The sequence below is a fragment of the Somniosus microcephalus genome, chromosome 13 (assembly GCF_052327205.1).
Source record: "Somniosus microcephalus isolate GS21.2 chromosome 13, FLI_Smic_1.0, whole genome shotgun sequence".
NCBI lineage: Eukaryota > Metazoa > Chordata > Chondrichthyes > Squaliformes > Somniosidae > Somniosus > Somniosus microcephalus.
The window spans coordinates 15534550-15606638 of NC_140999.1; the positions used below are offsets into that span (position 1 = coordinate 15534550).

General features: G+C 45.5%; 1 protein-coding gene across 1 annotated transcript; it reads left to right on the forward strand.

Moving 5' to 3' along the window:
• Positions 1 to 9633: 9633 nt before the first annotated feature.
• LOC147108085 (serine/threonine-protein kinase PLK2-like) lies at positions 9634 to 57959 on the forward strand. Its single transcript, XM_086004552.1, has 15 exons — positions 9634 to 9861; positions 10509 to 10616; positions 13225 to 13341; positions 16149 to 16278; positions 16519 to 16600; positions 17893 to 17988; positions 24289 to 24487; positions 26230 to 26377; positions 27563 to 27678; positions 31143 to 31296; positions 36444 to 36524; positions 39606 to 39765; positions 43288 to 43417; positions 46725 to 46835; positions 55251 to 57959. Exons 1-15 carry the CDS (start codon positions 9739 to 9741, stop codon positions 55434 to 55436), a joined length of 1941 nt encoding a protein of 646 aa, XP_085860678.1. The 5' UTR covers positions 9634 to 9738; the 3' UTR covers positions 55437 to 57959.
• The last annotated feature ends 14130 nt before the right edge of the window (positions 57960 to 72089 follow it).

Genomic DNA, 72089 nt, shown 5'->3' on the forward strand with positions numbered 1-72089 from the left:
CTGCGCTCCTCTAATTCTGGCACTTGAACATCCCCGATTTTAATTGCTCCATCAGTGGCGGCCGTGCCTTCAGCTTCCGAGGCCCTAAGCTCTGGAATTCCCTGCCTAAACCTCACCGCCTCTCTACCTCTGTTTCCTCCTTTAAGACGCTCCTTAAAACCCACCTCTTTGACCAAGCTTTTGGTCACCTGCCCTAATTTCTCCTTATGTGGCTTGCCACAAAAAAGAATTTTGTTTTATATGGGTGGGCGTGTATGCTGTGAGGAGGATGCCGAGAAACTCCAGTATGATTTGGACAGGTTGGGTGATTGGGCAGATGCATGGCAGATGCAGTATAATGTGGATAAATGCGAGGTTATCCACTTTGGTGGCAAAAACAGGAAGGCAGATTATTATCTGAATGGCAATAGATTGGGAGAAGGGGAACGAGACCTGGGTGTCCTTGTGCACCAGTCGCTAAAGTTAAGCATGCAGGTGCAGCAGGCGGTTAAGAAGGCAAATGGTATGTTGGCCTTCATAGCGAGAGGATTCGAGTACAGGAGCAAGGATGTCTTGCTGCAGGGCCTTGGTGAGACCACACCTTGAGTATTGTGTGCAGTTTTGGTCGCCTTATCTGAGGAAGGATGTTCTTGCCATGGAGGGAGTGCAGCGAAGATTCACCAGACTGATACCTGGGATGGCAGGAATGACGTATGAGGAGAGATTGGGTCGATTGGGCTTATATTCGCTGGAGTTTAGAAGAATGAGAGGGGATCTCATTGAAACTTATAAAATTCTAACAGGACTAGACAGGCTAGATGCAGGAAGGATGTTCCCGATGGCGGGGGAGTCCAGAACCAGGGGTCACAGCCTAAAGATAAGGGGTAAGCCATTTAGGACAGAGATGAGGAGGAATTTCTTCACCCAGAGAGTGGTGAACCTGTGGAATTCTCTACCACAGAAGGCAGTTGAGGCCAATTCATTGGTCCAGAAATTAGGTTCGGGGGCTTGCCACGCGTGCAAGCCCCCAATGTGCACTTACCCGGCGCGCTGACATTTCAATCCTGGCCCACATTGCATTTCCTGACACTGGCCCGCTTCAGGTCCTGCCGCGCTGTGCGTGCGTGACCCAGTGGCGTACTTAGTGCGATGAGCCGGCTGGGATCACGTGAGCACTGGGCAACCAATGGGAGGTTGCAAAAGTTCATTCATGAGTTTGATAGTAAGAACTGCCAAACTCATGAAAACTCCTGGCCCCAAAACACTACTTAAACTTGAAAGAAATTTTTTTTAAAATCGCACTACTTAAATGAACTATAAATAACTGTAAAAAACTATTTTAAACAATAATTTTGGGGCTAAATTGGGGCTAAAAATACACTTACCTTACTGTAAAGTCTTCAAAAATAATGAACCTGTGGAAAAATTTTCTAATTTTACTTAATAGACCACTTATCTGTTAAAAGTAAGTACTTACGGCTGCTTTTTTCATGCGTAGAAACCGGAGTCTTTTCCCCACGGGCAACTCTTCAAAAAAAAGGGAAGTTCAGCGTGCACGCGCTACCTGAAATCTTGCACGCGTTCCGCCTCTTAACCCCTTGGGTCAGAGGAGAGGAAATGCCGGTTTTCCCCGCATGCGCTGTGCATGCTGAAAACAGGCAATTCCTCCGGGCCCACGCGTGAGCACCCCGTCCGTACTCACGCGTTGGGACAGGAATTACTGGCCCAATAAATATATTCAAGAGTTAGATATATTTCTTAAGGCTAAAGGGATCAAGGGATATGGGGAGAAAGCGGGGACAGGGTACTGAATTTGGATGATCAGCCATGATCTCATTAAATGGCGGAGCAGGCTCGAAGGGCCGAATGGCCTACTCCTGCTCCTATCTTCTATGTTTCTATGTTTCTATGTTTCTATAACGCTCCTCTGAAGTGCCGTGGGACGTTTCACTACATTAAAAGCACTACATAAATACAAGTTGTTGCTGTAGAACAGTGCCGGTGGAAAATAAAACCCCAGAGAACTAGTGTGAAACCTGATTTAAGAAGAACTCAGGTTGCCTGCTGGACATCCTGGGCACTATGTAACCTTACTGCAGAGTTCTTTTATTAATATTGTAAGAAAGCAGACACTCCCATAGCACTTTTCAAAGAAGATCAAAGAGTTCACCCTGGTTTCCTGGCCAATAGTTATCTCTCAACCAACATCACTAAAACAGATTACAATAACTGGTCATTATTATATCACTGTTTGTTGAACCTTGCTGTGCGCATTTTATTTATTTATTCATTCACAGGATGGTGGGTGTCACTGGCAAGGCCAGGATTTATTGCCCATCCCTAATTGCCGTTGAGAAGGTGGTGGTGAGCCGCCTTGAACTGCTGCAGCCCCTGTGGTGAAGGTACTCCCACAGTGCTGTTAGGGAGGGAGTTCCAGGATTTTGACCCAGCGAAATATAGAAACGACAATATATTTCCAAATCAGGATGGTGTGTGACTTGGAGAGGAACTTGGAGGTGCTGCTGTTCCCATGCACCTGCTGCCCTTGTAGGTGGTAGAGGTCGCGGGTTTGGGAGGTGCTGCCGAAGAAGCCTTGGCGAATTGCTGCAGTGCATCTTGTAGATGGTACACACTGCAGCCACGGTACACCGGTGGTGGAGGGAGTGAATGTTTAAGATGGTGGATGGTGTGCCGATCAAACGGGTTGCTTTGTCCTTGATGGTGTCGAGCTTCTTGAATGTTATTGGAGCTGCACTCATCCAGGCAAGTATTCCATCACATTCCTGACTTGTGCCTTGTCGATGGTGGAAAGGCTTTGGGAGTCAGGAGCAATGTTCTCTCTCATGTGCAATTTTGCCATTTTAAAGCCAGTGAGTCGGCTGCACAGGAACTCCAGAGCACTGTGTGGCCGTGCAGCTTAAAGAGAACATTGGTCAGGAGGTGACCAATTTGCCACAGAATACCCAGCTCCTGACCTGGTCTTGTAGCCACAATATTTATGTGCCTGGTCCAGTTAAGTTTCTGATCAATGGTGACCCCAGGATGTTGATGGTAGATAAATTGATGATGGTAATGCCATTGAATGTCATGGGGAGGTGGTTAGATGCTCCCTTGTTGGAGATGGTCATTGCTTGGCACTTGCACAGTGCGAATGTTACTTGCCACTTATCAGCCCAATCCTGGATGCTGTCCAGGTCTTGCTGCATGCGGGCATGGACTGCTTCATTATCTGAGGAATTGCAAATAAAAGAAAAAAAGAAAGACCTGCATTTCTATAGCACCTTTCATGACCTCAGGACATCCCAAAGTGCTTTACAGCCAATGAAGTATTTTTGAAGTTTAGTCACTGTTGTCATGTAGGAAATGGAATGAACTCAACACTATGTAGTCATCAGCGAACATCCCCACTTCTGACCTTATGTTGGAGGGAAGGTCATTGTTGAAGCAGCTGAAGATGGTTGAGCCTAGGGCACTGCTCTGAGGAACTCCTGCAGCAATGTCCTGGGGCTGAGACAATTAGCCTCCAACAACTATCTTCCTTTAAGAACATAAGAACATAAGAAATAGGAGCAGGAGTAGGCCAATCGGCCCCTCGAGCCTGCTCCGCCATTCAATAAGATCATGGCTGATCTGATCCTAACCGCCAATCCACTATCACAGAACCATCTCCTGAATCTAACAGAATTAGACACACGAAATAGGAGCAGGATCAGGCTACACGGCCCCTGGGCCCGCTCCGCTACCCACAGGGCCATGACCGATCCGAACCTAGACTCATGTCCAAATTCCTGCCCGCTCCCCGTAACCCTTAATTCCCTTTACTTCTAGGAAACTGTCTATTTCTGTTTTAAATTTATGTAATGATGTAGCTTCTACAGTTTTTTGGGGCAGCATATTCCATGGACCTACCACCCTCTGAGTGAAGTAGTTCCTCCTCATCTCAGTTTTGAAAGAGCAGCCCCTTATTCTAAGACTATGCCCCCTAGTTCTAGTTTCACCCATCATCGGGAACATCTTCCCCGCATCCACCCGATCCAACCCCTTCACAATCTTATATGTTTCAATAAGATCGCCTCTCATTCTTCTGAACTCCAATGAGTAGAGTCCCAATCTACTCAACCTCTCCTCATATGTCCATCCCCTCATCCCCGGGATTAACCGAGTGAACCTTCTTTGTACTGACTCGAGAGCAAGTATGTCCTTTCTTAAGTATGGACACCAAAACTGTACACACTATTCGAGGTGCGGTCTCACCAATACCTTGTACAACTGAAGCAATACCTCCCTATTTTTATATTCTATCCCCCTAGCAATGAAAGCCAACATTCCATTGGCCTTCTTAATCACTTGCTGCACCTGCATACTAACCTTTTGAGTTTCGTGCACCAGGACCCCCAGATCCCTTTGTACTTCAGTACTTTCCAGTTTCTTGCCATTAAGATAATAACTTGCTCTACGATTTTTCCTGCCAAAGTGCATAACCTCACACTTTCCAGTATTGTATTCCATCTGCCAAATCTCTGCCCACTTACTTAGCCTGTCGATGTCCCCTTGCAGGTTTTTTATGTCCTCCTCACTCACTACTTTCCCTCCCATCTTAGTATCATCTGCAAACTTTGATATGTTACACTCGGTCCCCTCCTCCAAATCGATAATATAGATTGTAAAGCGTTGGGGACCCAGCACTGACCCCTGCGGAACACCACTAGTTACTGATTGCCAGTCTGAGAATGAACCATTTATCCCAAATCTCTCCTTCTGTTAGATAGCCAATCCTCTATCCATGCCAGAATATTACCCCCAATCCTGTGATTTTTTATCTTAAGCAATAATCTTTTGTGTGGCACCTTGTCAAATGCCTTTTGGAAGTCTAAATACACTACGTCCACTGGTTCCCCTTTATCCACCCTATATGTTACTTCCTCAAAGAACTCCAGCAAATTTGTCAAACATGACTTCCCCTTCATAAAACCATGCTGACTTTGTCCTATTAAATTATGATTATCCAAATGTCCTGTTACTGTCTCCTTAATAATGGGCTCCAAAATTTTACCTACCACAGATGTTAGGCTAACCGGTCTATAGTTTCCAGCCTTCTGTCTACTGCCCTTTTTAAATAAGGGTGTTACATTAGCAGTTTTCCAGTCTGCCGGGACCTTTGCCGAGTCCAGGGAGTTTTGGAAAATTATTACCAATGCATCCACAATCCCTACCGCCACTTCCCTCAAGACCCTAGGATGTAAGCCATCAGGTCCAGGTGATTTATCCGCCTTGAGTCCCATTATTTTACCGAGTACCACTTCCTTAGTGATTTTGATCGTGTTTAGCTCCTCCCCCCCTTTAGCCTCCTGTTTGTCCAGTGTTGGGATATTCTTAGTGTCTTCTACTGTAAAGACTGATGTAAAATATTCATTCAGTGTTTTTGCCATCTCCATATTTCCCACCATTAATTTCCCGGTCTCATCCTCTAAGGGACCAACATTTACTTTAGCCACCCTTTTTTTTTATATAACTATAAAAACTCTTACTATGTTTTTATATTTTTTGCTAATTTACTTTCGTAATCTATCTTCCCTTTCTTAATCAATCTTTTTGTTATTTTTTGCTGTCTTTTAAAGTTTTCCCAATCCTCTATCCTCACACTAGATTTGGCTACCTTATATGCCCTTGTTTTTAGTCGAATACTATCCTTAATTTCTTTACTTAGCCACGGATGGCTATCTTTTCTTTTACACCCTTTTCTTCTCAGTGGAATATATATTTTTTGGAAGTTGTAAAATAACTCCTTAAATGTACACCACTGATCATGTATCGTCTTACCCTTTAATCTATTTTCCCAATCCACTCTACTCAATTCCGCTCTCATACCTTCATAGTCTCCTTTATTCAAGCTTAGCACGCTTGTTTGAGATCCAACCTTCTCACCCTCTAATTGAATATGGAATTCAACCATGTTATGGTCACTCATTCCAAGGGGATCCTTTACTAGGACATTTTTAATTAATCCCATCTCGTTACACAGGACCAGATCTAAGGTTGCTTGCCCCCTGGTCGGTTCAGTTACATACTGCTCAAGAAACCCATCCCTAATACACTCAATGATCTCATCCTCAAGGCAGCCCTGCCCAATTTGATTTGTCCAATTAATATGATAGTTAAAATCCCCCATAATTATAGATGTTCCCTTATTACAAGCCTCAACTATTTCCTGATTGATACTCCGTCCAACAGAGTTGCCACTGTTCGGAGGCCTATAGACTACGCCCACTAGTGTTTTTTTCCCCTTATTATTCCTTACCTCCACCCAAACTGTTTCATTATCCTGATCTTTTGACCCAATATCATTTCTCTGTATTACAGTGATTCCTTCCTTTATTAACATAGCCACCCCACCTCCCCTTCCTTCCTGCCTGTCCTTCCTGATCGTTAAATAACCTGGTATGTTTAATTCCCAGGCATTGTCACCCTGCAGCCATGTTTCTGTAATGGCCACAAGATCATACCCATATGTAGTTATTTGTGCCATTAACTCGTCTATTTTGTTACAAATGCTACGTGCATTCAGATAGAGAACTTTCAAAGCTGTTTTGTGACACTTAGTTCCTGCTTTTGCCCTTTTTATTACTTTACCTTTTACTCCATACCTTCTGCCCCTTCCTGACACGCTCTGGTTTTTAATTTCCCCACTGCTACCTAAGTCTATGACCTTCTCTGTTGTCATTTTTATTATTTGCTCTCTAGGAACCTCCCCCCCACTAGTTAGTTTAAAGCCCTCTCTACAGTCCTAGTTATATGATCCGCCAGGACTCTAGTCCCAGCACTGGCCAAGTGAAGCCCGTCCCAACGGAACAGCTCCCTCCTGCCCCAGTACTGGTGCCAGTGTCCCAGGAAGCAATACCCATTTCTCCCACACCAGTCTTTGAGCCACGCATTTAACTCTCTAATTTTATTTGTCCTAGCCAAATTCGCTCGTGGCTCAGGTAATAATCCAGAGATTATTACCCTTGTGGTTCTGCTTTTTAATTTGGCCCCTAGCTGCTCAAACTCCCTCAGCAGGACCTCCTTCCTTGTCCTATCTATGTCGTTGGTACCAACATGGACCACGACAACTGGATCCTCCCCCTCCCACTCCAAGTTTCTCTCCAGTCCAGAGGAGATGTCCTTAACCCTGGCACCGGGCAGGCAACACAGCCTTCGGGACTCTCGCTCTCGGCTGCAAAGAACTCTATCTATCCCCCTAACGATAATATCCCCTACCACTACAACATTTCTTTTAACTCCCCCCACTTGAATGGCCCCCTGCCCCACGGTGCTGTGGCCAGGTTGCTCATCCTCCCTGCAGTCCCTGCTCCTGTCCCCACAGGGAGTAAGAGCCTCAAACCTGTTGGACAAGTGCAAGGGCTGCGGCTCCTCCAACACTACCTCCTGGATCCCTGTACCTGCCTCACTTCTAGTCACACCATCCTGACCCTGGCCACGGACTACATCTGAATTAATTAATCTAATTGGTGTGACTACCTCGTGATACACAGAGTCCAGGTAACTCCCCCCCTCCCTGATGTGTCTCAGTGTTTGAAGCTCGGACTCCAGCTCTTCAACACGGAGCCGGAGTTCCTCGAGCAGCCAACACTTACTGCAAATGTGATCACTGTGAGCATCAATGGTGTTCACCAGCTCCCACATATTGCAGCAGCAACACATCGCCTGATCTCCCATTCTATGTAATTAATTAAATTTATTAATATTATTCTTAAATATCCTCTGCCCCGATTCTAGATGGTGAATATCACACCTTAGAAGCTATAAACCAAAGAGATTTAAGCTTAAAAGGGAGAAATACTTACCAACTTTCCCGCTTTCTGGTGACGTCACACTTGGATTACTTTTTACCTCTCTCCTTCCAGACTGGAGACTGGTAGGCCTTACCTGGTCTCTGGGACTTTTATAGCCCCGCTCTGCCGCTCAGGATTCCCGCCGACGCTGTGAGGCCTTACCTGGTCTCTGGGACTTTTATAGCCCCGCTCTGCCGCTCAGGATTCCCGCCGACGCTGTGAGGCCTTACCTGGTCTCTGGGACTTTTATAGCCCCGTTGCTGCCGCTCAAGTTTCCCGCCGACGCTGTGAGGTCTTACCTGGTCTCTGGGACTTTTATAGCCCTACTGCTGCCGCTTTGTGCTAGGTATGACTCCAGCCAGTGGAGAGTTTTTCCCTGACCCCCATTGACTTCAGTTTAACTAGGGCTCCTTGGTGCCACACTCAATCAAATGCTGCCTTGATGTCAAGGGCAGTCACTCTCACCTCACCTCTGGAATTCAGCTTTTTTTGTCTATATTTGGACCAAGGCTGTAATGAGGTCGGGAGCCGAGTGGTCCTGGCGGAACCCAAACTGGGCATCAGTGAGCAGGTTATTGGTGAGTAAGTGCCACTTGATCCAGTACCCAGCGCTCAGCCATTTCTTAATATCGTGGAGTGAACTGAGTTGACTGAAGACTGGCAACTGTGATGGTGGGGACAACAGGAGGAGGCCGGGATGGATCATCTATTTGGCACTTCTGACTGAAGATGGTTGTGAGTTTGTGAGTATGACTATGTCAGGCTGTTGCTTGACTAGTCTGTGGGACAGCTCTCCCAATTTTGGAACAAGTCCCCAGATATCAGTGAGGAGGACTTTGCAGGGTTGACTGGGCTGGGTGTGCCTTTGTTGTGTCCGAATCCGATGCCGGGTGGTCCATCCGGTTTTATTCTTCTTGTACTTTTTTGTAGTGGTTTGATACAACTGAGTGGATTGCTCGGCCATTTCAGATGGTTCAAATTAAGTCAACCACAATGCTGTGGGTCTGGAGTCACATATAGGCCAGACTGGGGAAGGAGTCCTCCCCTAAAGGGCATTAGTGAACCAGTTGGGGTTTTACCATAAGTCCGAAAGCTTCATGATTGTTACTAGCTTTTTATTCCAGATTTATTTAAGTAACCGAATTCAAATTCGCAAACGGCCAGGTGGGTTTTGAATTTGCGTCCCTGGATTACTAGTCCAGTAACATAACCGCGATGCTACCGTATCCTATATTACCACAGTGACTGCACTCCAAAGGTATTTCATTGAGTGTAAAGCACTTCGGGATGTCTTGAGGTTGTGAAAGGCGCTATCTAAATGCAATTGCTTCCATCTCTTGCTCCTACAGGCACATTCCTCACATTAAATCGGATCAGCAGAGTTCTGCTTACGTGTTCAGGGTTCTTTTTGAGAAGCAGAATGGCCTCGGGGACAAGAGTGCGTAGTTGACACTGGAAATAATATTATGATTTAATTTATTAAAGATTTCTTTCTTTTGGGTTTAATTAGTTGTGCCCCGCTAAAAAGGGGGCACTTTTGTTCGGGTTTTTTTTGTTGGATAACACTGGGAGAACCCAGTGTCCCAATTTAAACAAATATTGAGAGAGGCAGAATTCCACTCACAGCCCACAGTATAACTCAGGCACAGTTATCTATTATTCCCAGCCTCAATCGGTAGTTGCAGTGTGACGGCGGACTGACATGACCGAATGAAAAGGGAGCCCGCCCCTCAAGCGTCGCCATCCACTCATGGAGCACCATTCCCAACACTGGGATTCCCTGCGGGCGGGGGGGAGGGAGGTTCCAAGCGATTCGCAAAAACTTTTGTGAATTGGGACCGATCAGATCAGGCAGACGACAGAGATATAAAGGGGAGCCCCCGTTACACGCCAGCCCACAACTCGCATCAAAACATCGAGCAGACAAATGGCAACATCCTTGGGCAAGGATTCCACTCCCAGCGCAAGAGAGAACCGCTTTAATTTGCACCGTCTGATCCGGGATCCCACCACAGGGAGTCTGTACTACAGGGGCAAATGTCTCGGAAAGGTGTGTGCAGATGTTTCTGAATGGGGAGGCGGGCAGCAAACAGTATAATCCATTAGAAATAAGATATGTGATTTGTCAAATCTGCCATTGTTGTGCGCTTGCAGGATTCGCTGTTTAAAAGGCTCTGATTATGTGAAGACTACAGTTACTTTATTTTAAAATGCACACAATGCATTTACATAACAGGCACATTTGATTGAACCGCAAGATGCCGGGACAATATTCCGTTTGCATTATTTGGGGAAAATGATAGTCCTAAAATAAAACTTTGGGAAACACCTAGTTTGATCAACTTGTAAATTTTAGACTTGAAGCGACGTCCCAAGTGATGCGCATTTTTCTGGAGAATATTTAAAGATTTATTTTTATATATATTAATTATATATAACATGTTAATAAAATAGTTACACAATGTTCAAGAACATGCCAAAATAAATCTGCAAACATCTGGTCCTGGTCCTGGGACTTGTCTGTACACGTTCGGACAGAGTGAAATTGCAAGACCCGCCCCCTTTCCCTTTGATTGGCATGCGAGAGGTGAAGATGATTGGTTCCCGGGAGTTACAATTTCACTTGGTTTAAAAGACACTGACAAAGTTTGTAGCGATTTTTTCAAACAAATTTATTTTGTGTGTGTGTGATACCAGGGCGCATTTGCAAAATCCTACCAACTGATTGAAGCAACAACGAACAGGATCCAGGCCGTGAAAGTAATGCCACTTTCACGAGTACCCGGAGCACATCAAAGAGAGAAGGTACAACTACTTTCCACAGAGAGTTGTGAGGCTGCGGAGTTCACTCTCAGCGTTAGTGGATGAGGCAGGAACGATGTCAACGTTCCACATTGGATTGGATGGGTGGATGAAGGAGACGGGCATGGAGGAATATGGGAAGGAGGTGGATAAATGTGATTAGAAAGAAACACTTGCATTTATACAGCGCCTTTCACAACCACCAGACGCCCCAAAGCACTTTGCAGCCAATGAAGTACTTTTGAAGTGGAGTCACTGTTGTAGGAAACGCAGCAGTCAAATTGCACACAACAAGCTCCCACAAACAGCAATGTGATAATGACCAGATAATCTGTTTTTGTGATTTTGATTGAGAGATAAATATTAGCCAGGACACCAGGGATAACTCTTCTTCGAAATAGTGCCATGGGATCTTTTACATCCACCTGAGAGAGCAGAGGGGGCCTCGGTTTAAAGTCTCATCCAAAAGACGGCACCTCCGACAGTGCAGCACTCCCTCAGCACTGCACTGGAGTGTCAGCCTAGATTTTTGTGCTCAAGTCTCTGGGGTGGGACTTGGACCCACAACCTTCTAGACTCTAGAGGCAAGAGTGCTGCCCACTGAGCCACAGCTGACAGTAGAACTATTTGCTCATGTGGGAGGTAAAGGCCGGCAGGGACTGGTTGGGCTGAATGGCCTGTTTCTGTGTTGTCATTTCTGTGTATTTCTATGTGGGGTCCATAATTAGATCACTGCAGATAACACCGGGCATTCTAACCCAAGGTAAACCTTCTGAGGGTGAAGTGTTGGAGGTGCAAGTTGTTCACGAACTGCATTGTGACAAGTTCACCTCAAATTGATTCACCAGTGACAGACATGTGACATTAGTGTTATATGGCTGAAAATGCTCAGTCCTCTTTTTCTGCCCTTACCTTTATGGCGGGTGGCGTATTTCAGGCGCATAATGAGCGCATGCGCCCTGCCCGCCATATTGGATGCTGAGGCACCCATTATGCGCCTGAAAAACGGATGCGATGCCATTGAATTTCTGTCATGATTCCTTTGTCAACGAGACCAAAAGTTGACAGTCAATCACAATGCACCTGTAGCGATGGTCTTTTAACACATCTCAAGCAGTTAATGAGCCTCTGCACTGGTATAAATGCCCAAAACCTCATTAATCTAGCTGCAGAGTGCACAATTTTGGAGAAATATTAAACAATGGAATTTGAAAAAAGGCGCATTTTGCCAGCCAGGCCCTGTCTATTGTAGGATCATCTGTTACAGAGAAATGTTAGTACATTTTAGATAGGGTAGGCAGCCACCAAATATACCAAAGAACCAACAAAAGTAGCATTCTTGTTTCTGTGTCAGAATACCATGGGTCTAAGTCCCATTCCTGGCCTCGAGCCCATGAAGTAGGCTGACACACCAGCGCAGTACGGAGGGAGTGCTGCCTTTATGGAGGTGCCGTTCTTCAGATCAGAAGTTAAACCGAGGCCCTGTCTGCCAGTCCAGGTGGAAGTTAAAGATCCTTTGAACTATTTGAAGAAGGACAGGCAGCTCTCCTGAGGCCCTGGCCCACATTCCTCCCTCAACCAACACCACCAAAACCATATTAACTTGTCATTCTTTCACTTGCTGCTGTGGGATCTTGCTGTATAGCCCTGCATAACAATTTTCACTCTACTTCAAAGCAATTCATTGTATGTGAAATGCTTTGGGATGTTTCAGAAAGATGCGATAACATGCTATTGAATTGCAAATCTTAATTTACTTGCAGAATATAATAACGGAACTGGGGAAAAGGGCTCAATTAAAATAATAGTTTTGAACTTCTGTTGTTCAAGAAAATCAATAGAAGCAGTTTGTCATGTTAAAAAGAAACGAAGACTTGCCTTTCTATAGCGCCTTTCACAATCACCGGATGGCCCAAAGTGCTTTACAGCCAATGAAGTTTCTTTTTAAAGTGTAGTCACTGTTGCAATGTAGGAAACGCGGCAGGCAATTTGCGCACAGCAAGGTCCCACAAACAGCAATGAGATAATGACCAGATAATCTGTTTTTAGTGATGTTGCTTGAAGGATAAATATTGGCCAGGACACCGGGGATAACTCTCCTGCTCATTTTCGAAATAGCGCCATGGGATCTTTTACGTCAACCTGAGAGAGCAGATGGGGCCTTGGTTTAATGTCTCATCTAAAAGGTGGCACCTCCGACAGTGCAGCACTCCCTTAGCACTGCACTGGGAGTGTCAGCCTAGATTTTTGAGCTCAAGTGTCTGAAGTGGGACTTGAACTACACAACCTTCTGACCCTGAGGCGAGGGTGCCACTGCTACCAACTGAGCCTCGGCTGACACGGCTTAAAGTGACAGAAACATGTAAATTAAAATTGTGTTGGGCAATGAACACATTAATGAGTTTGTGAAATTTCCCAGACCATTATTTTAATGAAGGCACTAACCTGTTTAAAATAAATGGGTTAACATGGCCGACAAAGGAATTTGTTACTGATATTGCCGAGTGTGATTTAACCCAGCGATTTTTATTTCCGCGGGTATATTCCAAATGATAGGCATTGTTATATCGACAGTGAATATATATAAAAAAAGGAAGATTTTCTTTTGCAGATTGACAAGGAGATTGAGCTTCACAGTGCTCTCCATCACAGGAATGTCGTTTCCTACTATCATCATTTTGAAGACACCGAGAATATTTATATCATACTTGAATACTGCAGCAGGAAGGTAAGTTTATTAAGCAATGTGCATTTAAACAGTGATCTGCTCTAATGTGCCTACATTTACTCTTGTCTCACTTCCCCCATGTCGCCCCAGTGGGATATTGCCCATTTTATTCTATCATCCACAGTCAAAATTACCCCCATAAGTGTAATGCTCAACATATTGATAATGTTCCTTTAAAAATATTGTCTGATCAATACATCCTATATAATTGCTACATAGTTCATCCACTCATTTTGATTAAATACATAAAGAGAGATAAATTAAAACTAGTTGTAAAGAGAGTAAAACAATCCAACCACTGCAACTTGCAGCCTCTGTGTAGTTTCTTTACTGTTACGTCTCTATAAAAAGACACGATGCCTCCAAATTATGGCCCGTCAACCGTATCTGATCTGAAAGCCTTGGCAATCCAGCCAATAAAGCCCTGGGAACTTGGCTCCATTTCTGCTCATCTTTCTCATTGGTTTGGCCAATTGAACGCAGCGAGGCTGGAGGTTTGGAAAAGGCTGTTCTCAAATTTGTGCCCGATTGGTGGATAAATGGCTAGGCTGATTGGCTATGATAAATTGACCCTTAGTGTTAGGGGGATTAAATACGTGGGGTTACGGGGATCGGGTGGGATATGTGTCGGTGCAGGCTCGATGGGCCGAAATGGCCTCTATCTGCACTGTGGGGTTTCTGTGATTCTGTGAAATCCTAACTCCGATAACCAAGATCGGTTAAGTGTCAACAGCTTGAGATGGATGCAAATTAAGGGGAACATTGATTTTTTAACTTCATAATTAGCCAGCAATGCTCCATGATACAGATCTAAGCAGCCCATGCAGACACAAGCTTTGACAGCCCTGTACTGCAGTAAGGTTAAGCCATTGTTTATTCAATGGGAGTACATTTAATCTTTGGCTCTCTAATGGGAGACAGTGGAAAATGGAACTGTTTGCGAGTGAATGGAGGTAACTTTCAATTTCAGCAGGGGCGGAAAACTGGAGGTATACACAGCGCCCGATTTTTCTGTCCATTGAAGTCAACAGAACTGGGCATATACCAGGCGGCCAATCTGATACCGCCAGTTTTCCGCCCTCATCGAAGTTGAATGGGTAGATAGAGAGAAACTATTTCCGCTGATTGGAGAGTCTACGACTTGGGGACATAGACTCAGAATTAGAGCCAGACCTTTTCAGGAGTGAAATTAGGAAACACTTCTACACACAAAGGGTGGTAGAAGTTTGGAACTCGCTTCCGCAAATGGCAATTGATGCTAGATCAATTGTTAATTTTAAATCTCAGATTGAGCGATTTTTGTTAACCAGTGGTATTAAGGGACATGGGGCGAAGGCGGGTATATGGAGTTGGGTCGCAGATCAGTCATGATCACATTGAATGGCGGAACAGGCTCGAGGGGCTAAATGGCCAACTCCTGTTCCTATGATAGTTACTGCCAAAGTGAAGCCACCTGAGGTCGTGAAATTATAGCCCATGAACCATATCTGATCTGAAAGCCTTGACAATCCGGCTGCTAAAGCCCAGTGAACTCAGCTCCATTTTTCGTGAAGTGGCGAGGTCACATAATAGCCACCATTTGTTATAATGCTGTTTAGAATCCCGTCTTAGTTTTATCAGACAGCCGTATTTAGACTTGCTGTTGAGCTTTTTAAAAAAAGATAAAACATGAAGTATAATCTCCATCTTTACATGAACTGAGACAAAATATATTTAATTATCGGCAATACTACATGTGTTGCTGCTTACAGGAAACCGCAAAAAGCTGGTGTTATTCGGTGCCACTTTAATAATTCTGTCAGAGTGAATCTTCTCCCACTGTAAATGAGAAATGCATAACTGTGGTAGGTTGAGAATGACACCACTCTTTATGACGTGGGCAGCACAAAGAGTTTTGCATAGTTCAAGGTATTTTAGGGAGTTTATTAGACTGCTCCCGCACTTACGATGTGTGCTGAGGAAAGTTGAAGAGCAATCACCGCAATCATTTTCATTCCTACTGCCTCAGTTGCAACCTTTCAGCAGCTAAGAAGCCTTAGCCTAGGAGAGAAATAACCTTTAGCGAGAGCATGGTCATAAGCCAGCTCAAAGTGACCAAAACTCACTGTGAATTTACATGAACAATAATGACATTTCTAGTAATTCTGGTCAGCAAAATAAACTTAAAGTTACATTTTTTGTTTAAGTGAACACTTGGGATGAATGTTCTTAAGATAGGACTTGATAATAATAGAAACTTCCTGACCTCTATTTAAAGAAAAAGCTCCATTGCCAACACTTGCAATTTAGTTAATGATTTATTGGTTTTGCATTATTGTGTTTATGTTGTGTTTATGTACTAGGGTAGAAGGGAGAGAGAGAGAGAGAAATGATCTCCCTCTCTCCCATCTATGTCCATGAATCGCACACATTAACACGAATGCAAAATCTGTAAATTGTTAATGAAATTGTGAGTTTTTGCATTCTAATGAAAGAAGAAATATGTTGTTGCCTTTGCTCTTAAAGAAGCTAGAAGCTGTAATTAAAATCATTAAAAATGATATTTATGGGGTTTGATTCTCTGCTGGGGTGGGGATGGGGGGGTGGCAGTGGTGTTGATTGCTGCCACACTTTTTTGGATGGTTGGATCATGCTGGTTTCTTACAGCAAGCTCTACACCCAGCCACTGCCTTTATCATGCTGGGCCATTGATGGATCCAACAATGGGAAGCTTAACACCTTTTGATTTAGATTCCAGTAGTGATGCCAATTATCGGAAATCCATTTAATTGACTGATGCTCTGCCTTTTTTGCATTTTCTCTTTGAGTCACTGGCCCACATCTTGAAAGCTAGAAAAGTTCTCACCGAGCCAGAAGCGCATCATTATCTCCGACAGATAATATCCGGACTCAAGTACTTGCACCACCAAGGCATAGTGCACAGAGACTTAAAGTTAAGTAAGTAGTTTTGGTCTTCCTACTAACTCCTTTGGTTATTTCAATATTAAATATTGACCCGTCGATAAATATTGGTGGTTTGGAGCTCGATGACTCTGTTTCTCTCTCTACAGATGCCGCCTGACCTGCTGAGTATTTCCAGCATTTTCTGTTTTTATTTATGGTAGATACACGCTGTTCATTAATTGATAGATATTGGCTTGTTCAATAGATGCATACTGTGGCTCCTTTTCTCGACAGGTAATCTCTTTGTAACTAAAAACATGGAAGTTAAAATTGGTGACTTTGGGCTTGCTACAAAGTTGGAGGAGCAGAAGAGAGGGTAAGCAGATTAAAGAACAGGTGGGAAATTATAATATGCACTGCACAGTGACTCACCCTCGGCTTGTCTGAAGTACACTTGGGCAGGTGTTGCAGATGTTCTAATCCCAGAATATACCTCACATTTAACTCTGCGCTGGATAAAACACATTGGCTGCTGGGTGACATTCGGCCCATCACTTGGCTCATTCTTTTTATTGCTGAAAAGTGGTAATCGTGGCACTCATTCTTCAAGTGGCACAGCACAGAGGGTGGATGTTCCTCTTCATTGTGCCTGGGAATGCTCCACCCCCCAGCCGCACCAAAGAGAAAATGGGGATGGGGTGGGTGGAGATACCCACTGCGTTAGGTCTCCACCCCCATTGCCTTGCCCTGGGAGGTCCAAGGGTTTCTAAAGCCCTTGTAAAAAGTTCTGCAGCTGCACTACACACAAGCCCAGTAGGAATGTAAAGGAGGTGGAATGGGACTTCTTGGACCTCCCACCTCACTTTCCTCTCCGTATATTGGTGGGGTGTCCAAACAGAGGACCAACTCAAAGAGCGAGTGGTGGAGTTTGCGGCAGGACCTTCCACAGATTGGTGGGTCTGCGGAGGCCCTGGGGCAGACTGAAGACCCAAGGAGGCACAAGTTCAGGGAAAGTGAGCACTTTTTCTCTCCCCTCCCCCAGCATGAACTTTGAGCCATGCCGCCTCTGGTTCCTGCTCTTCAGGTCCTGGTGTTGGAGGCCAGAAGCACAGCACTCCATCCCTAACAGCACTGTGGAGTACCATCACCACACGGACTGCAGCGGTTCAAGAAGGCGGCTCACCACCACCTTCTCGAGGGCAACTGGGGATGGGCAATAAATGCTGGCCTTGCCAGCGATGCCCAGATCCCATAAAACAAATTTTAAAAATGTGGAGCACACCAGGGTGCATACATATGAACATGTAATTAAGCAAACATATTTTGAACGATAAGGGAGTCAAGGGTTATGGGGAGCGGGCAGGGAAGTGGAATTGAGGCCAAGATTAGATCAGCCATGATTTTATTGAATGGCGGAGCAGGCTCGAGGAGCCAAATGACCATCTCCTGCTCCTACGTCTTATGTTCTTATATCCTGCACATGCAAAGCCAAACCTGCCTTGTACAGAAAGGATATAGACAAGGTAACAACCATCCCTTTCCGTATATCACTTGTATTCATTCCATTTGATGCAATATTATATTAGATGAAAAGATCACAATTTTGTTTAAAAACGACCACTGATATTTAGAAAGTTTTTTCAACTGTTTTCTATTTTTTTTTAACAGGATTATCTGTGGTACTCCCAGTTATTTAGCTCCAGAGGTTATCAGCATGAAGCGACACGTGTACAAGTCGGATATCTGGGCTCTTGGCTGCGTTTTGTAAGTCAGCCTTCTGTACAATGTGCCCGATATATGAATATTTAGTGACCTGAACCCTTTGTCCCTTTCTTCAATAAATATTCAGCATGCAGCCAGTTGAAATTTCACTCCAAATAATTATTCATTTTTAAACCATTACCTCTGGGTTTCCAATGCATATTCAATAGATTTTAAGCAGGCTAAAGGTTAACAAGGATTTCAACCCCTGTTTATTGATCATCCAGGCTTTTAAGAGCGAGATTACAGTACAACCTTAATTATTCACACACTCATTATCTTCAGTCTTTGGAATTTTTGAAGGAAATCCTGATTGCCAGAATTTTTGTGGGAATTGTGGTAGCTGCAATTTATTTAAAAAAAAGAAAATGCACTTTGGGGGTAGGATTTCCGTAGAGTTCTTCCAATCTCCCGTCGTAACTTTGGCAGAAAACCCAAAAGAAACAGCGTAAACCGCCATTTCTCCAGGGTTACCGTCAAAGTTCCCTTTAAGTTTTTTTTTGGGTGCGGGACCCTTTAAGGGGCTGCGTGGCCCTAATTCAAAATACCACGCATGCGCAGTTTTTCCCATTTTGTGAGCCGGCTGCGCGGGGGAGCCAGAGCGCAGCTTAAAGGGAACATTAGATGTCGCCGATCTTTCTTTCGCATGAAAATATGACGCAAATCGGGAGGATCGCTCTGGGAATTTTAGGTGTTTCAGTTTAAAATAAACCGAGAAGTTCATGAAGTTCATTTCAAATGCCAGTTGATAGGAGGTTTTGAAATCCTCGATAATCCACCAGTTGCCAATACCCATGGGGAGCCTCCCTTAAGTTAGACAATCAAGGTTCCAGAAATAGAAGAACAGAAGAAAAAAGAGAGCGCCTAGGTGCCCAGCAGAAACCAGCCTTATTTTATCTGGCACTGATAACATTGAGATAGTTGGGTTTCCAGACCTGTGTACATGACTATCTCACCACACTAAACCTTCCGTAATAGAGCTTCAAAGTGTCGCGCCTACTGCGGAGGGGGGTCAAACACCTGAAGCTTCTCCCCTCGGCTGACAGTGCACGTTATCTAAATCTAAATTGAGCCGGGGGGAACGAGGAAGTTGCCCAATGTCTGAACCCTCTGAGTTGGAAGGTTGAGGGTTCAAGCCCCACGCCAGGATTTCATGCATATTCTAAGCTGGCTCTCCAGTGTTGTACTGCTAAAGTACATTGCCAGAGATGCTGCCCTTCAGATGCAACATTGGACCGAGGCTCTGTCTGCCTGTTCTGCAGTTCATATGGATGTTGAAGACCCTATGATGTGATTCATGGAGGAGCAGGGAGTTTCTCCGTGTTTGACAATGCTGCTCCCTCAACCAACAGCACTTAAACGTAACTGGTCATTTACCTCATTGTGCTTGGTAGGACCTGCTGTGCCCAGCATGACCTGGTGTGTTTGCCTACATAACAGCAGTCACTACCTTTCAAAGCAATTGTCTTATGTGAAGCACTTTGAGACATGTGATAAGATGATACATAAATGCAAGCCATTCTTTTATTTATTACTTTTGGACCTATTTCAAGTGTGGATGGGAACTCTATGCTCAACTGGAAACAGTAGACAAGATTGCTTCAGTACTTTATTTCTGCTGCTGGGATCCAACTTAAACCCACACTGAAATAATTAGTCAGAACTTTAAAACATTTCTTGGCAGGGCTGGATGGCACAGTTGGTTAATCCTTTCACGTTAAACACTTGGATTTAAATCCAGTCCCTACTTATAGAACAATGGTCCTGTCTTTCTGCTGGCTGTAAGGGCCTTGCATGATATGAGGATGTCCTTGGTTGTTGTGTAAAATGGTTCATACTTTGGGGGTAATTGTGAATTTGGATGACAGTGTAAAACGTCAGCAATTGGCTTGGCTACCCGTGAAGTCAATGTAATGAAAATCGGGAGAGGTGCTTAAAGGTGTTTAATCTACTTAAAGTAGATAAGTCACCAGGACTGGATGGGATGCATCCAAGGGTGCTGAGGGAAGTAAAGGTGGAAATCGCGGAGGTGCTGGCCATAATATTCCAATCCTCCTTAGATACGGGGGGTGGTACCAGAGGACTGGAGAATTGCAAATGTTACACCCTTGTTCAAAAAAAGGGTGTAAGGATAAACCCAGCAACTACAGGCCAGTCAGTTTAACCTCGGTAGTGGGGAAACTTTTTGAAACGATAATCCGGGACAAAGTTAACAGTCACTTGGACAAGTGTGAGTTAATTAAGGAAAGCCAGCATGGATTTGTTAAAGGAAAATTGTGTTTAACTAACTTGATTGAGTTTTTTGATGAGGTAACAGAGAGGGTTGATGAGGGCAATGCAGTTGATGTAGTGTACATGGACTTCCAAAAGGCGTTTGATAAAGCGCCACATAACAGGCTTGCCAGCAAAGTTGAAGCCCATGGAATAAAAGGGACAGTGGCAGCACAGAAACAGAATTTGCTAAGTGACAGGAAACAGAGAGCAGTGGTGAACGGTTGTTTTTTGGACTGGAGGAAGGTATACAGTGGTGTTCCCCAGGGGTCGGTTCTCGGACCACTGCTTTTCTTGATATATATTAATGACTTGGACTTGGGTGTACAGGGCACAATTTCAAAATTTGCAGATGACAAAACTTGGAAGTATAGTGAACACTGAGGAGGATAGACTTCAAGAGGACATAGACAGGCTGTTAAAATGAGTGGACACGTGGCAGATGAAATTTAATGCAGAAAAGTGCGAAGTGATACATTTTGGTAGGAAGAACAAGGAGAGGCAATATAAACTAAAGGTACAATCCTAAAGGGGGTGCATGAACAGAGCGACCTGGGGGTATATGTACACAAATCATTGAAGGTGGCAGGGCAGGTTGAGAAAGCGGTTAAAAACGCATACGGGATCCTGGGCTTCATAAATAGAGTCATAGGGCTCGATTTTCCAAGCCCCGAGGAGGCACGTTTGGAGGTGGGAGTGGTGGGAAAATTGCAGAATCGGGAGGCAGGAACCCATCCCGCCCCCAACCCGCCTCCGTGCCAATGTCCCAGGAGGCGGGTTCCCGAGGCGGGAAGGGGATTAGTGCCAATTAACTGCCTGTAAACAGGTAGTTAACAGGCAGTTTTTTGCCTAATCCCTATTTTTAGCCCTGAAGTGTGGGCTGTCCGATGGCTCCAAACCACGCCAAGTTAGCGAGGCAGACCGTCGGTCTGCAGGGGTTAGAGGGGTCGAGATGTCTGTTGTGCAGGTGAGTAATGGGTGCATGTGTGCAGAGGTAAGTGTGTGAGGTAAGTGTAAAGTGTTTTAATAAGTTTTACTTACCTTTACTTTCTCCTGCAGGCTTCCTTCCTTCAGTTCTCGGGAGTTCCTCAGTTCACCGGCACAGAAAGCAGAATGACCGCTGAACTGTCAAAAGCTGCAGCCTCTGCTTTCTGGTCTGGAGAGATCTCTAACTGAGTCTGTGTAGAAGGACTCAAGTTAGAAGACAGATTGTCAGTGTTTGACAGCTTCACAGAGCTGTCAAACGCTGATTTTTCATCTGTCAAAAGCTCTTGACAGATGAAATGTCAATCGCTGACGTCACCAGTAACCAGGTGTCCCTTAATTGGCCTGCTGAGCCCGCTGGGCGGGCTTAACAAAGTCAATCAAGGGAAAATAGCGTGGGTTGGCCACAAGTCGATGGAGGTGGGACTACAACCCAAAAAGTGGGAGTCCCGCCTCCAAAAGCTCCCCATTGACAAAATCGAGCACATAGAGTACAAAAGCAAGGAAGTTATAATGAACCTTTATAAAACATTGGTTCGGCCTCAACTGGAGTATTGTGTCCAATCCTGGGCACCGCACTTTAGGAAGGATGTGAAGGCCTTAGAGAGGGTGCAGAAAAGATTTATGAGAATGATTCCAGGGGTGAGGGACTTCAGTTACGTTGATAGACTAGAGAAGCTGGGGTTGTTCTCCTTAGAGCAGGGAAGGTTGAGGGCAGAATTGATAGACGTGTTCAAAATCATGAGGGGTCTAGACAGAGTAGATAGAGGGAAACTGTTCCCATTGGCAAAAGGGTCGAGAACTGGAGGATACAGATTTAAGGTGATTGGCAAAAGAACCAAAGGCAGCATGAGGGAAAACCTTTTTACGCAGCGAGTGGTTAGGATCTGGAATGCGCTGCCTGAAAGGGTGGTGGAGGCAGATTCAATCGTGGCTTTCAAAAGGGAAGTGGATAAGTACCTGAAGGAAAAAAAATTGCAGGGCTACGGGAAAGGACAGGGAGTGGGATTAGCTGAAGTGCTTTGCAGAGAGCCCGAATGGGCTCGACGGACCGAATGGCCTCCTTCTGTGTTGTAATCATTCTATGATTCTATGGGTGACCGAGCCGATATTGCACATTCTACGCTATTATTTAAAGTCAAAATTACTTCCATTTTGTAGGTAGGAGCATATCTGAAATAGAATGCTATTTGATTGGCTAGAAACCAGCCTCAAAGAACCATTTTTTTCAGCCAATTAAATGGTTATGGCAGTACTGAGGGAGTGCTACATTGTCAGAGGTGCCGTCTTTCGGATGAGGCATTAAACTGCGGCCCCAGGCGGACGTAAAAGATCTCATGATACTATTTTGAAGAAGAGCTGGGGAGTTATCCCCGGTGTCCTGGCCAATATTTATCCCTCAACCAACATCAGTCAAAACAGATTATCTGGCCATTATCACATTTCTGTTTGTGGCAGCTTGCTGTGCACAAAATGGCTGCCACGTTTCTTGCATTACAACAGTGACTACACTTCAAAAGTACTTCATTGGTTGTAAAGCGCTTTGGGACGTCCTGAGGTCATGACAGGCACTATAGAAATGCAAGATTTTTCTTTATATTACAAGGTCAATCTTTAATGTCTTTCCCTGTGTCAAACAGGAAGGCCACGATTTTGCAAATGGATGCGGCTTGGGAGCGGGTCAGCTGGTTTCCGGGTTCCAGTCCCGCCCCCAACTGCATCCGGCCAACGGATGTGATTTTATGCCAATTGGCCTTGTGGGCTTGTCGGCCAATTAAGAAGAAGCCAGTCAGATGATGTCATTTGATGACGCGTCAGCTGCTGGGTTTCTTAAAGGGGCCATGCACAATTTTTCTTTGACAGCTCATTTCTCAGTGTTTGACAGCATTGAGGTGCTGCAAGCACTGACAATGACTGTTCACAGGTGAGCTCTTGCACCCAGGCTCTCCAGTGACACCCTCCATAGGCTAGAACAGATGGCAGCTGCAGGTGAGGTTACAGAAGCGATCTGTCACTGGTGAGAGAGGTTCTCCCAATGAGGTGGGACTAGACAGCCAATTCAAAACTTGTTACCTACAGAAAAGAATAAATACATTAAAAATGATTTTCCCAACATTTCCTTACCTCTGAAGCTCACCAGTGCACCATTGGATCCTTCACATCACTTCTGCAGCTGTCATCAATGCAGACTCACAACACGCCACACTTACCTGGCGTGGTGTCCGGACGTCGGGGAACCTGAGGTAGAAGCGGCAAAGTTGAAAAAGAGCCTATTAACAATTATCAAGTACCTGTTAACAGCCAGGTAAGTGGCTATAATCCTCTTCCCGCCGCTAGGTGTCGGGTCCATGCGCAAATTGGGGACCCGACACTTGGAAAGATTGATTGGAGGCGGGTTGACAGCGGGTTTCCTGCCCGCTGTCAATCTTTGCGATTTTGACAGCGGTCCCGCCTCCAATCCTGCACTCTGAGGACTGGCAAAATTCCGGCCGAATTGACCACTGACTCGGAATAAATTCCCTACAGCCCCTGGGGGAAGAGAAAACTCGCCCGTGGTGCACTAAGGGTTAAACCGACACTGCTGTGTTTCATCCTTGTAGTTGTAGTATTTTACTCAAAATCTATAAGGTTATGCTTTTCAGTATGACTGAATTGTCCAGATGTCCTCACCATCACTATTCCAAATCACCTTTAGTGAAGAATGCCCCTTAACATCAGTGAAGTGGATTCTGCAAAAATTAGCTCAGTAATTATTTCTTTGCAGATGCCCTTTTCATGTGCATTCTTCACGATAGGTAATTAGAATCAGGTCTGGAAATGCCCTTCACAGGTAAGTGGTTGTCTCTTTGCCAAAAGTAAAGTTTGTATCGGAAGAAGAAATGAATCATTTCAGAATGTTGTGCAGAATTTCAAAATTTTTCAGTGCTTACCAAAAACGGAAAAAAAAATCTTAACAAATCCCAAAGGGGAAGGGGAAAGATGCATTGTGATCTGATACACAATGGAATGTTCCACACCGGAATAAAAGGCATTCTCTTCATTCTTTAGCTATACAATGCTGTCTGGTCATTTGCCTTTCAAAATCGCAGACATCAAAGACACATGCCAAAGCCTCAGGGAGGCAAAGTACAGCGTACCAAACTCATTGTCTGCAGCTGCTCAGCATCTGACTGCCAGTTTATTAGCGAAGAACCCTGAGGATCGACCGAGCCTCGATGAGATCATTCAACATGACTTTTTCACACAGGTGTGTGTCCTATATATCTCTGTTTTTTTCCCTTCAATTTCCTGTTGCAGGACCATTAAAATAATTGTTTAAATACTCCAGCTTGTGGTGGGAGGGTGAAGTAATGAAGCTGTAAGAATAAAGCGCAGTGTTAGCAACAATAGTCCCTCTAATTTGTTTTGGGGTTGGGGGGGGGGGAGCATGGTCCCTTTGAGGGGCTGCGTGGCACGTTCAAACTTCCGTACGTGATGCGGTTTTTTGCATTGTGAAGCCGACAAGTGGCCTGCGTGGGACTGCGAGGCTGTGCAACTTAATGGGAACATTGGCTAACAATACTGTGACGCATCAAATTGGAGCATAAACCACCTCCCACATGGAATGCTCCATGTACTGAAATATGAGTCTCGGTAGTACCACCTAGTGGAGCCCTATTGTATCTCTACTGGTAAGGCATGAAACCACCCCCCCCCTCACCCAGTCCCTTATAGAATCATAGAATGATGCAGCACAGAAGTTGGCCATTCAGCCCATCATGCCTGTGCTGACTCTTTGGTAGAGTTATCGAATATATCCCTCTCCCCCGCTCTTTCCCTAAAATCCTGTCATTTTTTTCCCTTGAAGCATCTAGCCAATTCCCTTTGGAAAGTTACTATTGAATCTGCTCCCACCGCCCTTTCAGGCAGCGCGTTCCAGATCACAACCACTCGCTGTGTAATAAAAATGTTTCCTCATGTCTCCCCTGGTTCTTTTGCCAATCACCTTAAACCTGTGTCCTCTGGTTACCGACCATTCTGCTGCTGTAAACAGTTTCTCCTTATTTACTCTATCAAAACCGTTTATGATTTTTGAACACCTCTGTCAAATCTCCTCTTAACCTTCTCTGCTCTAAGGAGAACAACCCCAGCTTCTCCAGTCTCTCCACATAACTGCAGTCCCTCATCCCTACTACCATTCTCGTAAATCTCTTCTGCACCGTCTCCAAGGCCTTCCTAAAGTGTGGTGTCCAGAATTGAACACAATACTCCAGCTAAGGCCGAACCAGTGTTTTATAAAGGTTTAGCATAACTTGTTTGCTTTTGTACTCTATTCCTCTATTAATAAAGCTAAGAATCCCAGATGCTTTTTTTAACAGTCTTCTCGACTTGTCCTGCCACCTTCAAAGGTTTGTGCACAAGGACCTCCAGGTCTCTCTGTTCCTGCACTCCCTTTAAAATTGTACCATTTAGTTTGCATTGCCTCTCCTCATTCTTCCTACCAAAATGTATCACTTCACACTTCTTTGAATTAAATTTCATCTGCCATGTCACCAGTCTGTCTCTGTCCTCCTGAAGTCTGTTACTACCCTCCTCATGATTTACTACATTTCCAAGTTTTGTATCATCAGCAATGCTCTAAAGTAATTTTGCTGCCTGTCTATCTCATCATCTCAGTTACTGCCTGTCTGGTTTTTGAGCTGAGTGTGGAAATTTTTAAAAGGTAAACTCTAGGCCAAAATTCTGGGTTTTAATACTGGAGTCCATTTTTTCCATTCATTTCTCTGTCTCCTGAGAAAGACATTAATTATTACTGTTATTAAGGTTTTTGATGGATTTTTATCATTGGCAAATCAAAACACAGAACTCCAGCCTTAGTCCCAACCCTTATCCTTCTCCCTGACTGGCTTTCAGTCTGACAAAGGGTGGAAATCATAACAGTACAGCAGATTAATCCAGCGTTAATACTTGGAAAAAATAAATATATGGCTGTCTTTTCTCACATTTTAGGGCCTCGCTCCTGAAAGTCTCTCACCCAGCCGCTGCTGTACCCCGCCCACTGCCAGCACGTCGAACGACACAAAGAGCCTGTTGCAAAGAGCTGGCAAATACTTCTTCAGAAAAAAAAAGGACAACAAGAGATTTCCTGACCGCCCAGGTATGCATCGGCCTCCTCCAGCCCGGCAACCCTCCGAGATCTCTGCGCCCCTCCAATTCTGGCCTCTTGCGCATCCCCAATTTTCATCGCTCCACCACTGGCGGCCGTGCCTTCAGTTGCCTCGGCCCTAAAGTCTGGAATTCCCTCTTTAAACCTCTCCGCCTCTCTACCTCTCTCTCTCCTCCTTTAAGTCGCTCCTTAGCACCTACCTCTTAGACCAAGCTTTTGGCCGCCAGTCCCAATATCTATTTATGTGGCTCGGTGTCAAATTTTGACTGATAATGCTCCTGTGAAGCGCCTTGGGTCGTTTTGCTATGTTAAAGGTGCTATGTGAATGCGCTGTTGTTGTAGTCACTGCCTTTTGAGTCACACGACTTTGAACTTCCATTTTCTACATTCAAAAGTGCAGCTTAGTAGATTAAATGTACTGGTGGTAGGCTGATGTCACTGGGATCCCTAGATCAAAAATAGAAACTGGTGAAAAGGCCCTTCTCGTTCTTTAAGAATACCAATGCAACCATTCTCTCATTAATCAATCCGGGTCAACTGAAATTTTTGTGACTGAAATCAACAGAATTTTATTAGGTAAGGGTATCAAGTGATAGGGATGTTTACAATAGTGAGACTGTATGGCGTTAAAGGGCCAGGATAGGTTGCACACAGATCCACCTTAGCAGCAGAATAATATATTGTGTATCACACAGCATAGTTCCCCTGTCGTTATAAAACAGCCTCTGATCCGACTACCTTTATTCTAAACATTCTACCCTACGTAACCCTGAGGCCATCCAAAACTCGGCTGCCCGTGTCCTAACTCGCACCAAGTCCCGTTCACCCATCACCCCTGTGCTCGCTGACCTCCATTGGCTCCTGATTAAGCAACGCCTCGATTTTAAAACTCTCATCCTTGTTTTCAACTCCCTCCGTGGCCTCGTCCCTCCCTATCTCTGTAATCTCCTTCATGCCTTGGGACGTTTTACTACGTTAAGGGCGCTATATAAATGCTGGTTGTTGTTGTTGTAAAGTTGGTACTACTTAGATGCAGATAAATTAAAAACATATTGAATAATTGTTCATTATTGTCGTTACAAGATAGTGTTTTCGACAATATTTAGAATTGCTATATAAAATAATTTTAAAGTGTACTATGACAGACACAATCACCTTTTATTTCTTTGTGTGTAGAACATTTCCCAGTAGACCAAGATGAAGTAATTAACCTGGGCAGAGGTTCGGAGAAGTTAACAGCAAATGAACAGTGTAAAACTAGACACAACGGCAATGAGGTTGGAGATGGTGAGGTAGGTTGCTACAGCTGAAAAACAGTTCTAATGTACTTCCTGCAAGAAAAAAAATGCCTGCCATACTATGGCTTAAATGGTTCAAAACTACTGGTCACTTTTGGTGTGATATGCATTCAATCAGATTGTGGTCAGTGTACTGTAAGTTGCATCGTTAAAGACTAATGCATATATATGATTGACGTAAGAAAACTACTAGGCACTTGGTCTAAGCATTAAACAAAGCTTGAATCAACTGTTTTACAACATGGAGGTCTAGTTGTGTCCTTCACTAGTTCCTGTTAAGAATGTCCTGCGCAAGCTGGGCCCGTGCATGAGTATTTATACTCTCCCTGGACAGCGCCACCCGCAGGCCGCTCAGTATTATTTCATAAGTCTTTCTTTCATGAATGACTGATTCATGTCAATGATACTAGCTGATTCCAAGTGGCATTGCTCTCCAGTAGACTGGGTTCTGAAACACAGTTGTGATTTTTAGCTGCCAAGGTGGAGCTAAAGGGACGTGGCCTGCCCCTTTAAGGCCGCCGCTCAGGTACGCCCTGTGGGAAAGTTGCCTAATTGGCACATCTTGCAATCCTTTGGAGGCTAATTGTTGAGGAGAGTTTCTGTAGATTGGCAGCTGCTTGTAAATCTCTGGCCTCTAGTCTTAACGAGATGTGAAGTTATCAAGGTCAGAAAAAAAAGAGCTGGACCTGACCGCCTTTCTTCTTTTCATATTTTTGATGCCCTGAAGCATGATGGACATGTACTCGAAGCAAAGCTATGATCGCCCAGTTTCCTGGTAAAACTAATTCATAATAGATTGCACTGAAGTAAGCTAGCATGTCAGCTTGGTTCAGTCAGTAGCACTCTTGCCGATGAGTCAGAAGGCTGTGAGTTCAAGTCCCACACCAAGGTTTGGATGCATAATCTAGGTTGGTGCTGTATTATGGGAGTACCTGTTTCAAGGGGTACCGTCTTGCAGGTGAGAAGTTAAACTGAAGGCCTGTCTGAGCAGAAGTAAAAAAAAAAACAGGAATGGGAAAATAGTAGGGAAGGCGTTCTGGGAGAGTGAGATCAAATGGTCCATTGGAACTTCTTCATGTTAACCTCTCGAAGTAAAGTAGCCAGATATTCCCAGATTCCAGCAGCTTTAATGTGATCAACAACTCCATGAGTGCATTGCTGGTGAAACTGCCTTGGACAATGGCCCTTTCAAAGATTTCAACATTGCTATACACGGTAATAGGAGTTAATGTGGTTGGAGGCATTGAAGTCTCTGGAGATCATTTTGGCTTTGTGCGATAGTGTAAAACGGATGATGGCGAATCAGTGGCCCGTTTTACATCTCCCTGTGTTACCATTGACTTCAGTGTCAAAGTCAAAATCTACCCCTCTGTCGTTAAAAGCATGCGAGCTAGACAATTGCCGTTGCCATCTAGATTCTAGTGCGATACAACAATTTTCTGTTTAGTTGATAAGTTTGGAATTTGAGTCTATGAAACACCTTAAGGGGCTGGATTTTACCAGCCCTGAGGAGGCGGGTCTGGAGGCAGGACTGCTGGGAAAATCCCCAAAAATGGGAGCGGGTCCCAAACCCGCACCCAGCCCGCCTCCAACCAATCTTCCCGGGAGTCGGGTCCCCGATTTGCGCAGGGACCCGACTCCTAGCGGCGGGAAGAAGATTATAGCCACTTAACTGCTTGCTAACGGGTAGTTAACAGGCAGTTAAGAGGCTTTTTCCCATTTTTCGACTGCTGCTGCTGGCTTCCTGACATCGGGGAACCCCGCCAGGGTAAGTGAGGTGTGCTGTGGGTCTGTTGTTATGTTGGTGTTTGGATGACAGCTGCAGAAGTGGTGTGAAGGATGCAATGGGACACTGGTTAGTATCAGAGGTAAAGAAATGTTGTGAAAGTAATTTTTTATGTGGTTAGATGTTTCTGCCAGTGACAAGCTGTGAAGTGTTTGTGTAGCCTCATCTCATCGGGAGAAGTGACAGATGGCTTCTGCAATCTCAGCTGCAGCTGCCATCTGTTTTATCCTAAAGAGAGAGTAATTGGAGAGCCTGGGTACAAGGGCTCACCTTTGGACAGTGATTGTCAGTGCTTGACCGCACTTCAGTGCAGTCAAACACTGTCAAATCATCTGTCAAACAAGTGTGGTGCATATGCCTTTAAGAAAACCGGCAGATGAAGCATCATCAACTGATGTCATCTGACACTGGCTTTCCCTTAATTGGCCGGCAAGCCCGTAGGGCGGGCTTAACAAGACCAATCAGGGCAAAATAGCATCTGTTTATCAGACGTCGCTGGCGGCGGGACTGGAACCCGAAAACCAGCAGTCCCGCCTCGAACTCGGCCTGGAAGGTAAGACTCTTTGACAGTTGTGACTATTAAGGAGACTCGAAGCTGAATTTTGTGATTGTAATGTGATGGTATTATTGGTCTGTATACTCACTCACTGTCGTAACCTACTGAGCCACTCGGGTAAGTTCATTACTTAATCGAAATACCACAGGGACTGAAATATTCCACTTCTGTGCTTTCTTTGGTGGCAAAAACAGGAAGGCAGATTATTATCTGAACGGCAATAGATTGGGAGAAGGGGAAGTGCAACGAGACCTGGGTGTTCTTGTGCACCAGTCGCTGAAGGTAAGCATGCAGGTGCAGCAGGCGGTTAAGAAGGCAAATGGTATGTTGGCCTTTGTAGCAAGAGGGTTCGAGTACAGGAACAAGGATGTCTTGCTGCAGTTGTACAGGGCCTTGGTGAGACCACACCTTGAGTATTGTGTGCAGTTTTGGTCGCCTTATCTGAGGAAGGATGTTCTTGCCATGGAGGGAGTGCAGCAAAGATTCACCAGACTGATACCTGGATGGCAGGAATGACGTATGAGGAGAGATTGGGTCGATTGGGCTTATACTCGCTGGAGTTTAGAAGAATGAGAGGGGATCTCATTGAAACTTATAAAATTCTAACAGGACTAGACAGACTAGGTGCAGGAAGGATGTTCCCGATGGCCGGGTAGTCCAGAACCAGGGGTCACAGTCTAAGGATAAGGGGTAGGCCATTTAGGACAGAGATGAGGAGGAATTTCTTCACCCAGAGAGTGGTGAACCTGTGGAATTCTCTACCACAGAAGGCAGTGGAGGCCAATTCATTAAATATATTCAAGAAGGAGTTAGATATATTTCTTAAGGCTAAAGGGATCAAGGGATATGGGGAGAAGGCAGGGACAGGGTACTGAATTTGGATGATCAGCCATGATCTCATTGAATGGCAGAGCAGGCTCGAGGGGCCAAATGGCCTACTCCTGCTCCTATCTTCTATGTTTCTCCAGCCTCTGATTTCCCATCTATCAAAATGGATGGGCAGGAAATCACGGGCTGCAGGTTGTAGTTGTAAAATGTCCCAGTCACGGTGTCACTGTGTCATATAAAACTGTGTTATATAATATCAGTAATCCTCCAGTCCTTCATTCTCCACAGATGGAGAAAATGGTGCCCATCTCCCCAGTATATCCTCTGTCGGAAACACAACCTTCCATTGATCAAGACCAACCAACCAATCAACCAAACTATAGACATCAAGTTAGCGTGCTGGCAAGAGGAACGTTGGGAAGTTGGAATTCCGGCAGTGAATGTAAGTAAAACTTTTCAGTGGATGTTTTCCATGTCTCATGACGTAATCTACCTCTGTGGTAACAAGATTTGGAAGAGGATCTGAAAAAATGAATTGCTATATCAAACTTTATACGATGATGACACGTTTACAGGATCTTCAGCAGGTTTGGGAAGTGTGTTCAAAGAAAACCACAGGAGATTTCACCTGACCAGTGCAGGCAACTCATGGTGGAACCAGAATGAGAGATCATGCCCCAAAACTTATAGCAAATCACAATTTGTCCCACAGACGAGGATTTCCTGTAAACCATGGTTAGACTAAACTCAGTACATTAGCAGAAATTCAAAATATCAATTGACATCATTTCCACTGAGAATATGTGGGTTCTGGAATTTTCAAGAATCTTGGTTACAGCCAAGACAATGTTCAGTGAGTCAACTTAATGTATTAACAATTTTAAGTCTGTCTTAATAAAATCTATCAAATATATGAACATAAGAAATTAAGTAGGAGCAGGAGTAGGCCATACAGCACCTCGAGCCTGCTCCGCCATTCAATAAGATTATGGCTGATCTTCTACCTCAACTCCACTTTCCCACCCTATCCCCATATCATATAACTAGGGCTGTAGAGAGGGCTTTAAACTAACTAGTGGGGGGGAGGTTCCTAGAGAGCAAATAATAAAAATGACAACAGAGAAGGTCATAGACTTAGGTAGCAGTGGGGAAATTAAAAACCAGAGCGTGTCAGGAAGGGGCAGAAGGTATGGAGTAAAAGGTAAAGTAATAAAAAGGGCAAAAGCAGGAACTAAGTGTCACAAAACAGCTTTGAAAGTTCTCTATCTGAATGCACGTAGCATTCGTAACAAAATAGACGAGTTAATGGCACAAATAACTACATATGGGTATGATCTTGTGGCCATTACAGAAACATGGCTGCAGGGTGACAATGCCTGGGAATTAAACATACCAGGTTATTTAACGATCAGGAAGGACAGGCAGGAAGGAAGGGGAGGTGGGGTGGCTATGTTAATAAAGGAAGGAATCACTGTAATACAGAGAAATGATATTGGGTCAAAAGATCAGGATAATGAAACAGTTTGGGTGGAGGTAAGGAATAATAAGGGGAAAAAAACACTAGTGGGCGTAGTCTATAGGCCTCCGAACAGTTGCAACTCTGTTGGACGGAGTATCAATCAGGAAATAGTTGAGGCTTGTAATAAGGGAGCATCTATAATTATGGGGGATTTTAACTATCATATTAATTGGACAAATCAAATTGGGCAGGGCTGCCTTGAGGATGAGTTCATTGAGTGTATTAGGGATGGGTTTCTTGAGCAGCATGTAACTGAACCGACCAGGGGGCAAGCAACCTTAGATCTGGTCCTGTGTAACGAGACAGGATTAATTAAAAATGTCCTAGTAAAGGATCCCCTTGGAATGAGTGACCATAACATGGTTGAATTCCATATTCAATTACAGGGTGAGAAGGTTGGATCTCAAACAAGCGTGCTAAGCTTGAATAAAGGAGACTATGAAGGTATGAGAGCGGAATTGAGTAGAGTGGATTGGGAAAATAGATTAAAGGGTAAGACGATACATGATCAGTGGTGTACATTTAAGGAGTTATTTTACAACTTCCAAAAAAAATATATTCCACTGAGAAGAAAAGGGTGTAAAAGAAAAGACAACCATCCGTGGCTAAGTAAAGAAATTAAGGATAGTATTCAACTAAAAACAAGGGCATATAAGGTAGCCAAATCTAGTGGGAGGATAGAGGATTGGGAAAACTTTAAAAGACAGCAAAAAATAACAAAAAGATTGATTAAGAAAGGGAAGATAGATTATGAAAGTAAATTAGCAAAAAATATAAAAACAGATAGAGTTTTTATAGTTATATAAAAAGAAAAAGGGTGGCTAAAGTAAATGTTGGTCCCTTAGAGGATGAGACCGGGAAATTAATGGTGGGAAACATGGAGATGGCAAAAATACTGAATGAATATTTTGTATCAGTCTTTACAGTAGGAGACACTAAGAATATCCCAACACTGGACAAACAGGGGGCTATAGGGGGGGAGGAGCTAAACACGATCAAAATCACTAAGGAAGTGGTACTCGGTAAAATAATGGGACTCAAGGCGGATAAATCACCTGGACCTGATGGCTTACATCCTAGGGTCTTGAGGGAAGTGGCGGTAGGGATTGTGGATGCATTGGTAATAATTTTCCAAAACTCCCTGGACTCAGCAAAGGTCCCGGCAGACTGGAAAACTGCTAATGTAACACCCTTATTTAAAAAGGGCATTAGACAGAAGGCTGGAAACGATAGACCGGTTAGCCTAACATCTGTGGTAGGTAAAATTTTGGAGTCCATTATTAAGGCGACAGTAACAGGACATTTGGATAATCATAATTTAATAGGACAAAGTCAGCATGGTTTTATGAAGGGGAAGTCATGTTTGACAAATTGCTGGAGAGCATAAGAACACAAGAAATAGGAGCAGGAGTAGGCCAATCGGCCCCTCGAGCCTGCTCCACCATTCAATAAGATCATGGCTGATCTGATCCTGACCTCAAATCTACTTTCACTCTCCATCCCACCCGAACCCATGTGATCTCCTGGGAGAGGCGAAAAACCAGATAAAAAAAAACAATGGCCAATTTGAGGAAGTAACATATAGGGTGGATAAAGGGGAACCAGTGGACGTAGTGTATTTAGACTTCCAAAAGGCATTTGACAAGGTGCCACACAAAAGATTATTGCTTAAGATAAAAAATCACGTGATTGGGGGTAATATTCTGGCATGGATAGAGGATTGGCTATCTAACAGAAGGCAGAGAGTTGGGATAAATGGTTCATTCTCAGACTGGCAATCAGTAACTAGTGGTGTTCCGCAGGGGTCAGTGCTGGGTCCCCAACTCTTTACAATCTATATTAACAATTTGGAAGAGGGTACCAAGTGTAACATATCAAAGTTTGCAGATGAAACTGAGATGGGAGGGAAAGTAGTGAGTGAGGAGGACATAAAAAACCTGCAAGGGGACATAGACAGGCTAAGTAAGTGGGCAGAGATTTGGCAGATGGAATACAATACTGGAAAGTGTGAGGCTATGCACTTTGGCAGGAAAAATCGTAGATCAAGTTATTATCTTAATGGCAAGAAACTGGAAAGTACTGAAGTACAAAGGGATCTGGGGGTCCTGGTGCACGAAACTCAAAAGGTTAGTATGCAGGTGCAGCAAGTGATTAAGAAGGCCAATGGAATGTTGGCTTTCATTGCTAGGGGGATAGAATATAAAAATAGGGAGGTATTGCTTCAGTTGTACAAGGTATTGGTGAGACCGCACCTGGAATACTGCGTACAGTTTTGATGTCCATACTTAAGAAAGGACATACTTGCTCTCGAGTCAGTACAAAGAAGGTTCACTCGGTTAATCCCGGGGATGAGGGGATGGACATATGAGGAGAGGTTGAGTAGATTGGGACTCTACTCATTGGAGTTCAGAAGAATGAGAGGCGATCTTATTGAAACATATCAGATTGTGAAGGGGTTGGATCGGGTGGATGCGGAGAGGATGTTCCCGATGATGGGTGAAACTAGAACTAGGGGGCATAGTCTTAGAATAAGGGGCTGCTCTTTCAAAACTGAGATGAGGAGGAACTACTTCACTCAGAGGGTGGTAGGTCCATGGAATATGCTGCCCCAAAAAGCTGTAGAAGCTACATCATTACATAAATTTAAAACAGAAATAGACAGTTTCCTAGAAGTAAAGGGAATTAAGGGTCATGGGGAGCGGGCAGGAATTTGGACATGAGTCTAGGTTCGGATCGGTGATGGCCCTGTGGGTAGCAGAGCGGGCCCAGGGGCCGTGTAGCCTGATCCTGCTCCTATTTCGTGTGTCTAATTCTGTTAGATTCAGGAGATGGTTCTGTGATAGTAGATTGGCGGTTAGGATCAGATCAGCCATGATCTTATTGAATGGCGGAGCAGGCTCGAGGGGCCGATTGGCCTACTCCTGCTCCTATTTCTTATGTTCTTAACCCTTGATTCCCTTAGTGCCCAAAAATCTATCAATCTCAGTATTGAATGTACTCAACGACTGAGCATCCACAGCCCTCTGGGGTAGAGAATTCCAAAGATTCAGAACCCTGTTGAAGTTAATGGAAACACTGAGAGATGTGAAGAAATTTCTCCTCATCTTAGTCCTAAATGGCCGACCCCTTATCCTGAGACTATGACCCCTAGTTCTACACTCTCCAGCCAGCGGAAACAACCTCTCAGTATCTACCCTGTCAAGCCCTCTCAGAATGCTATACGTTTCAATGAGATCACCTTGCATTCTTCTAAACTCCAGAGACTATAGGCCCATTCTACTCAATCTCTCCTCATAGGACAGCCCTCTCATCCCAGGAATCAGTCTGGTGAACCTTCTTTGCACCCCCTCTAAGGCAAGTGTATCCTTCCTTAGGTAAGGAGACCAAAACTGTGCACAGTACTCCAGGTGTGGTCTCATCAAAGCCCTGTAGCATTGCAGCACGATTTCCTTACTCTTATACTCCAACCCCCCTGCAATAAAGGCCAACATACCATTTGCCTTACTAATTGCTTGTTGTACCTGCATGTTAACTTTCTGTGATTTGTGTACAAGGACGCCCAAATCCCTTTGAATACCAACATTTCCCAATCTCTCACCATTTAAAAAATATCCTGCTTTTCCATTCTTCTTACCGAAGTGGATAATTTTACACTTCCCCACATTATACTCCATCTGCCACCTTCTTGTCCAATCACTTAACCTGTCTAAATCCCTTTGCAGCCTCTTTGCATCCTCCTCACAGCTTACTTTCCCACCTAGCGTTGTATTGTCAGCACACTTGGATATACAGTATTACACTCGGTCTCCCTCACCTAAGTCATTGATAGAGATTGGAAATAGCTGATGATAAAGAAGACACTTTGCATTTCTCAGATAGCTGTATAAATACATCTTGTACGCTGCACACGTAATGCATCTGCCCGCGCGAGTTTTTGTACTGCGGGGGATTGTGTATGGTGGAGAGATTGATAACTAGAGCTTATAATACGTCTGTAATCACAGGGTAGACCACTGAGCATGTAAAAATGAAAAATGCAAACAAATATCAAGAGACTTTCTCATTTACAGATGAGGATGACTGTACAGTGGAGAGTATTGTAGACTCTGTTGCCAGGGTTTTAAAGGGATGCCTGGAAAACATGCCTGAAGGTAAGAAATTTGGAAATACTTCAAAAGTGAGCAAAAAATTTGAACTCTCTCTTGTTCCCATGATCCTGACAAGCGAGTGTCAGTAATGGTGACCATGAAACCACTGGATTGTCATAAAAACCCATAAGAACATAAGAAATAGGAGCAGGAGTAGGCCATACGGCCCCTCGGGCCTGCTCCGCTATTCAATAGGATCATGGCTGATCCGAATCTAGACTCACGTCCACTTCCCTGCCCTCTCCCCGTAACCCCTAATTCCCTTGTCTGCTAGGAAACTGTCTATCTCCATTTTAAATTTATTTAATGTTGCAGCTTCCACAGCTCTCTGGGGTAGCAAATTCCATCGATTTACTACCCTCTGAGTGAAGAAGTTTCTCCTCATCTCAGTTTTGAAAGGGCAGCCCCTTATTCTTAGATTATGCCCCCTAGTTCTAGTCTCACCCATCAGTGGAAACATCCTCACCGCATCCACCCGATCAAGCCCCCTCACAATCTTATATGTTTCGATAAGATCACAGAAATCACAGAATCACAGAAACCCCACAGTGCAGATAGAGGCCATTTCGGCCCATCGAGCCTGCACCGACACATATCCCACCCTATCCCCGTAACCCCACGTATTTAATCCCCCTAACACTAAGGGTCAATTTTATCATAGCCAATCAACCTAACCCGCACATCTTTGGACTGTGGGAGGAAACCGGAGCACCCGGAGAAAACCCACGCAAACACGGGGAGAATGTGCAAACTCCACACAGACAGTCACCCGAGGCTGGATTCGAACCCGGGTCCCTGGCGCTGTGAGGCAACAGTGCTAACCACTATGCCACCGTGCTGCCCCACATTCTTCGCCTCTCGTTCTTCTGAATTCCAATGAGTAGAGTCCCAACCTACTCAACCTTTCCTCATACGTCAACCCCCTCATCTCTGGAATCAACCGAGTGAACCTTCTCTGAACCGCCTCGAGAGCAAGTATATCTTTTCTTAAATATGGAAACCAAAACTGCACGTAGTATTCCAGGTGTGGCCTCACCAATACCCTGTATAACTGCAGCAAGACTTCCCTGTTTTTATACTCCATCCCCCTCGCAATAAAAGCCAAGATTCCATTGGCCTTCCTGATCACCTGCTGCACCTGCATACTAACTTTTTGTGTTTCATGCACCAGGACCCCCAGATCCCTTTGTATTGTAGCACTTTGCAGTTTCTCTCCATTTAGATAATAACTTGCTCTTTGATTTTTTCTGCCAAAGTGCATAACCTCATCTGGTTCACTAATGTCCTTTAGGGAAGGAAATCTGCCGTCGTTACCCGGTCTGGCCTATATGTGACTCCAGACCCCCAGCAATGTGGTTGACTCTTAACCTGCCCTCTGAAATGGCCGAGCAAGCCACTCAGTTGTACCAAACCGCTGCGATGAAATCAGCACCGTGGGAGTACCTTCACCACAAGGACTGCAGCGGTTCAAGAAGGCGCCACCACCTTCTCGAGGGCAATTAGGGATGGGCAATAAATGCCGGCCTTGCCAGCGACGCACACATCCCGTGAATGAATAAAGGTCGCCCTGATTGCTTCTGAACCTTCTGGATAAACTGCTGTTGATGTCAACTGCCCCAGTGTCTCAAAGCGGAGCCACACCGATCAGGAAGGTCTGGGGTTCAATATTAAATCAGTGCTGAATTAGCAGATCTAATGATGGAAGTGTTGAAATTGGTCTTTGGGTAAGGCAGGGATAAAATCAGCCAGGGTTCCTGCTCCTGCTGATTTTCCAGTGTTTCGTGGAAAGCGTAGCCATCGGCTGAAGATGGTATCTGGGTTGACAGTGATGCCCCCCTTGGTGGAATAGCTCATCGACATGCTACTTGATTGTGGTGCTGGTGCCTGCTGAACTGTACTCAAGAAAGAAGCAGTGCATTCCGGCACAAAGTAGGGACAATTGAGCATGAAAGAGTTGATTTTTATACTGCTTCTCATTCTGATTCATGCACTAGCCATGCAGATAGTGAACTTACAGCCATTCATTTCCAGAATCTCCATTGATTTACTGTGCAAAATCCTTCCTAGCCAGTACAACACGGTATTGAGTGCAGGCTGTCCACTACTTTGATGCAGACATAAAGGCATTTATTTTAAGTGGCTTAATACCTGCGTTAAACTAGTCGACAGAGAAAAGGCATGTGACTGCATCAAGCGTTGGACCGTTAATATCGCTGTTAAGAATGTTCAGGTTCGGTGCTAGATAGGTTCTCAGGCTCAGGGTCATCAGTCACTCTCCTGTTGCATCCTTTATAATCCACAGGGCACTTTTACTTGGTTAAACAATAGCATGACCTGGGGATAATAACGTCGAACCCTTGTTGCACGTGTTGGACACTGTAACCTCCAATGTGCCACCATGTGCATTCTTCTGTCTTTAGGGAAAATGGGCTGAAATGCACTCCAGTGGGCACAGCATGACTGTAAACCAACATATTGGGTTATTATACACAAAACACACGAATGCACAGAATACAGCTTTCACAGTCAGATCCATCAATTTTCTACTCATTCTATGGAAAACAATGAAGATAACACCCTGCTGCTGTTCTAGACGCTGTGCCACTTTCAAGCGAGTTGTACCTACGCTAACTAGAACTGTATCTTTCTGTCGCAGGCTACTCGCATTCTCAGTCGGATCTCTCTCTGTCCTACCTGCATGTACACATGTCTTTTCTAATCTTATTAACCCACAATGGATATTCCACTACGGGTTGACGGAAAACAAAGGAGAGGATCTTTATTGCTGGCACAAGATGTGCTACTCGGTGATGTGAGCATTGTAGATAATCGAACATTTTCCCGGTGTTTTAACTCAACTATTCCCAAATGTATCCTAATTAACATTCCAAATTTCTGTGGCTTTCGTTTGCATTCCATGTCTGTTGGTGTTGGGAGTTAACCCCTTATAAGCTGAATCTAATCATTATAGCGGTACCATAACATAAATTAAAACAAAATCTCGAACAGGGCATACAGGTAAGTCCAAAGTTTACAAATGTTAATAGTAATTTCTACAATTTTCATTCTTATACTGTTGATCAGTTGACCAGAATCCTGAAGACCAAATGAATTGCTCCTTATTACGAGTCACAAAGTGGATTGACTACTCTAACAAGTATGGCTTTGGCTACCAGCTGTCTGACAGCAGTACTGGGATTCTCCTGAATAACGGAACACACATGACCCTGCTCCCTCACTCAAAGTAAGTGACCCTGGGATGCAGATCTGTTATATCAGCTTCTGTGCATGATTGCATGACTCACAAAAAAAACCCTCTTTAATTATAATTTTCCAGGGATGAGGGACTTCAGTTACGTGGATAGACTGGAGAAGCTGGGGTTGTTCTCCTTGGAGCAGAGAAGGTTGAGAGGAGATTTGATCGAGGTGTTCAAAATCATGAGGGGTCTGGACAGAGTAGATAGAGAGAAACTGTTCCCATTGGCGGAAGGGTCGAGAACCAGTGGACACAGAGTTAAGGTGATTGGCAGAAGAACCAAAGTCGACATGAGGAAAACCATTTTTACGCAGCGAGTGGTTAGGATCTGGAATGCACTGCCTGAAAGGGTGGTGGAGGCAGACTCAATCGTGGCTTTCAAAAGGGAGTGTGATAAGCACCAGAGGGGGAAAAAATTTGCAGGGCTACAGGGAAAGGGCGGGGGATTGGGACTAGCTGCAGTGCTCTTGCAGAGAGCCGGCATGGGCTCGAGAGGCCGAATGGCCTCCTTCTGTGCTGTAACCACTCTATGATTCTTGCTTATTCCTCAAATATTATGAATTAAAGAAAGAGACTTGCATTTATATAGCAGCTTTCACAACCTCAGGACATGCCAAAGCGTTTTACAGCCAATGAAGTAATTCTTTTTTCCAGTGTAGTCACTGTTGTAATTTAGGAAACTCAGCAACCAATTTATGAACAGCAAGCTCCCACAAACAGCAATATGATAATAACAGATAATCTGTTTTGGTGATGTTGGTTGAGGGATAAATATTGGCCAGGACACCGGGTAAACTCCCCTGCTCTTTTTTGAAATAGTGCCGCGGGATCTTTTACCTGAGAGGGCAGACGGTTCCCCCAATCTCCCGCCGTAACTGCAGCGGGAACCCTGGTGAAACCGCATAAATGGCCAGTCATGCCATTTCTCTGTTTTTTTTGTCAATTCTCTGCCAGAGCTACGGCAGGAGATGGGGAAACCCCGGTGCAAATTGTACCCCGCTGTCTGTTGGATCTCTCCGTTTTATAGGGTAAAATTCAGTATTGGGAATTTACAGAAAATGATCCATGCTGCTGCTTTACAACAGAAACATATAGATCTCTGAACAAATAAAGGGTACCATAAATGGTGTGATATTCTGGGATTTTCTCTCTGTGGATTTAGCTTCAGGTGTTTTCAGGAACATACCACATGCTAGAGAATCAGACTGTTAGTCATGGTCGACTCCATTAGTCATTTCTTCAGTTGCATTCGCTCATCGTGTGTCTGGCCCCTTTGTTAGATCCAGGATCCTGAACCTTAGACATTGATTTTTCACTCCCGTGTTCCATTTTTATAGTTGCCTTTTAAAGTTGAGAAAGGTAGGTGAATAGTCAAAGCAGGCAGTGCAGAGTATCACCAAGAGTGAAAAGGGTAGGACAGAAGACAAGATACATGGAGAAAAATTGCTTGGGGGTTGCTAAATTTAGGCTTTAATTGTCGGAGGATCGGCAGACTGAGTGAGTTGAGGAGTTCCACAATTTTGGGGAAAAAGTTAGATCAAGTAAAACATGGTCTACTGGAACTCGATTTGCGAAGCCACAGGAGAAGTAGATGGCACATTAATCCCGCCCTGTCCTAGATGCCTTCAGCATGATCTGTTTGAATTTAATAGTTATAGGGGACTAAAATTCCTAGGGTGGGAGGACATGAAACTAGGGTGGGTCACCTGGGGCAGGAATTTGAGGTGAAACTAGGATTCACCTGGATTACACTGTGGCCCGTATACTGTACCAGTGGGTGGGGGCGGGGGTGGGGTGGGGGATGGATAGCTCTTGCACCTGCACCCTCAATTCTGTTGGTAGATTGGGTGAGTGTCTGGGATTCCCTGGCTAGCCCAGAAATTCTGACCAGTATGCCCTCTATAGGCCTACTGGAATTCATTCTTCCTGTGAGCAGGCCTGGGCTCTACACTGGGCTTTAACAAGGCTTCACACATCTTAAGGAAGAACGATAAACAATTCCAGAGACAGTTGGTTACATCATAATGCCCGGCTCTATTTCCCTGCAGAGAGGTTACATTTTTTTACTCTAATCTTTAACCCATAAAGAGCCTCTGACTCCCCACCTTTGGAGTGACAACGTTTTGCTCTATTCGTAGAGCAGGGAGCAGGGCTAATGTCCTGGTCAACATCCGCTCTCAACTATGATCACCAAAGACAGATTACCTGGACATCTAGTAAGTGAGGATGTCGCTCAGTGGTAGTGCACATGTATGAGGCCCCGTGTTCAATCCCTGGCAGCTCCAATCTCAAACCAGACTTCTAAATACTTGAAGGAGAAAAAATTGCAGGGTTATAAGGAACGAGCAGGGGAATGGGACTAACTGGATTGCTCTTCCAAAGAGCCGGCACAGACTCGATGGGCCGAATGGCCTCCTTCTGTGCTATTCTATGATTCGTTGCTGTTTGTGGGACCTTGCTGTGTGCAAATTGGCTGTCGTGTTTGCCTACATAATAACGGTGATTGCATTTCGAAACATGGTCCATTGATTGTAAAGCACTTTGGGACTTCCTGAAGGCATGAAAAGTGCTACATAACCTTCTCCAGGGCAATTGGAACACCACCACCTCCGAGTTCACCTCCAAGTCACACACACCATCCTGACTTAGAAGTATATCAGCCGATCCTTCATCGTTGCTGGGTCAAAATCCTGGAACTCCCTCCCTAACAGCACTGTGGGAGTACCTTCACCACACAGACTGCAGCGGTCCAAGAAGGCAGCTCACCACCACCTTCTCAAGGGCAATTAGGGATGGGCAATAAATGCTGGCCTTGCCAGCGACGCCCACATCCCATAAACTAATGTGTGGGTAGGGTAGTCCTGGCTGGACAAGCAGTGGGAAGCTTACCAGTGCTCTATACTGGTCAGCTGTGCAGTTTTAGCCAGTTAAACGCTATCAGTACCCCTATGCACACTTGGGAGGCCTTATGACACTAAGGCCCTTGCAAACCTGCACATAAGCCTTGTGGACTTGGGTAATTGTGATGGTTCCCTATGGATGAGAGAGTTCACTCCATATTGGACAAACAGAAATTCTAGCCGTGCGTGTCTCAGTGGCTTTCTTTGGAGACCCTTTAGAATGGTGATGCATTTCTGTGTGTGTTGGACACCAACTGACCCAAAGTGGGAAAGTGGAGTTGAGGTCGAAGATCAGCCATGATCTTATTGAATGGTGGAGCAGGCTCGAGAGGCCATATGGCCTACTCCTGCTCCTAATTCTTATGTTCTTATTAAAACGCAGTAGGATCAATTGAGGGAGGGAGAGAAAATGGCCATGGAAGAATATTTCCCAGCACCATTTAGCTGCGTCTTCTGGTCGACTGACCAAGAAACAGCATTGCTAATATCATTTGAAATGACCACAGTTTGGACTTTTATCCATTTAGCAGGAAAATGTTTTCAAGAGGAAACACTGTTATTTTGTAATAAATTTATGAAATGCAAGATAATTTTTTCATGTTCATTTTAGGTCAGTGTGTTGTTGTACAGAGCTTGGGCACTGGTCCATTTTCCCAATGAACGATGTCCCCAGGCAGCTCAGCGAGCAGCTGACAGTATTACGGTTCTTCACGCAGTACATGGAGGAACACCTGAAGCAGGTAATAATTTTAAGCTTAAAACAGTGGGCACCAATGTTCCCCCTTTTTTGCTGCGCGGTCCCTTTAAGTGGCTGCGCGGCGCATTCAAATTTTCGCATTTACACGCTTTCTCCCGTGTAAAAGCCGGTTAGCGGCCTGCGCGGGACCTCCAGACCGCTGCATGGCCATGCGGCCGCACAGCTTTGCGGGAACGTTGGTGGGCGCCTGCGCTATGGGCTCTGTCAAACTATCCCACTGACATTAAAGGGGAATTGCAAAGCACCTGGTTCTGAGACTGATTGGGTGGCACACTGTCCTCTCACTTCTGGAACCTGGATCTAATGCCAATTTTGAACATTAGAAGTGGAGAGTGGTAAGGTAGCCCACACTGAGTGTATATGGTGGAAAGTCGCGAATGAAAGGTGGCCAACAGGGAACAGTTGAGAAGTTGACATCCTTTCTGTGTTGCTATTTGGTTTTGTGTAGGAACAGTAGTGGTAAAAATGAATACTCTGTCGTGCTGAGTATGGTATAGTGGTTATGGTACTACAACAACAACAACTTGTATTTATATAGCACCTTTAACGTAGTAAAATGTCCCAAGGCGCTTCACAGGAGCATTATTAAACCAAATGCAGGTCAGGCAGCATCTGTGGAGAGAGAAACAGAGTTAAAGGGCTGGATTTTCTCAACGGAGACGAGTTGGAGGCAGGACTGTTGCTTGTCGGGTCTATGTCCCACCTCCATCATCTTCTGGCCAACCCGTGGGATTTTCCCCTGATTGACCTTGTTAAGCCCGCTCTGCGGGCTCAGCAGGCCAATTAGGGGGGAAGTCACTGACAGAGCATGTTGAAATAAGAAATGTCAGCATTTGACAGCTCTGTGAAGCTGTCAAACACTGGCATTCTCTGTAGTTTGATGAGTCTTTGTGTTCAGGACTCAACAAACCTTTCAACTTTGTAGATTTCAGATGGCTGTTGGTTCGGAGCATCCAACAGCCAGTCTGTGAAATCGACAATGAGGATGTCGGGACTCCCGATCTAGGGTGGATGAAGGCTGTCGGTAGAAACCAAGGTAAGTGAACATTTTTTAACACTTAATACTCACCTTCCATACTTACCACTCCACACTTGCACCCATCACTCGCCTCTACAGCTTACTTTCAGGTCCCTGCGACCCCCGCAGATCTCCTACTCGACTCCTCCAACCCGGCGGGGTTCTTCACTCGGAGGGTGGTGAATCTTTGGAATTCTCTACCCCAGAGGGCTGTGGAGGCTCAGTCATTGAGTATATTCAAGACAGAGATTGATAGATTTTTGGATATTAAGGGAATCAAGGGATATGGGGATTGTGCAGGAAAGTGGAGATGAGGTAGAAGGTCAGCCATGATCTTATTGAATGGTGGAGCAGGCTCGAGGGGCCGAATGGTCGACTCCTGCTCCTATTTCTTATGTTCTTAAGTTCTCATGTCAGTGTGGCCTTACCAACATTGCCCACTTCCTGGGAACAAATGTTTTTTTTAAAAGAGGTCTGTTAATTAAAAGTTGTGCCAGTAATCTGAGCTTTGTGTACCGTAACATTTCTGCTGAAAATTGACACACTCTGCGAAGACAGATAGAGATATATCCGGGACTAATGCCTCACTGGTTCAGAGTTGACTGAATAAGAGATGAGCAGTCCCTGGCTGTCAGGTTTTTAGAGCATCAAATTGACATCCTCCAAATTGTGTAATTAGCCAGGCTGAAGAATTGAGAAGGCTGGGAAGACAGCAAGGGCCAGTCATCTGGAACAGATGAGAAGACTAAGTGAAGGGTCTGCATGAAGTGTTCTGTTCTTTTCAGCTTGTTAAGATCTTAAAGCGGCAGATTCCGTTCCTGCATTTCCTTTCGCTGTATCAAAAGATGTTTGTTATAGAGTCAGTTTGGTTGTGTATGTTTTCATTCCAAAATACACATAAAGGATGCAGTTCAGAACAGAGAACAAATAAACAGCATGCAACAAGTGATTGACCGCACAATGTAAATAAAGATATACTGCAGCGAAATAATAACAACAACAGCTTGTATTTATTTAGCGCCTTTAACGCAGTAAAACGTCCCAAGGTGCTGCACAGGAATATTAAAAGACAAGAAATTTGACACCGAGCCACACAAGGAGATATTAGGGCAGGTGACCAAAAGCTTGGTCAAAGAGGTAGGTTTTAAGGAGCGTCTTAAAGGAGGAAGGAGAGGTAGCGAGGCGGAGAGGTTTAGGCAGGGAATTCCAGAGCTTAGGGCCTAGGCAACAGAAGACACGACCGCCAATGGTTGAGCGATTGTAATCATGGATGCTCAAGAGGGCAGAATTAGAGGAGTGCAGATATCTCGGGGGGTTGTGGGGCTGGAGGAGATTACAGAGATGGGGAGGGGCGAGGCCATGGAGGGACTTGAAAACAGTGATGAGAATTTTGAAATCGAGGTGTTGCTTAACCGGGAGCCAATGTAGGTCAGCGAGCACCAGGGTGATGGGCGAATGGGACTCGGTGCGAGTTAGGACACGGGCAGCCGAGTTTTGGATGAGCTCAAGTTCAGGTAGGGTGGAATGTGGGAGGCCAGCCAGGAGTGTGTTGGAATAGTCAAGTCTGGAGGTAACAATGGCATGGATGAGGGTTTCCGTAACGGATGAGCTGATACAAGGGCTCTAATCTATCTAACACAGTCTTACGATAAACTTAGTGGCCCTGAAATTCATGGGGTTCTCCTGATCAGAAGGTTGTGGGTTCATGTCTCGCTCCAGAGACTTGAGAGCGTAATTCAGGCTGACACCTCCGTGTTGTGCTGAGGGAGTGCTGCGCTGTCGGAGGTGCCATCTTTCAGATGAGACATTAAACCGAGACCCCGTCTTCCCTCTCAGGTGGACATAAAAGAACCCATGGCACTATTTTGAAGAAGAGCAGGGGCATTTTCACTGGTGTCCTGGCCAATATTTATCCCTTAACCAGCATCACTAAAACAGCTTACTCGGTCAAAATTTCATTGCTGATTGCGAGACCTTGCTGTGCGCAAATTGGCTGCCACATTTTCTACATTACAAAAGTGAATATATTTAAAAAGTATTCCTTTTGTAAGTAAAGTTGTAAAGCTCCTTGGAGAGGACTGATGTTATGAAAGGCAGCATGTAGATGCAATTTCTTACGCATTCGTATAATAATATATCACTGCATATTTTCTAGTCTTATATTAACTGGTCATTGCGGTTTTTAGAATTTACAGTGTACAAATTGGTAGATCATTGACATAAGACCTAAACCTTAAAGTTTTGTACTGACTTTCAAAAAAAAACTTTGTAGGGCGGGAATGTGCAGCCACCTCCTGGAGAATCTCAGAACCAACTCTACCTCCTTCAGTGGCTGAAGTCTGCCTGGGCGGTTACGATGCTGTTTAGCAATGGCACTTTGCAGGTATGTTTCATAACCTCACACATTTTCTTAACTGGCAGCCAGATGTCAGTAGAGTAGAGCAAAAGCACGAGATGGTGGAAATGCACAGAATCCACCAGAGGTTCTGATGAAGGGAGTAAGCCTGAAACTTTACATAGAATTACCGAGAACTTACAGCAGAGAAACAGGCCATTCAGCCCAACTCATTGGAGTTTAGAAGAATGAGAGGTGATCTTATTGAAACATATAAGATACTGAGGGGGCTCGACAAGGTAGATGCAGAGAGGATGTTTCCCCTCGTGGGGAAATTTAGAACTCGGGGGCATAGTTTTAGAATAAAGGGTCGCCCTTTTAGAACTGAGATGAGGAGGAATTTCTTCTCTCAGAGGGTTGTAAATCTGTGGAATTCTCTGCCCCAGAGAGCTGTGGAGGCTGGGTCATTAAATACATTTAAGGTGGAGATAGACAGATTTTTGCAAGATAAGGGAGTGAAGGGTGCGGGCGGGGAAGTGGCTTTGAGCCCAAGATCAGCCATGATCTTATTGAATGGCGGAGCAGGCTCGAGGGGTCAAGTGGCCTATTCCTGCTCCTATTTCTTATTTTCTTATGTTCTTATGTAACTGGTCCATGCCAGTGTTTATGCTCTACACAAGCCTCCTCTCACCCTACTTCATCTAACCCTATCTGCATATTTTTCCATTTCTTTCTCCCTCATGTGTTTATATAGCTTCCCCCTTGAAGACATGAAGCTGCCTTTCTCTTTCAGAGGTGGACTGACTTGCTGTGCCTTTCTGCATTTTCTCTTTCTATTTCAAATTTCTAGCATTTGCGATTTTTTTTTTTTCTCTTCCACTGGACTATCCTTAAAGTTTTGTTGTTAGCAAAGGCCTAATAACAGAGTCACTTTTTTTTAACTGATTTTAAGGGAGTATATTTCCTCTGGACCTCTTCCGCTCCACCACTGTCGCTATGGGGGAAGTTTGTCAAAAATCCAGTTTATACACACAAATCGGGGGATTTTGCCAAACTTCCGCCAAAGTTAGAGGGAAAAGCCCCAAGGAAATTCCTGGCGTGCGTTTTTCCAGGGTTTCTGCAGCTCTTACACCAAAATTACTTCTGACAAGTGGGCATACCGACGCTATATTAGGGTGCATGCTTGGTGCTCTGCTTTATTCCCCAATTTGACACCATTGCAAGTTGGTAAAAGAGCTTGTACCATGAGAAAAGCAGGTACCACTTTAAAACAGCACTAGCTTGTACCACGATAACATTGGGTACCACTTTAAAACAGCAGACATGATATAGCCCCAACATCAATCAATCATAGAATAACATGCAGTCCTTCACAGCATTGGTGGAAACAAGCTGCTAAGTGTTAATTGTGTTCAATCAACTAGAAGACCATATGGTTAGCACTGATAAACGCTTTGAAGCTAGGGCTTTAAAGGGAGAAGGACATTTTCTGGGTCAGCACATTGAATGTAACGTATTTACCCTTAGGATGTATTCCATGTTTATCGCATTTAAAAGGCTCCTTCATTGAGGCCAAAAGACATCTCTTTTCTGTATCAAAATGCCAAGGGGACGCATTCTGGTTAAGCCAGCCAGGAGGATTGCTGTGGAGCATACCTGCATTGCAGTGCTGATGTCAATGTAATTGGCTGACTTCCAGACCAATTGAGAGTTATGTCTTTTTTAAAACTCCATCCACGCTGAGGTTTTTGCTAAATGGGATAAATACTTTCTATTCAAAGTAGCTGTGGGGTATGCACTGGCAGCAGGTGAAGCTTGGGCCAGCAATGCGGAGTTGTAAGATTAAAGAAAGAAAAGAAAGACTTGCATTTCTATAGCGCCTTTCACATCCACCGGATGTCCCAAAGCGCTTTACAGCCAATGAAGTACTTTTTGAAGTGTAGTCACTGTTGTAATGTAGGAAACATGGCAGCCAATTTGCACACAGGAAGCTCCCACAAACAGCAATGTGACACTGACCAGATAATCTGTTTTAGTGATGTTGATTGAGGGAAAAATATTGGCCCAGGACACCGGGGATAATTCCCCTGCTCTTCTTCAAAATAGTGCCATGGGATCTTTTGCGTCCACCTCGGTTTAATGTCTCATCCAAAAGACGGCACCTCTGACAGTGCAGCACTCCCTCAGTACTGCACTGAAGCGTCAGCCTAGATTTTTGTGCTCAAGTCTCTGAAGCAGGACTTGAACCCACAACCTTCTGACGCAGGAGGGGAGGGTGCTACCCACTGAGCCACAGCACATTTTGGAATATAGTAGATGACTAATTTGAGATGTGACACTTACCTGTGGGGCATCTTCGTCCTTTTAAGGGTTAGAGTTTTTTTTGAAAAAAGTGGTCTGGGTAGGTAGTCATTGATATCCTGTGTCTTAGATTATATACTGAATAAATCCTTTGGCTAGAGTGCGTTGCTAGGCAGTAAGAAAAATATATTTATATAGACCATATAAACACATCTCTCAGAAATATCCCAAAGGACTTCATGTAAGAATTCGAATTGCAATGATTATTGTCATAGAGGCAGCTTGCGTCTCATTGCATCTGAACTGGATTCTACATTACAACAGTGACTGCACTTCAAAAGTACTTCATTGGCTGTAAAGAGCTTTGGGGCATCCGGTGGTTGTGAAAGGCGCTATATAAATGCAAGTCTTTCTTTTTTTCTGAGCCCGGTCCTAAAAGCAAGAGGACAGTAGCAGTAATTTACTGAGTTGATGCTGGTGGTGGGTGGAGTGGTGGAGGTGGGTGAGAGCCTCACACGCCAACAGTGCTCATTGGAAATTCAGTCCTGCCCAGGATTCTGGGTCCATTTTTGGTTTGAGCACCTCACTCAAATTTCCAATGTGCACTGGCAGCAGGTGAGGCTCGGGCCAGCAATGCGGAGTTGTAAGATTTTAGGACAGAGTATATATATGAATAATTTGAGACATGACACGTGGTAAGTGCAGCATGCGTGTGAGGGAAAGGGTGACCTTGGAACTATTGTCCCCAAAGCTCTTCATTAAAATTAAGTAAGTGGGCAAAACTGTGGCAGATGGATTTCAATGCAAGTTAAGTGTGAGATCATCCATTTTGGACCAAAAAAGGGTAGATCCGAGTATTTTTTAAATGGTGAAAAGCCAGGAACAATGTAGGTCCAAAGAGATTTATGGGTCCATATACACAGATGACTAAAATGTAGTAGTCAGGTACAAAAATAATGGAATGTTAGCCCTTCTATCTAGAGGGCTAGAATATAAAGGGGAGGAAGTTTTGCTACAGCTGTACAAAGCCCTGGTTAGGCCACATCTGGAGTACTGTGTACAGTCTGGGCTCCGCACCTTAGAAAGGATATATTGGCCTTGGAAGGAGTGCAGCGCAGATTCACCTGAACGTTACCAGGGCTCCAAGGGCTAAATTACGAGGAGAGATGACATGAACTAGGCTTATAGTCCCTGGAATGTAGAAGGTTAAGAGGTGATTCGATTGAAGTTTTTAGGATTTTGAAAGGAACTGATAGCGGTGATGGAGAGAAACTTCTTTCTGGTGGTGGTGGGGTGGGGGTTCTAGGACAACGGACATAACGTTAAAATCAGAGCCAGGCCATTTAAGAGAGAAGTTAGGAAACATTTCTTCACACAATAGGTGGTAGAAGTGTGGAACCCTCTCCCACAAAAAGCAGTAGATGCTAGCTCAATTAATAATTTTAAATCTGAGATCGATAGATTTTTGCTAGCCAAGGGTATTAAGGGATATGGAGCCAAGGCGAGTGGATGGAGTTGGGATACAGATCAGCCATGATCTCATTGACTGGCGGAACAAGCTTGAGGGGCTGAATGGCCTACTCCTGTTCATATGTTGCACCACTGGGGTTTTCCTCCTGTCATTTCTGGGTCTGTTGTAGATTAATTGATTGAGATTGATTGCTGTGATTAGTCAACAACTCCATTATCGTTGGATCATGGGACTACCAGGATGGTACAAGGCAAACTAGGTGGACCTTGGTCTTTTATCGGCTAGCAATTCCAATGTTATCCCTAATGCCGTAATCCCTCTCCTTAGCTGTTAGGAACATAGGAACAGGAGGAGGCCATTGAGGCCCCTCGAGCCTGTTCCGCCATTCAATGAGATCATGGCTGATCTGTGACCTAACTCCATATACCCGCCTTTGCCCTATATCCCTTAATACTTTTGGTTAACAAAAAGCTATCAATATTAAAATTAACAATTGATAGCATCAATTGCTGTTTGCGGAAGAGAGTTCCAAACTTCTACCACCCTTTGTGTGTAGAAGTGTTTCCTAATTTCACACCTGAAAGGTCTGGCTCTAATTTTTAGACTCTGCCCCCTGGTCCTAGAATCTCCAACCAGCGGAAATAGTTTCTCTCTATCTACCCTATCTGTTCCCCTTAATATCCTGAAAACGTCAATCAGATCACCCCTTAACCTTCTAAATTCCAGGGAATACAACCCTAATTTGTGTAATCTCTCCTCGTAACTTAACCCTTGAAGTCCGGGTTCTCCAATTTATAATTGGAATCTTACATCAAAAATGTGTCAGCAAGGCCATCGGGTTCAATGGTGACTCAATTCTGGTTTGCCTTTAAACCAAATATTGTTTTGGAGAAGAAAAGAAACCTCAAAAGCTGTTATGAATCAACAGCAACAAAAGAAAAATAAATAGGCAGGCAGGCAAGAATGGATGACAGGAGCAGGGAGTGTTAGATTAGAAGTGACAGTCTTGCCGCAGATGATATTTTTAGCCGAATGAGAGGTTGTTTTTCTTTCAGTCTGACCAAAGCTGTGGGAGTAGCTAAAGGGAAAATGTCTATTGCTGATACTTTCCAAAATCCCATAACAGTGGTATTTGTAATATAACATTCTCGTGCCCCCACCCACCCCCCGCCATGCGTTAATTGGTAATCCACTTACAGTACACGGATTAGCAAATGCAATAGTACACAGAGAAATTTTATATGAATGTGCTAATGTTTGTTCCCTTCACTCCACCAGCCTGGTGAGAATGGTGCAGACAGGGGATTAAGATGGCGGGGGGGGGGGGGGTGCGGGCGGGGGTGGGGTGCACATGGCAGGTTCCAGCCCCTGAATTCCGGCACGGGAAGGTCTTCCTCCCCAGAGGAGCGGGGGCCTAATTTAAACGGTAAAGTTCCGTCCTGACAATGTCATCGAAACGTGCACGCCATTTTAACTGCACTCCCGATCACCCCACCCCGAAATTGGGTTGGACGATTTTTTGCCAGTTCCCTAAAATGGGCGGACACGTGGCAGATGAAATTTTAATGCAGAAAAGTGCAAAGTGATACATTTTGGTAGGAAGAATGAGGAGAGGCAATATAAACTAAAGGGTACAATTCTAAAGGGGGTGCATGAACAGAGAGACCTGGGGGTATATGTGCACAAATCGTTGAAGGTGGCAGGGCAGGTTGAGAAAGCTGTTAGAAAAGCTTACAGAATCCTGGGCTTTATAAATAGAGGCATGGGGCTGGATTTTCATTGAGGAGGTGGGTAGGAGGCGGGACTACAACTTTTGGGGTTGTAGTCCCACCTCCATCGAGTTGTGGCCAACCCACACGATTTTCACTTGGTTGACCTTGTTGAGCCCGCCCAGCGGGCTCAGCAGGCCAATTACGGGCCACCCAGCAACAGGTGACGTCACAGACAGACATTTCATCTGTCAAGGGCTTTTGACCAATGAAATATCAGCGTTTCACAGCTCTTTGAAGCTGTCAAACACTGACAATCTGTGCTCTAAGTTAATTCCTTCCTCTCAGTGAGATCTCTCCAGAACAGAAAGCTGAATGCTGCAGATTTTGACAGCTCGCAGCCATTCTGCTTCCTGTGCCGGTGAGATGAGGGACTCCCGAGACCTGAAGGAAGGAAGGCTGTAAAGGTAAGTACATGTAAGTAAAACTTCTTTAAACACTTTACAGACACCAAACACACTTACCTCTGCACTCATGCACCCATCACTCACCTGAACACCGGACATCTCGACCCCTCCAAACCCTTCATCCCGACGGCCCTCCTCACTAACTTGGCGTGGTTTGGAGCCGTCGGGAATCCCACACTTCACCAATAAAAATAGGGATTAGGCTAAAAACTGCCTGTTAACTACCTGTTAACAGGCAGTTAATTGGCACTAATCCCCTTCCCGCCTCGGGGAGGTGGGTCCCAGTGCGGGTCGGGTACCCACCTCCCGTGAAACTGGCATGGAGACGGGTTGGAGGTGGAATGGGTTCATGCCCCCCGATTTCAAGATTTTAACCCCCCACACGCCTCCAATCCCGCCTCCACGGCTCAATGAAAATCCTGCCCATAGAGTACAAAAGCAAGGAAGTTATGATGAACCTTTATAAAACACTGGTTCGGCCTCAACTGGAGTATTATGTCCAATTCAAGGCACCGCACTTTAGGAAGGATGTGAAGGCCTTGGAGAGGGTGCAGAAAAAATTGATGAGAACGAGTCCAGGGATGAGAGACTTCAGTTATGCGGATAGACTGGAGAGTCTGGGGTTGTTCTCCTTAGAGCAGAGAAGGTTGAGAGGTGATTTGATTGAGGTGTTCAAACTCATGAGGGGGTCTAGACAGTAGATAGAGAGAGAGAGAAACTGTTCCCATTGACGGAAGGGTCGAGAACCAGTGGACACAGATTTAAGGTGATTGGCGAAAGAACCAAAGGCAACATGAGGTAAAACATTTTTACGCAGCGAGTGGTTAGGATCTGGAATGCACTGCCTGAAAGGGTGGTGGGGGCAGATTCAATCATGGCTTTCAAAAGGGAATTTGATAAGTACCTGAAGAAATTTTTTTTTCTAGCGCTACGGGGAAAGGGTGGGGAAGTGGGACTAGCTGCAGTGTTCTTGCAGAGAGCCGGCACGGGCTCGATGGGCCAAATGGCCTCCTTCTGTGCTGTAACCATTCTATGATTCTATAAAACAGACAACAGATCCTTTCCATAGCTCGTGAAAGCCTAAAGCCTGCTTTAGGACCCCTCTGCCAAACTGGGCTGCCCTCAGCCGAGCAGGAGTCGGGCCTGCTCCGCTCTGGCTTTCTGGGTGTGCATGCGGCCTAGCCAGTGGCTCCTCCCGGCTCCACAGCACTCCTGGTGGCCACTGCAGACTGCAATTGGCTTGCTCCTGCTGTCATTTCCCCCCCTCCGGAACATACCTGAGGGCAGGTGGGCCAAAATTGAATTCCTCAGTCTGGTGATTTGCCTGTGGAGTTGCGGCAGGCGCTGTAGATGAGGCCTGAGGAACAATTTGTCGCGATGCTCAGGCCACCACCTTCAGGCACAGGGAACAATCCCTGCACCCACCTGGTGCTTAAAAACTGGCCTAAGCTAATTTCTAGGCCCTCACCTCTCAACATTCTGTCTCTGAAGTATCACCTTACATCATGGCCTGAAATCCTGATGTGGGATTTGAATCTACAATTTTCTGACCCAAAGATAAAGGTATTGTCAAATGAGCCAAGCTGACCACAATGTTTGAATTTTTCCAACTCACTATTGAAGAAAGTCATGTGTTCATAGCTTGTAGAAACAGATAAACATAGAAAAATAGGAGCAGGAGTAGGCCATTTGGCCCTTCGAGCCTGCTCCGCCATTCAATATGATCATGGCTGATCCTCTATCTCAATACCATATTCCCGCTCTCTCCCCGTACCCCTTGATGCCTTTTGTGTCTAAAAATCTATCTATCTCCTTCTTAAATATATTCAGTGACTTGGCCTCCGCAGCCTTCTGTGGTAGAGAATTCCACAGGTTCACCACCCTCCGAGTGAAGACATTTCTCCTCATCTCAGTCCTTGTTGCTGCCATCAAAGGAAAAAAAAGAAAGACTTGCATTTCTATAGCATCTTACACAACCTCAGGAAAGCGCTTTACAGACAATGAAGTACTTTTTAAAAATGTAGTCACTGTTGTAATGTAGGAAATGCGGCAGCCAATTTGCGCACAGCAAGCTCCCGCAAACAACAATGTGATAACGACCAGATAATCTGTTTTAGTGATGTGGATTGAGCGATAAATATTGGCCAGGACACCGGGGATAACTCCCCTGCTTTTCTTCGAATTAATGCCATGAGATCGTTTACGTCCACCTGAGAGAGCAGACGCACCATAGGGTCCCATTTTGTTTGTATACAGTGAACATTCTCCCTCACTGAAACCCCGGTGACACTGCATTTTTAACCTTATGTATAGTTGAGTGAACATATGTTCCCTTAAGTTCTTTATTTAAAAAGTGCCTGGAGACTACAATCTGTTTCACCTGTTAGCAAGTGAGCAATTAGAAAGGAGGAGGCTGCAGCATTTAAAGAGCTGCTATATATTTTATAAATTACATTTTTATACCACCCCAATAGATACAGTGCAGTGACATTCTTTTTTCCTATTTTTACACCAGGTCAATTTCTACCACGATCACACAAAAATTATCTTGTGCAATCATGAAGAGGAGTATGTACTGACCTTTATTAATCAGGACCGGATCAATGCCACATTCAGACTGAGCACACTGCTGCTATGTGGGTGTTCCGCAGAATTGCGCAGACGCATGGAATACACATATTGGATGCTGCAGCAGTTGTAACTGGACGTAATAAATGGACCGCTACCCAATGTGGCCTTGGAACAGGAGTGTGGCCCGTGGTCTATAATTCTGGGAGATCCAGGCCTTGAATCCCACAAAGCCCAGTTCTATTCGCACTTCCATTACTGGCTACCTTGTCCCGGTTGAATTTCATTGGGCCTGTAGGTTTGGAAATGGTTTTCATCTGCGTGGTGTTGCTTTATTGGTGGATACATCGTGAATCAGAACTCCACCATCTTCACAAAGGAGGACACAAATAACCTCCCAGAGATGTCGGGGAACATAGAGTCTAATGAGAGGGAGGAACTGAATGAAATCAGTATTTGTAAGGAAATGATGTTATGGAAATTGACGGGATTGAAGGCCGATAAATCCCCAGGGCCTGATAATCTACATCCTAGGGTACTTAAGGAAGTAGCCCTAGAAATAGTAGATGCATTGCTGATCATCTTCCAACATTCGATGGAATCTGGAACAGTTCCCATGGATTGGAGGGTAGCTCATGTAACCCCACTATTCAAAAAAGGTGGTAGAGAGAAAACGGGGAATTATAGACTGGAAAGCCTGACATCAGTAGTGGGGAAAATGCTAGAGTCCATTATAAAAGATGTAATAGCAGAACACTTGGAAAACAGTGACAGGATCGGACAAAGTCAACATGGATTTACAAAAGGTAAATCGTGCTTGACTAATCTATTGGAATTTTTTGAGGATGTAACTGGTAGAATAGATAAGGGAGAACCAGTGGATGTGGTGTATTTGGACTTTCAGAAAGCTTTCGATAAGGTCCCGCATAAGAGATTAGCGTGTAAAGTTAAAGCACATGGGATTGGGGGTAAGGTACTGACTTGGATAGAGAACTGGTTGGCAGACAGGAAGCAAAGAGTTGGAATAAATGGGTCTTTTTCTGAGTGGCAGGCAGTGACTAGTAGGGTACCGCAGGGATCGGTGCTAGGACCCCAGCTATTCACTATATATTAATGATCTAGACGAGGGAACTAGATGTAATATCTCCAAGTTTGCAGATGACACAAAGCTGGGTGGGCGTGTGTGCTGTGAGGAGGATGCTGAGAAACTCCAGTATGATTTGGACAGGTTGGGTGATTGGGCAGATGCATGGCAGATGCAGTATAATGTGGATAAATGCGAGGTTATCCACTTTGGTGGCAAAAACAGGAAGGCAGATTATTATCTGAACGGCAATAGATTGGGAGAAGGGGAAGTGCAACGAGACTTGGGTGTCCTTGTGTACCAGTCGCTGAAGGTAAGCATGCAGGTGCAGCAGGCGGTTAAGAAGGCAAATGGTATGTTGGCCTTCATAGCGAGAGGGTTCGACTACAGGAGCAAGGATGTCTTGCTGCAGTTGTACAGGGCCTTGGTGAGACCACACCTTGAGTATTGTGTGCACTTTTGGTCACCTTATCTGAGGAAGGATGTTCTTGCCATGGAGGGAGTGCGGCAAAGATTCACCAAACAGATACCTGGGATGGCAGGAATGACGTATGAGGAGAGATTGGGTCGATTGGGCTTATATTCGCTGGAGTTTAGAAGAATGAGAGGGGATCTCATTGAAACTTATAAAATTCTAACAGGATTAGACAGACTAGATGCAGGAAGGATGTTCCCGATGGCGGGGGCGTCCAGAACCAGGGGTCACAGTCTAATGATAAAGGGTAAGCCATTTAGGACAGAGATGAGGAGGAATTTCTTCACCCAGAGAGTGGTGAACCTGTGGAATTCTCTACCACAGAAGGCAGTTGAGGCCAATTCATTAAATATATTCACGAAGGAGTTAGATATATTTCTTAAGGCTAAAGGGATCAAGGGATATGGGGAGAAAGCAGGGACAGGGTACTGAATTTGGATGATCAGCCATGATCCCATTAAATGGCGGAGCGGGCTCGAGGGGCCGAATGGCCTACTCCTGCTCCTACCTTCTATGTTTCCTATCTTCTATGCTGATTTCTGCAGCTTTAGATATATTCAAGTGAATGGGAACCTGGATTTAAAGTTAGTCGTCAAGAATCAGCTGCCCTCGCTTGGGCGGGGACCCTGTTTACGCAATGTGAATGGGGGTATCTGTTGATCTTCCACCAGAGTTACTGTGGGTGATCGACAGAACCCCTGAGGAAAATCGCAGCATATATGTGGCCCATGAATCTCTATGGTCCCCACTTAATTGGCCCATGAATCTCTATGTCTCCACCTAATTGGCCCATGAATTGCTATGGTCTCCACCTAATTGGCCCACGAATCTCTGTGGTCTCCACCTAATTGGCTCATGAATCTGTGTGATCCCCACATAATTGGCCCATGAATCTCTATGATCCCCGCCTAATTGGCCCACGAAAACAAAGCTTGGAAGATTTCTCTCTCACCATTGAAATCACTGGATTGAGCACCATTGGTAGGGGTTCATGATGCATTGCGATTAATCCTTTATATATATTTCTTAAAGTTAAATGAATATACATTTTTTTAAACTGCAAGTGTTGGAATTCTGAAATAAAAATAGAAATGCTTCACCATGTTTCCTCGCCATTCTTCGAGAGCCTGGTGCAGGGGTTGCCTGTTAGGCCCTGGAGTTCAGTATTGAGAGGCCAGTAGACGGGGCGTGAGGCCTGGGGCCTGCAGAGGAGGAGCTCTCAGCTGTGTACCAGCTCCATTAGCGAAATAAAAGAAATCCTTTACAGGCAGAAGCCTGATGGACACAGACTCTGCCCTAGACTGGTGCGACTCCTGACGGAGTCCACGGAGTGTGCCGCCCACTTGTTAATGACCCTGAGGCTAGAAATATGGCCAGGGTCAGGGGTGCATCGCTATGGCGCGTGTGAAGTCCTGCCTCATCAAGGATGCCCCCCTAATCAAGAGGGAGGGTGGTACGAAAAGCCATAGTTACACTAGCTGATGCCAGCCAGCCAGCAACTAGGAAGGAGTGGGTATGGTAGCCTTGTGGTTATGGCACTGGACTATCAACCCAGAGGTTATATTGTTCAAATCCCACCACTGCAAGTTGTGAAATTGAGCTCCATAAATCTGGTCATTTATAGGCTGGCACCAGGAAAAAAAAGGACCACGAAAGGTGCTGTAATTTTGTGTGATGGAATACTCCCCACTCGCCTGGATGAGTGCAAATCCAACAACACTCAAGAAGCTCGATACCATCCAGGACAAAGCAGCCTGCTTGATTGGCACCCCATCCACCACCTTAAACATTCACTCCCTGCACCACCGGTGTACCGTGGTTGCAGTGTGTACCATCTACAAGATGCTCTGCAGCAGCTCGCCAAGGCTTCTTCGGCAGCACCTCCCAAATCCACGACCTCTGCCACCTAGAAGGACAAGGGCAGCAGGCGTATGGGAACATGGTGGCATAGTGGTTAGCACTGTTGCCTCACAGCGCCAGGGACCCGGGTTCAAATCCGACCTCGGGTGACTGTCTGTGTGGAGTTTGCACATTCTCCCCGTGTTTGCGTGGGTTTCCTCCCGGGTGCTCCGGTTTCCTCCCACAGTCCAAAGATGTACGGGTTAGGTTGATTGGCCATGATAAAAATTGGCCCTTAGTGTTAGGGGGTGTAGTGTATGTAACCTGTACCAACTTAAGAGACTACCTTAAGGTGATGGACTACTTTCTGATGGCTCCTGTATATTGTAGTACCAGAGGTGACCATACCGGTATATAAACCCTGTGGAGCAAAGTGTATTTCAGTTCAGCCCTGACCCTCAGTTACTAAAGACCTGTTTAAGTATTCTGTTGTCTGTGTCCAGTTATTCAGCATAACTACATTTGAAAGCACAGACTCAACAGTGGCGACGAGTCTGATCGTACCTAGCGGCAGTTTTGCATCCAAGGAAGCTTCGTCCTCAGAACGGGCGTCGAAAAGGGGCATCCGCCCTCAACATCCTGCTGAGCACTGCATCGCACGGGAGGCCATCGGGAACCCGGGTTGGTTTGCTGGCCACGAAGTCCACCATCAGCAACAGGCAGTGATCATCCCTTCTACGACAGCGGCGGGTAAGCCTGATCGAGAGGCACGGAGGGGAAGTCGGCCGAGTTGTCAGTGGGAGAAGGGGAGGGAAAACGAAGAAAAGGGCGGAGAACACGACCGCAGCTGGTGTCAGGGGCCGGACTGCAATCGGGGCAGAGATGCGCAGCAGCCAGAAAAGCGTTGATGTCCACGAGGACCGCGGGAGCAGCGGGGAACAAGAGCAGCAGCGTCGGGGGAAATAAAGGACCGCTGGGAGGCGAGAACGGCAACAGCGTGGTAATCGCCATTTTAGTCGGCGGGGGAAGAAGACAAGCACGGGAAAAGCCGCCAAGCGCGGGAAGCGCCATTTTGAAAAATAAAATAAAATAAAGGAAACTCAACAAGGATGCCAAAAACGGGTAACATCACTGCTTTTGATAGCGATGTAGAAAATTGGGCCACTTATGTGGAACGCGTTGAAGTTTACTGTACAGCGAATGAGGTACCAGTGGATAAGAAAGCACTAACCCTATTAAACTCGATGGGTGCGAAGACGTACGGGTTATTAAGGCACCTTGTAACACCAGATAAACCGGTAGGAAAGAGTTTCGCGGATATTGTTACTATCCTGCAAGAGCATTTAAACCCCACGCCGCTGCTGATAGCGGAACGATTTAAATTTTACAAAAGAATTCAGCTTAAAGAGGAAAGCAACGCTGAATTCTTAATCGAACTGCGCAAGTTATCAATGTACTGTCAGTTCGGTACAGGACTAGCAGACGCCTTGAGAGATAAGTTTGTGTGTGGGCTACTAAAGGAAGGAACCCAGAAGCGACTGCTAGAGGAAAAGGATCTTACGCTGGACAAAGCTTTCAGCATTGCAGCATCGCACGAGGCAGCAGCACGAGGCACTGCAGAAATGCAGCAAAGGCCATCGGAATTCAGCACCAATGAAATGGCATTGGGCGCAGTAAAGTGCTATCGTTGCGGAAGGACAACGCATGACCAGAACCAGTGCTGGTTCAAAGATAAAGAATGCAGGCAATGTGGCAAACTTGGTCACATAGCGAGAGTATGCCGGCCAGGAAAGAAGACCAGCAACAAAAAGTCACCGCAGGAGAAGTACAAAAAAGTACACAAGGTGACAGAGAACAGTTCGGATGAACAGAAGACGGATTCAGACTCCAGCAGTAAGGAACTGGGTAGTCTAAAAATACATAATGTGGGTAACACAGCAGACCACCAAACTATCTGGGTCATGCTTCGGATAGCAGGAGTCCAAGTGAAGATGGAATTGGACACTGGATCGGCATTGACGGTCATGAATAAGCAAGATTACAAAAGGTTATTCTCACACATTCCCCTGAGGGATACGGAGATTGTATTGAAAACATACACGGGGCAAAGAGTATACCCCATCGGAAAGATAAAGGTAAAGGTGGTCTACAATGGTAAAGAAAGTCAGGGAATGGACTTGTATGTGTTACCTGAGGGAGGACCGCCACTACTGGGACGGAAATGGATCCGGAGAATAAATGTGGACTGGCATCCCTTACAAGCACTAACTGTAGATTCCTGTAAAGAGGACGACGTCAAACCTAAACGACTGTCCAAAATATTGGACGATGCTAAGGAGGTGTTCCAACAGGAACTGGGAACACTGAAAGGAATTACGGCAAACATCAAGGTTGAAGAACATGCAAACCCAACATTTTTCAAAGCCAGACCGGTACCTTATGCGATACGACCTGCTGTGGAAGCAGAGCTGGAAGGGCTAGAACGTTCAGGAGTACTGTCAAAGGTGGACTGGAGCGAATGGGCCACACCCATTGTTCCTGTCATGAAGCGTTCGTTGAGCAACAAGCCGGGGGAACCTGGGAAGGTTCGCATCTGTGGCGATTTCAAGATCACTGTTAATCCGGTTCTTCACACGGTGCAATATCCACTTCCGCGGATTGAGGATATCTTCGCTTCGCTGTCTGGTGGGAAACACTTCACCAAGATAGACCTGGCGCAGGCGTACCTACAGATGGAAGTTGATGAAGCATCACGCCAGTATCTCACGATCAACACACATAAGGGCTTATATCGGTATAATAGACTGGTTTTTGGAGTGGCATCGGCTCCAGCGATTTGGCAAAGGGCCATGGAGCAGGTATTACAGGGAATTCCAGGCACACAATGCTACCTGGACGACATTCTGATTACAGGAGATGATGATAAGGAACACCTCGCGAATTTGGAGCAGGCGCTCACCAGATTGAAAGAATATGGACTCAGAGTTAATCGCCAGAAATGTGAGTTCTTTCAGAAGCGAATCTCGTACTGCGGTCACGTCATTGACCAGGAGGGGCTTCATAAGTCACCTGACAAGATCGAAGCTGTTGTGAAAGCTCCCGCTCCGGAAAATGTATCCCAGTTGAGGTCGTTCCTTGGGTTGATTAACTATTACCACAAGTTTCTTCCAAATTTATCCATGGTGTTACACCCGCTGAACACTCTTTTGCAAATGGGAGTACCATGGAAGTGGAGCGAGGACTGTAAGCGGGCTTTTCAAAAAGCAAGGCACTGATCACCTCTAAGGAAGTGTTGGCTCACTTTAACCCAACGCTGCCTATTCGTTTAGCTTGTGATGCTTCTCCATATGGTATCGGGGCAGTGCTCTCACATAAGTTGCCAAATGGCTTGGAAAGGCCAGTCGCGTTCGCATCCAGATCATTGACCTCCGCAGAGCGCAACTATGCTCAGATAGATAGGGAGGCTCTCAGCCTCGTGTGGGGAGTTAAGAAATTTAACCATTACCTGCAAGGCCAAAAGTTTACGCTGCTGACAGATCACCAGCCGTTGGTTTCCATTTTTAACCCTAAGAAGGGTGTTCCGGTTATGACGGCGCAGAGGCTTCAGAGATGGTCCCTTTTCCTAGGGGCACATCAATATGATATCGAATTCAAAGGTACAAAGCAACATGGTAATGCTGATGGGCTGTCACGCCTGCCACTACCTACAGCGGAAGAGGCACCGGCAGTTGACCCTGTCGAGATATTTCACTCGACCATCATCGAATGCTTACCAGTCACCAATGCGAGTATTGAGAGAGAGACCCGAAACGACCCGACACTGTCTCGGGTCTACGATTTGACAGTGAAGGGATGGCCAGCACATGGCGAACCACTGTTACCCGCATTCTCAGCCAGGCGAGAACAGCTGTCCGTCTGTCAAGGAACATTGATGTATGGAACAAGGGTGATTATTCCTCCTAAATTAAGGGAGAGAGTTCTGAAGGAACTGCATGAAGGTCATCTGGGGGGAGTCAAGATGAAAGGCCTTGCTAGGGCTTATGTGTGGTGGCCAGGTATCGACAAACAAATAGAGGATCTGACTAAAAGCTGCTCAGGGTGCCAAAAAGTTCAAAATGCACCTCCAATTGCACCGCTGCATCCGTGGGAATGGCCTTCAACCCCATGGCAACGTGTGCATATCGACTTTGCAGGTCCATTCATGGATTCCATGTTTTTGATAGCGGTAGACGCACATTCTAAATGGCCAGAAGTGATTAAGATGTCGACCACTACCTCTGAAAAGATGATCGCAGTTCTAAGAACCATATTTGCAAGGAATGGGTTGCCGGAACAAATATGTTCAGACAACGGACCACAGTTCGTGTCAGAAGAATTCCAGAAATTCATGAAAAAGAATGGGGTGAAACACTATACATCTGCCCCATATCATCCGGCTACCAATGGGTTGGCCGAGAGATTTGTACAAACGTTCAAAAAGGCGATAAAGGCCATGAGCGAAGACCATATTCCACTACAACACAAGGTGGACAATTTCCTGATGGCATATCGAAACGCCACGCATGCAGTGACAAATCAAAGCCCTGCCATAATGTTCTATAACAGGAGGTTGCGGTCCCGGTTGGATTTGTTAAAACCCAATGTGCGTAGGGAAGTCGAAAACAAACAATTCCAGCACATAAATAACAAAGCCACTCGGAGTTTCGAAATAGGACAACCAGTGTTGGCCAGGGACTATAGGCATGATAAATGACAATCCGGAACAATTCGTGCCCGACAAGGACCCTTGATGTACACGGTAGACGTTGGTGGGAACGTAATACGACGTCATGCTGACCAACTTGTGGAATCGAGAACAAGGGTCGACCCCATGTCTACGGCAGAGACACCAGTTGAAGAAGTTATTGAGCCTGTAGCATCTACCTCAGACTCGAACGTACATGATGATGTTCAATCCATAAGAGATCAAATGGATGAGTCACCCCAGCAACGAGAACCAGAGACCCCTGAAAGGCGTTATCCGGCCCGGATCAGGAGGCCTCCTCAGAGACTGAATCTTTGAACAGTTTTGTATGAAAGTTGTATATATATTATCCATGTTATGTTTAAATTGGGGTGTACACTGTTAAGCTAAAAGGGGAGGAATTGTAGTGTATGTAACCTGTACCACCTTAAGAGATTACCTTAAGGTGATGGACTACTTTCTGATGGCTCCTGTATATTGTAGTACCGGTGGTGACCACACCGGTATATCAACCCTGTGGAGCAAAGTGTATTTCAGTTCAGCCCTGACCCTCAGTTACTAAAGACCTGTTTAAGTATTCTGTTGTCTGTGTCCAGTTATTCAGCATAACTACATTTGAAAGCACAGACTCAACAGGGGGGATTAAATATGTGGGGTTATGGGGTTACGGGGATAGGGCTTGGGTGGGATGCCTGTCGGTGTAGGGACCGGGTGCTAGGGTTTGGATGATCAGCCATGATCTCGTTGAATGGCGGAGCAGGCTCGAAGGGCCGAATGGCCTACTCCTGCTCCTAGTCTCTATGTTTCTATGTAACACCACCACCTCCAAGTTCCCCTCCAAGTCACACAACATCCTGACTTGGAAGTATATCGCCGTTCCTTCATCGTCGCTGGGTCAAAATCCTGGAACTCCCTCCCTAACAGCACTGTGGGAGTACCGTCACCACACGGACTGCAGCGGTTCAAGAAGGTGGCTCACTACCACCTTCTCAAGGGCAATTAGGGATGGGCAGTAACAGCTGACCTTGCCAATTACACTGTATCACCTGAAGGTTCTCAAGACCAACGAGAGCCATGTGGCTGGCATTTAAAATTGTAATGTATATACCTTTAAGGGGGGAACTATCTTTTACAGCTCATGTATACTGCAGTACCGGCAGTGACCACACCTGTATATAGCACTGAGTAGTAATCTGTACAGATCAGTTCCAGTGTGAGCCACGTTGAGTAAACACCTGTTGTACCGTTCTCCTGCAGTCTGTGTCTTATTATACACAGACACAACATTGGCGACAAAGCAAGTTCGAACCTACCTGCAACTCTGCATCACCTCCCGGGGATTCGTTCCTGGAGATCAGTGGATTGGAGGTCAAGGCCAGAGACTCGGGCATCGACCACGGGCAACCGCCCAGTCATCCAGCAGAGACTCGAGAATTGCGGGGGAGGCTGTCGAGAGCCAGGCTTGGCTTTCCAGTCGAGGTGGTCCAGCGAAACGGGCTGGCAACAGGTAGTGCGCAGACCCTTCCCGGACAGCGGCGGGCTAGAGCCCGACCGAGCAGCACAGCAAAGGGCCGAGCAGCATCGATGGGGGAGAGAGAGAGAGGGCAGAGTGCACAGGGCGCAGCCGGTGTTCAGGGGCTGAGCAGCGTCGAAGAGAGGGAGAGAGAGACGCGCAGAAACCCGCGAGGCGCCACCATTGCCACGAGAACCGCCAGGAGCGGCGTTGGCAGCAGTGGGGGAGGAAGGAAAGCGCGGGAGATGCCATTTTAAGCCATTGGGAGACGCCATTTTAAATCACACCCAAAATGCCGAAGAGTGGCAGTATCACCGCATTTGACAATGAAGTCGAAGATTGGACTACATATGTCGAATGAATAGAGGTATACTGCAAGGCAAATGAGGTGTCAGATGACAAGAAAGCGTCGGTATTGTTAAATTTAATGGGTGCAAAGACGTATGGTTTATTACAAAATCTAGTAACCCCAACGAAGCCAATGGAAAAGAGTTTTGAAGACATAGTAACGATACTACAGGAACATTTAAACCCCACACTGCTGCTGATAGCAGAAAGATTCAAGTTTCACAAACAGAACCAGCATAAGGATGAAAGCAATGCTGATTATTTAACAGAACTGCGCAAACTATCAAAACACTGCCAGTTTGGAGCAGGACTGGCAGATACCTTAAGGGGCAAGTTTGTGTGTGGGCTTCAAAGTGAAGGAACCCAGAAACGGCTTTTATCTGAAAAGGACCTTACGCTGGAAAAGGCTTTCAGCATTGCGGTATCATATGAAGCAGCAGCACGGGGCGCTGCAGAGATACAACAGAGACCGCAAGAATATGGCACAAACGAAATGTCATATAGAACAGAGAAGTGCTATCACTGCGGCAGAACAACACACGACCAGAATGATTGCTGATTCAAAGACAAAGTGTGCAGACAGTGTGGAAAAGTAGGACACATAGCATGAGTCTGCAGGTTGGGAAAGAAAACCAGCAATAAGAAACCTACCAAAGAAAAGTACAAGAAGGTATATAAGATGACGGAGAATAGTTCAGACGAACAAAAGAGTGATAACGACTCTGAAAGCAGGGAACTGAGTTGTCTGAAACTACATAATGTGATCACAACGGAGGATCACCGAACCATTTGGGTCACTCTCAAGATAGCAGGAGTCCAGGTAAAGATGGAATTGGACACAGGATCAGCCCTAACAGTCATAAACCAATGGAACTACGAGCGGCTATTCTCACACATACCCTTGAGAGACACAAAAATTATTTTGAAGACGTACACAGGGCAAAAAGTCTACCCCAAAGGAAAAATAAGGGTGACCGTTATATATAACGGTAAGGAAACACCAAAACTAGACCTGTATGTATTGCAAGATGGAGGACCACCATTACTGGGACGTGAATGGATCCGGAAAATACAACTGGATTGGCATTCCATACAGGCACTGACTGTGGCTGACAAAAAGGATGACGACGTCACACCTGGGCGACTGTCAAAGATCCTAACTGACGCAAAAGAAGTGTTCCAGCAAGGACTCGGAACACTAAAAGGCATGACAGCGACGATTAAAATTGAAGAAAACGCAAGCCCAAAAATTTTTTAAGGCCAGGCCAGTACCTTATGCGATCCGCCCAGCCATCGAAGCAGGGCTGGAGAGTCTGGAACGTTCAGTTGTACTGTCCAAGGTAGACTGGAGCGAGTGGGCTACACCCATCGTCCCTGTGATGAAAAAGTCATTGAGCAGCACGCCTGGGGAACCAAGGAAGGTTCGCATCTGTGGGGACTTTAAGGTAACAGTGAACCCAGTCCTCCACACCGTACAATATCCACTTCCGCGGATTGAAGATATTTTCGCCTCGCTATCTGGAGGGCAACGCTTCACTAAGATTGATCTGGCCCAGGCGTATCTGCAAATGGAGGTAGAAGAAGCATCAAAAAAATACCTCACAATCAACACCCATAAAGGTCTCTACCAATACAACTGGCTAGTATTCGGGGTAGCATCAGCTCCGGCTATTTGGCAGAGGGCAATGGAACAAGTCCTGCAAGGGATCCCAGGGACCCAGTGTTATTTGGACAACATCCTGGTCACGGGCGAAAATGACAGTGATCACCTTGCCAACCTGGAGCAGGTGCTCACTCGATTTCAGGAATATGGGCTCCGAGCTAACCGCCCCAAATGCGAGTTTTTTAGAAAACAGATCTCGTATTGTGGCCACGTTATCGATAAAGAGGGGTTACATAGGTCCCCTGAAAAGATTGAGGCAGTAGTCAAGGCTCCAGCACCGGAAAATGTGTCACAACTGAGGTCGTTCCTCGGGCTGGTAAACTACCACCATAAGTTCTTGCCAAATTTGTCTACAAGACTACACCCACTGAACACCGTACTGCAAACTGGGGTGCCATGGAAGTGGAGTGACGAATGTAGACGAGCTTTCCAGAAGAGCAAAACACTAATCACATCGAAAGAGGTATTGGCCCATTACAACTCGGCATTACCAATTCAGTTGGCATGTGATGCGTCACCCTACGGCATTGGAGCGGTGCTATCGCACAAATTCTCGGACGGCTCAGAGAGGCCAATAGCCTTTGCATCACGATCACTAACCTCAGCCGAGCGTAACTACGCCCAGATTGACAGGGAGGCCCTCAGCCTAGTGTGGGGAGTGAAAAAGTTCAATCACTATCTGCACGGGCAGAAATTCACCTTGCTGGCTGATCACCAGCCTCTTGTCTCCATTTTTAATCCGAAGAAGGGCGTTCCGGTGATGACTGCGCAACGACTACAAGGATGGTCACTTTTTCTAGGGGCGCACCACTATGAGATTGAATATAAGGGCATGAAACAGCATGGAAATGCTGATGGGCTATCACGCCTGCCACTGCCTACTGCGGAGGAAGCACCAGCAGTGGATCCTGTTGAAATATTCCATTCGACTATAGTTGAATACCTACCGGTAGCTAACGCTTGTATCGAAAAGGAAACCCGAAATGACCCGACACTGTCTCGGGTATATGATTTGATGGTGAAGGGATGGCCAGCACATGGCGACTCACTGTTGCCAGCATTCTCGACAAGGAGAGAAGAGCTGTCAGTGTGCCGGGGGACCTTGATGTGTGGATCCCGAGTGGTAATTCCACCCAAGTTAAGGGATAGAGTGCTCAATGAGCTTCATGAGGGTCATCTGGGAGGGGTAAAAATGAAAAGCCTAGCCAGGGCTTATGTGTGGTGGCCGGGAATCGATAAACAAATCGAGGACCTGACCAAGAGCTGCTCAGGATGCCAGAAAGTCCAAAATGCACCACCACAGGGCCCTGTACACCCATGGGAGTGGCCCTCATCTCCATGGCAATGGGTGCATATTGATTTTGCTGGTCCATTCATGGACTCAATGTTTTTAATAGCCGTGGATGCGCACTCGAAATGACCTGAGGTCATCAAAATGTCCTCCACCACCATGGAGAAAACTATTGCAGTCCTACGGACCATTTTTGCCAGGAATGGCTTGCCAGAACAGATTTGCACCGACAACGGACCACAGTTTGTGTCCGAAGAGTTCCGGAGGTTCTTGAAAAAGAATGGGGTAAGGCATTACACATCTGCCCCGTATCATCCAGCCACAAATGGATTGGCTTAGAGGTTTGTACAAACCTTTAAGAAGGCAATAAAGGCTATGTACAATGACAACATTCCGCTGCAGCACAAGGTGGACAATTTCCTGTTCGCCTACCGGAATGCGACACATGCAGTCACCAACCAGGCCCCAGCCATGATGTTCTTTAACCGAAGGTTAAGATCTCGCCTGGATTTGCTCAGACCAAACGTACGAAGAGATGTTGAGAGTAAGCAATTCCAGCACATCCATGAGAAGCCAACAAGGAGCTTCAATGTAGGGCAACCAGTCTTGGCCTGCGACTATCGAACAGAAAAATGGCAGCCAGGAACGATATGCACACGGCAGGGCCCACTAATGTACACAGTGGACGTTGGGGAGAGCATCGTGAGACGCCATGCTGACCAGATCCTAGAGTCACAGGAACAAGTCAACCCCATGCCTCGCCCATACGTACCTGGTGATGAACCCGATGTACAGGTCGCATCTACCCCAGAAACAGTAGCATCGGAAGCTGATGAACCAACCGACGACAGGGGGCCAGAATCGCCTCCGCACCAAGAGCAAGACACTCGGGAAAGGTACTATCCAGAAAGGATCATGAAGCCTCCCAAAGACTGAATATATAAATAGACTATTTTCAGCTAATGTTGCATGTTAAAAGTGTTAATTGTAATTAGTTTGATATTTAATTGTTAAATGAGTGTTATGGTACTGTTAATCTAAAAGGGGAGGAATTGTAATGTATATACCTTTAAGGGGGGAACTATCTTTTACAGCTCATGTATACTGCAGTACCGGCAGTGATCACACCTGTATATAGCACTGAGTAGTAATCTGTACAGATCAGTTCCAGTGTGAGCCACGTTGAGTAAACACCTGTTGTACCGTTCTCCTGCAGTCTGTGTCTTATTATACACAGACACAACAAAAATGGCTGCAAGGTTTCCAAGTATTGGGGACCAGCGCTGTCTGGGATCTGCAGCTGAACTTTCAAAGCATAAGTGGGAAGCCTTTTCAGAAAATAAGTTAATTTTACCAAGGTAAAAGAAAAATAAATGATCCCAGGAAGTGACGTACTGACCTGACAAAGGAGACCTCAGTCAGTGGATAAAGGATACCTTAATGGTCACGCCCAAAGATCTGCTCGTATCGGTATACTTGTCCCTTATAACTGGATATAAAGTAACTAATTTTACAAGTGGGAATAATGAAAAACATACTTGCGTGGTCCAAATTATAGAGAAAGTACACACTGCACTCATCTATTTAGAATTGAGTGTGTTCCTCTTGTGTCATATAGAGAGTAATGCATTCTTTCTGCTGTACATCACTTCATTACCATCTATTCCAGGTTCTATTATAACAGGACAGAAAGATATTTGTGGGTGTATCAGGAATTTCAAATATTCTCATCACTTTGTTCAGTTGATCACAAGGTACTAGATGCGCCATCCCAATTGGAATGTTTTCTTGAATAGCTTGAAATAGTAAAATGCAAGGGAGCTGAATTTCCATACGGGTAGCGCCTGACTGCAGTGGGGATCTGGCCGAACCCACCCGAAAGCGGCAGGGTCCCCACCGTTTCCAGGAGCCTCCAGTCAGTCTTGGAAGGGATGGAACCTCCATTTGCCCCTTGCATGGCCAATAACTTCAGGAGGAAGGCCTCGGGACAGAGTCCGGGGCGGGGGCTCCCTACATTGGGTGGTTCCAACTTCCTTGGTTCAGTCAAGGCCCAGTGAATGACTGGAGGCCAGTACGTTCGAGTGCGACGATGGGCACAAGTGAGCTCTACTGGGAGGTATCCTTTTCAGGAAAGCAGCCTGGACACCCAAAGACTGGCAAATGTTTTTGAGAAAGATAAAGCAAAAAAAACCGGATCAGGCCCCTTTAGACAGGGGGGCCAAGGAGCATGTCATGTGGTCTGGCAGGGAGGAAACAGGGGCCAGGGCAATATCCTCAATGGCTGGTAGGCACCAGTTGCATGGGGTAGGGTGGAGATGCGTCCATAATGGCACGGGTGCCCCATGCAAATGAGATGCCCTGCCTCTGACCCAACAAACTCCAGTGGGATCAATCCTGGCATAGCGGCAGGGATCCACGGATTTTCAGGACCAGGGTGTTGTACATCTTCAGCTCTTGCATCTTAAAATGGGCAACACACCTCATCCTGCATTTGGGCTGATAATACTTTCAAATTCCAAAGGCATCAAAGCAGATCCACGTCATAGAAACAGACCAAGACAATGACAAGAAAAGCAGTGTGGTAAGATGACATTATTGACATCCTTCATGGGTACGGTTCTACAGGCGCTAGGCACACTTGGAAATCACGTCCATTATTCATGTCAAGTATTGGCGGGGTATTTGAATGTGGGGCACCACAGTCGAGCTCAATGCTGTCCACACACACACACACATGTGCATACATGCGCACATTCGCATGTACACACAGACGCAGGAGTGCAAACCCTGGCCAATTGTGCCTTCCCTAATCCAAGGGACCTGTATCTAACCGCAGTGCCAATATTGCTGACTCCTAGCTAAGATCAGCTAACAAAGCACAGATGGCAGTAGAATTCTAAAACAATAAACACATTTCAGGGCTCCGACAGTCCCCAAAAATGACCCCCATTCCAGTCTCCTGGTTTGTGAATCTGTAATAGTTAAACAGCTGCTTTATTCTGAATTTTTCAAAGGACACATTTTGCAGTGATAATGGTACCGATTTCTTGACTATAGAGTTGCCCATCAATCAAATGAAGGATCGCTGGGCTACAGTCACAGATGAGCATCAGTTTTTTTTTGTCAGCTGGGTGTTTGACAATTGAGGAAACCTATCTCGGGGGTAGACTTTCCACAGGGGTTCCCTGATCTCCCACTGTGTCCTTGGTAGAAGATCGGCAGAAACTCCAGGGAATCAGTGTGTCAACCGTAATTTCTGCTTTCTAATCTCTTGCCTCCTTTGTAATCGCACACCTCATCCAACTCGCATTCAACTTGGGCTACATCTTCAGCGTCGCTGCAAGGCAGTTTCTGCCACACAGAGGCGCTGAAGTCGTCGTCTAATTCTGGAGTCGGAACCCAACCCGGATGCACAGCCGAGGGGCTTGAAATCCCTGGAGAAGATAGTCTCACACTGCTTGGCTTTGAACACCACGCCAGCGCAGGAGGTCCCTTGCTGCTGATTTAGGTGTTTGGAAAATGTGTGTGTGTGTTCCCACCCACACTCATTTCAATTCTAATGACTGGGAGGGGAGCTGGTGATTGCCTCTAAGCACATGTGTGCGTTGCTCTTTCCTGGACAGGAGGATTGGAGATCAAGCCTGGCACTATACATGGCTGCCTAGCGCTCGGCAATTCCATAGCCGTGGAAATTATTGCAGGATTTCTCCCTCCCTATAGAATTTCTACTTTGCCACAAAAATGGCAGAACCAGAACGTAGGAACATAGGGACAGGAGTAGGCCATTCAGCCCCTCGAGCTTGTTCCACCATTCAAGTAGATCATGGCT

What these genes read in the sequence shown, in the direction of transcription:
- LOC147108085 (XM_086004552.1), top strand. Translation starts at nt 9,739, where the DNA reads ATGGCAACATCCTTGGGCAAGGATTCCACTCCCAGCGCAAGAGAGAAC. An exon ending in TTGAATACTGCAGCAGGAAG is followed by an intron (nt 13,342 to 16,148) that starts GTAAGTTTATTA and finishes TTTCTCTTTGAG; the next exon opens with TCACTGGCCCACATCTTGAA. An exon ending in GCACAGAGACTTAAAGTTAA is followed by an intron (nt 16,279 to 16,518) that starts GTAAGTAGTTTT and finishes TTTTCTCGACAG; the next exon opens with GTAATCTCTTTGTAACTAAA.